The sequence below is a fragment of the Molothrus aeneus genome, chromosome W (genome assembly GCF_037042795.1).
Source record: "Molothrus aeneus isolate 106 chromosome W, BPBGC_Maene_1.0, whole genome shotgun sequence".
In the NCBI taxonomy this organism is placed as follows: Eukaryota; Metazoa; Chordata; class Aves; order Passeriformes; family Icteridae; genus Molothrus; species Molothrus aeneus.
This window is the reverse complement of record NC_089679.1, coordinates 2,982,795-3,054,092: the sequence shown is the minus strand read 5'-3', so window position 1 is coordinate 3,054,092 and position 71,298 is coordinate 2,982,795. Positions and strand designations below refer to the sequence as shown.

General features: G+C 43.8%; 1 protein-coding gene, 2 long non-coding RNA genes and 2 other non-coding genes across 7 annotated transcripts in view; 4 read left to right on the top strand and 1 right to left on the bottom strand.

Moving 5' to 3' along the window:
- The window catches only part of LOC136568555 (uncharacterized), a 9,339-nt gene extending 2,739 nt beyond the window's left edge, over positions 1 to 6,600 (bottom strand). Inside the window, exon 1 of the long non-coding RNA XR_010785248.1 lies at positions 6,387 to 6,600. This is a non-coding gene — a long non-coding RNA (uncharacterized lncRNA). The remainder of the gene's footprint in view (positions 1 to 6,386) is intronic.
- A 186-nt stretch (positions 6,601 to 6,786) lies between these two features.
- LOC136568533 (uncharacterized) lies at positions 6,787 to 9,521 on the top strand. Its single transcript, XR_010785237.1, has 2 exons — positions 6,787 to 7,174; positions 9,317 to 9,521. It is a non-coding gene; the product is annotated as an uncharacterized lncRNA (long non-coding RNA).
- Positions 9,522 to 23,518: 13,997 nt separating this feature from the next.
- Positions 23,519 to 27,413, top strand: LOC136568553 (large ribosomal subunit protein uL22-like). Of its 3 annotated transcripts, none has more exons than XM_066568574.1 (7): positions 23,591 to 23,635; positions 24,041 to 24,093; positions 24,183 to 24,223; positions 25,357 to 25,491; positions 25,902 to 26,000; positions 26,634 to 26,825; positions 27,318 to 27,413. In XM_066568574.1, exons 2-7 carry the CDS (start codon positions 24,054 to 24,056, stop codon positions 27,363 to 27,365), a joined length of 555 nt encoding a protein of 184 aa, XP_066424671.1. In that variant the 5' UTR covers positions 23,591 to 23,635; positions 24,041 to 24,053; the 3' UTR covers positions 27,366 to 27,413. The 3 variants fall into 3 exon arrangements, with proteins under 3 accessions (XP_066424673.1, XP_066424671.1, XP_066424672.1); XM_066568575.1 differs by lacking the exon at positions 23,591 to 23,635 and adding an exon at positions 23,736 to 23,759; XM_066568576.1 differs by lacking the exon at positions 24,041 to 24,093 and having other exon boundaries at positions 23,519 to 23,635.
- On the top strand, positions 23,867 to 23,935 carry LOC136568574 (small nucleolar RNA SNORD58). Its single transcript, XR_010785261.1, has one exon. It is a non-coding gene; the product is annotated as a small nucleolar RNA SNORD58 (small nucleolar RNA).
- Positions 26,911 to 26,982, top strand: LOC136568573 (small nucleolar RNA SNORD58). Its single transcript, XR_010785260.1, has one exon. It is a non-coding gene; the product is annotated as a small nucleolar RNA SNORD58 (small nucleolar RNA).
- Positions 27,414 to 71,298: the final 43,885 nt, after the last annotated feature.

Here is a 71,298-nt window from a genome sequence, read left to right as displayed (position 1 = left end):
GGATGAAAATTTGACAAGAAAGTTTAACAGATATGTATGCTTGGCAGAAATATTTTTGAATGTAGAATCTGAAGAAGGAATAGAAATGAAAGCAAGTTTTGATATAGAAGAAAAGAATTGCTGAGCCAGTCTTACTGGATAACTAAGAAGGCAAAGGGTATATTAGTTAGAAGGGGTTTTTATGACTTAGAGCAAAGGATAAACCCACCTGAAACAAGAAGATGTTTTTACCAAGCAGAAAGATAGCACAGGAAAACAAGTCTGCCAATGTTGCAAGTAGAAAAAAGGTCTCAGAATTTTCCACTGCAAGAAAACTGAAAAATAACTTCTAGCTTAAACTGTAACATACTAACTTTTAGTGATTGGAGAATAGTAACATGAATATGGTAATTATAGTAGTTATGATAGGCTATAGGTAAAAATTAAGGTATAGATTGGTTCTTCTGTATTAAGATGCTCAGCAAAGTATATAATGCATTGTAACCAAAATTAAAGGGTCTCTAGGCCTTCCTGCAGCTGGAGCTGACAGCTGTAGGCACAAGCTCTGTCTCCCACGACCCTGGACTGCTGTAACGTCTTGGATGTAATAAACTGCATTTTGAAGAGCTGCCTGGAGTCCCACATCCCTCATTATGGCTCTTACACCCCCTGATCGGTGGGCAGTGGTGAGAAAACAGGCTGCCACGGAAGGAGATGCAGACTTATTGCATGCCTTCCTGGTTATCTACCAATCCCACTAACTACCTATATGGGAAAGCTTGCCTTATGGTGTCGTAAAAGAGCTGCATTGCTCTGCCATAGACAATGGCATCAGTGCCCCATTCACTACTAACCTTTTGGAAACTGTGGTGAACTTGTATGACTTGGCACCACAAGACTTTAAGCAAATAGCACGGCTTATGCTGATGAGTATACAATTCACTGTCTGGATGTTGGAGTGGAGAGAGCTCTGCACTGTTCAAACTATGGACAATTTGCGGCAACCCCTGGGGCACTTTTTGTGACCTATTGGTGACGAAACTCTTATGGGGGAGGGTCAATATGTGCCAACCGCAATGCAGTCTTGGTTGCCTGCGGAAGCTCTTAGTCAGTCAAAGGAGCTCGCTCTGTTGGCTTTTCATAAAGTGCTGGATGGTGGTCTCACTACAACCTCATTTGTTAACATAAGACAGGGAGCTGATTAACTTTTTTTTAAGTTTCTAGATAAGTTAAAAGCTGCCCTAGATAAGCAAATAGGCAACATCACCATGCAAGAAATATTACTGAAGCAGTTAGCAGTGGAAAACACAAATCCTGTCAAAAGGTTTTACAGCCCCTGCAAGCCCCACTGTTGTAGAAAGGCTTAAGGCTTGTCAGGGAATTGGCGCTGCTAGTCATAATGTGACTTTGCTTTTGGAGGCTCTTGCTACGATGAGCGTTCATTCCGGATTGAGTGTTTGTTTTTTGTGCGGGAAGCTGGGTCACATGAGATGCAAATGCCCCCAGAACAAAAGAGGTTCTGGGGACTAAGGTGTATGCGCACGTTGCCGGAAGGGACAGCATCATGTAAAACAATGCTGGTCTAGATTTAATAAAGAAGGGGTGCTGCTCCCAGCTACATCAATGGGTGCTCTGGTAAACTGCCAGCGGAGAACAGGGGGGAGTTGCGCATGGATAGCAAATCAAGCCCTGCTACACTTATCCCCTCAAAAGCCTTGTGAGCATGGACAGCAGGTGGCACTGGCATGGACCTGGCCTCTGCCATCACAATAGCTCTTCAGGACAGTGATGTGCACTGTTTGCCTTTAGATGTCTGGGGACCGCTGGACTGGGGGTGCAGTGCACTTGTGATTGGTCAAGCGTCAACCACAAAGCAGGGGTTTTTTGTTCTGTCTAGATTTATAGACAGGGATTTTACTGGGGAGGTTCAGATAATGGTTTGGACCCCTGTACCCCCATGTCAAATTGTCACAGTGCAGCTAGTCTGAAGCTGCCCCCCTAAACTCGACCAGCCTAGAAACAAAAACAGGTCCCCGGATAAGGCGGTGATAGATTGGATTCAAACTCAGAGACCTTGGCCAACCCTGTTTAAGCCTAGATGCAGACACATCATTGGTCAGAGATCTGGGCAGTAAGAAATCCCATCCAATCGGCTATCTAAACCCAGGAAATTCAAACCCCCTATAAAAGAGGCAGCCATAATAAACTCGGCGCTGTTTGTTGAGGACCCTCTGTAAGTTCATGTCATTTCTGTCTCCAACCAATGACCTCTAACATAATATCGAATTTCTGAAGGGGCACAAATTGCTCAACTTGTTTATTTCCATGTTAACCCCCCCCGGTAGTTTTTCACAAGTTAGAGGTAACAGTGGCTTCGATTTCACTAGGCAGCCACAAAATCTTCTGGGCACAATCACTTTCCAGTCATAGACCCACTCTCAAATGTACTCTTTGGCATCAAAACGAGAAGCTACAAATTGCTGGTATACTTGATAGTGGTGCTGATTGTACTGTTATAGCTTTCTCAGCGTGGCCCACTCATTGGCCACTGACTCAAGCTGCTAAAGGTCTAGCTGGGGTTGGAGGCCTCTCTATTCCAAAGCAGAGTGTCAATTTTGTCACAATAGAGGGCTCTGAAAGTCACAGTGCCACCATGAAACCTTATGTACTATCACTCCCTGTTACTTTGGGGGCACAAGAATGCTTTAGCCAATGGGGTCTCGTGCTGGGAACAAATTTATCATAGGGGCCACCTCTGAGCAGCATGTCCCAGTCCTCACCTGGACGACAAATCGTCCTGTGTGGGTGGACCAGTGGCCCTTATCTCAGGAAAAGATGCAACATTTACACCAGCTTATACAAGAGCAGCTCCATGCTGGCCATATCGTTCCCACAACTAGCCCGTGGAACTCTCCTGTTTTTGTTATTCAGAAAAAGAGGGAACATGGCAATTGCTGCACGATCCTGAAAAAATCAGTAATGCTATTTTACCTATGGGAGCCCTACAGCCAGGGCTACTGTCTCCTGAAATGTTGCTGCAATTCTGGACCCTCATAGTTATTAATTTAAAATATTGATTTTTTTTTACTGTACTACTTTGTGAACACAATACCCCCGATTTACATTTTCTGTGCCTTCCATTATCTCGAGTGTCCATGCACAATGATTTGCAAAAGCTCTTGAGAACAATTAATTGGGTATTACAACTGAACAGTTCTACCCCCTTTTCCAGTTATTGAAAGGGAACCCTGAACTTACTTCCCCTCACACCCTGACACCCAGAGCAACAGGAGCCTTAGAACAGATCACACAGGTGTTAAGTGCTTGACGGGTTCGCAGAAAATTTGATGGTATGCCTGTCATTTTTTATCTTAATTTTATTGAAAAATCTTACTGTTCCCCAATTCCTATTGCCAATGCCTACACAGTGTTTACAGATAGCTCTGGAAAGACCGGGCAGTCTGTGATAGTGTGGCAAAGTAACAGGCAGTGGCTACAAGATACAAAAGCAGTTCATGGTTCTTCTCAACTGGTAGAATTAGCAGCTGTGGTTAGGGCTTTTGAAAAATTTCAAGATGAACTTAATATTGTTACTGACTCTGCTTATGTTACAGGTAGAGTGACAAGAATAGAAGAAGCTTCTATCAAGGAAGTAACTAACCCATTGCTCTTTTCTTTATTACTGTGTTTGTGTTTTGCAGTGCAGTTACGTACTAAGAGGTATTATATCCTCCACATATGTTCCCATACTGGTCTTCCTGGTCTCATCTCTGAAGGTAATGCCCGTGCAGACAAGTTAGCAGGGGCCGTTGTTGTGCCAGATGCTTTTTCTCAGGCATGTCTGTCACATGGGTTTTTTTTCAGCAGAGTGCAGCAGCTCTTCAAAAACAATTTCAGCTTACACACGAATAAGCACGGCAAATTGTGCAAGCCTTTGCCAACTGTCAATAGGTGGCACCCTTACCTGCCCTCAGAGTTAATCCCTGGGTACTCCAAGCTCTAGAAATCTGGCAGACTGATGTTACACATATCCCTGAGTTTGCTAAGTTGAAACACGTTCATGTTACATTGATACCTTTTCGACATGTATTTTTGCCTCCACACATACAGGTGAACACGCAAAAGATGTCCAGTATTACATTAATAATTCCCGTGATGTTCATATGTCTGAGACATGACACACGACAAAATCCCATTGGTCATCAGCAAACAGCACGATTTATTGTCCAGGGCTTTCTTTTATAGCCCATTCAAAACTCCCAGATTGAGACAGGTCATTGGTCTATCCATGTGCCCCCAGACCCTGATCCAATAAGATGCCTGCATCCTAGGAGAGCTCCCATTGGCTGTGAGCTTCTGTCAGTCAGCCCAGAGGCTGGTTCATGGAGCTGAGCTGGACTGCTTATTATAACTTGATTAATGCTAATACAACATCTCACCGTTTGTCTTTACTAAAAATTGTGATCTGTGCTCTGTCATCTATTTGTAGGAGTCCCTAGCAAACAGGGTGACACAAACAGCATGGTTTTAATTTGCACGACTTATGTATTAGTGAAGGTGCATTATATTGGTTTAGAGTCTGTAGGTAAGAATTTCTTAGTGTTTAGGTTACAAATCATAGCTTATTTTAACAGCAACAAGCTACTTAACTCCTAAAACTGTTGAAGAAAGTCTAACTACTAGAGAAAACAATTTGGAAAGAGAAACCTAGCAAAACAATTTGTAAACAGAAAACAGTCTGTAAACATGAAAACTAGTTTGTAAACAAAGCTGTAAGCTATATCTTAACTCTGAACTGAATTTAGAAAACCTCAAAACATTCAACTTTAGTACTGTAACAAAAACAAGCTTAACAGATAAGGCAATTCGTAAATGAATAGAGTCCTTACATGAACTGTTATTTCAAAAGTCACAGATTTCTATGAGGCAGTTATCAGTTGTTTTGGTTACATGGCTCTGTAATGTCTGTTGGAGGGACATCGGGCTGGTGTCTGTGGTTTTCAGTGTTCATTGTAATGCATTTACCTTGGTTTTTTAGGCAGCTGAATTATCATAGGATCATTGTACTGTTACATGATTCATTGTAAAACATGAGAACACGATATTACTTAAGACTAAAAAGGGAGTATGTATTCACCCCAACCTTTTTTCCCCTTTTTTCTTTGTATACTAAATAAGAATAGGAACAAAATATTGGTTTTGAACACTATTCTAGTGTAAGAAAATTTTGTTAATATGAAAACAATGCAACCAATCTACTTTTTCCCTTTTGTTAGGAGTTAGAAATTTTGTTATTCACTTTAACAGGTGACTTTAGGTTTTAAAATGATGATAGGTGGTAAATTCTTGGTTAGAGACTTTGTAGTTGAAATTTGCCTATGATGTTAGTAAATTAATATTCTGTGTATGTGTCAATGGACCTAGAATGTTAAGATGATTACATTCTTTGAATCTTCAGGTTTGATCTAGAAATAATGCAAGCAGGGCTATTAGGAATTCTAAGAGACTAATTATTAATATATATCCTATGATCTCTTTGATACACAGCAGCCCATGCCTGATATAGAAATGTAATACTTTCTTAATAACTTTAGTAAAATCAGCTACCATAGGCTTAATGATTTTGATTTTAATAAATGTAAACAGTAATGACAGATATCGTACTATGAACTCTAAGGAATATTTAACAAACAGTTGTACAATTTTGTAATTCTTTTGTGGTACCTTTTCAATATTTTTACTTTCACCATATGTTATCACTTTATTATAGTTTTTGGAATATGGAACCTTTCCAATTGTCAAAATACCAGAAGGCAGGGTGTCTGTGAAGTTTTGTTGGGGTTTGATTGGTAGAAGCTTCCTGTCTGGGCTGGAGCTGTTAGGATTTTTTTGTTTGCTTCTTCATTGCTAAATCCTCTGCTTGGGCTAGAATAAAGGGGTTTAAACGTGCTTTGCTTTGTGGGTCTTCCATGGGAGACAGTCCTATAAGCTGAGAGATCCCTGCCACAAAACATGGGTTCTGCTGCAAAGCTCTTGAGCTTTTTAGTCCCTGATCTTGTCTATGCTTGCCAGCTCAATTCAAACATATATTGCACTGGACTACCAAGCAGTTTTGCAAGCTGCTTCATATCATAGGGAGTTAATTCACTAGGTATTATAAATCAAAGCATATTTGCAACAGCAGGTGATCCTAACCCATGTTTAGCAGCTAGCTGGCATAGATCTGAGCGGATTTGCCAATTAAAGGGTATGTATTTGACAGGTGTTGTCCCATTACCTTGCACTACTGGGAATGCTGTAACTGTTCCCTCACCCTGTTGCCAGTTCTTGGATGATGGTGAGCTCATGGGTACAGAAATTAGTTCAGCTTCTTCTATATCTCCACAATCTATAGCCTTTTGTTTTACCTCTGTCCAGAAGATTACCGGGTCTCGGGTGGGAATGTTTCCTGCTCGGAACATCAAAGGGGCTGGAGCTGGCGTCAGCAGCGTTGTAGGGGCTTCCTCGCCTTGTTGAGACCTTGACTGTAGCTGCCATGGTGCTGCGGCAGTGACAGCTGCATGTCCGGGGCTGGTGCTGGGAACGAGGCTCTGTATCATGGTGTTGGAGCTTCCTGGTTCTGGTGTGCTTCCGGGTGTGACGACGTGGTAACATCCGGGCATTTGTAGCGATGTCGTCTCAGGTTCCACCCCTGTGTTGCGGTGGCAGACAGGCGTGGTTTGCGGAAGCGGGGCTGTGGGCGCAGTTTGTGGGCTGAGCCAACCAGCTCCGGGCAGGGGCGGTCCGGGTGAGGGGATGAGGGGCATGATCGGCCCCGGTGGCAGGGGTGCGGTCCCAGGGCCAGCACGGAGCTGGAGCTGCGTCATGCTCACTGGCTGCCCAGCCGAAATGGCGGTACTGTCCGAGCCCCTGCAGCAGCTGCGCAGGGCAGACACTGGGTGGCATTTTCGGGATGCTGGTATCGGACACGCCAGCTCCGCATGGCACTTTGGTATGGGCGCATCCCGCTGCCGGTCAGGACCCCGCCGCTCCCCTCCATCTTGCTGTGCGGCGGTGTCTCTCTGTGCAGGGGGGCTGCGGGGGACGGTTCTCCCAGGAACAATGCCGATGTGGGGGGTTATTCAGTGCAGCTCGGCCATGTGAGGCGGCATAGAAGTGTTTGGGAGCTGATAAACCTTCTGGTCTGGAAATTCAGGTAAGAGAGCTCATTACCAGCCGAAAAGCCCACGGAATGGTTCTCCGTGAGGCTAAACTGGTAGATTTTTTTCAGCAGACGTCAAAAACCGGTACCAGGTAGAGACCCGGGATTCTCTTCGAGAATCCTAGCCGGAAAAAACTCAAGGTAAGAAAGGTCGGGGGAAGTCATTTTCAAAGATGGGACAGAGAAAAAGCAAGGCTCAGAGAAAAGCCCAGGAAAAGCCTTCAAAAGCCCCAGAAAAGGTTCTACCTGAAATCCCAAGAGATAGTCCGTTGGGATGGATGTTAGAACATTGGGAAGACAACCCTAGGAGGGAGGGAAAATCCAAGGAGAGAATGATCCATTCTTCATCGAGAAATGGGGAGGAAAAGAGATCAGGAGGTACGTGGTCTGGCCTGTTTTCGGCACGTTCGAAATGTGGACATGCCAAACTTTATATGATCATGTGGCCGACCAGTACCCACAAGACTTGGAAGAATTAGAATATGCTGGAATGTGGAAAAATGCTTGTTCAGGATTATTCCCGATACGGGCCCACAGGCGCGCGGCAACTCGGGGCAGGGAATGGGAGCCGCTGGATAACCTCCCGCCTCCCTATCTGGTCCCTCTGCCCCAGCCTGTACAAGCTCAAGTCCCCATGCCCGCAGTTGCGGGACCTTTGCAAGTCCAGGTACCTCTGGTGCCCATGTCACCTCCAGAAGCCTCACTCCCACAGGAGCAGGCTTCAGTGCCTCTGCTCCCACAAGAACAGGCTTCGACGCCTTCACTCCCACAGGAGCGGCCCCAGCCCCTGCCACCACCCAAATCGGAAGAGAAGCAAGTCCTCCTCCTGGGAGGAGCCAGCTCTCCCCCAGCCTGTCGAACAAGACGAAGAACTAGGAAGGTAAACGTGACAGTAGTGAAGACGAGGAAGAAAAGCCCAACCTCTTCCCTTTATGGGAAGTGCCGACCGCTCCGGGAATTATCGGCTTCATGAATGTGCCGATCAATCCAGGGGACATCAGGGCTTTCAAATAGGAGATGAGGAAATTGATGGATGATCCGTTGGGGGTTGCAGAAAGACTAGATAAGTTCCTCAGAACCAGCATTTACACCTATGATGACCTTAATGCAATATTAAGGTCATTGTTTAACAACAAGGAAAGAGAAATGATCAGGCAAGCCTCAGTCAGGGACTGGGAACACAGGAACCCACAAGGGGAACGAGGGGACCAGAGATGGCCGGACCAGAAACCGTCTTGGAGCACCCAGACAGAGGAAGGTAGACAGAGGATGATAAACCTCAGAAACATGGTAATACAAGGTATACGGGAGGTGGTGCCAAAAGGGCAAAACATGATCAAAGTACTCAGAGAGCGCCAGGGAAAGGATGAGACACCCACTGAATGGCTGGAAAGGCTGAGAAAGAGCCTCCGAATGTATTCAGGAACGGACCCTGAGTCCCCAATCGGGGCGGTCCTGTTGAAAACTCAATTTGTGGTGAAATCGTGGGAAGATATAAGGAAGAAACTAGAAAAGATAGAGGGATGGCAAGATAGAGAATTACAGGATTTGCTTCGGGAGGCCCAGAAAGTCTACATGAGAAGGAATGAGGAGAAACAGAAAATCCAGGCAAAAGTACTAGTGGCTGCAGTAAGGGAAACACAGAAACAAGAACAAGTCCGGGGTTTGGCAAAGTCAGCGCCCCCGAGGAAGCAGAACTCTTCCCAAGGTAAGGACTCAGCCAGAGAAAGGATATTGAGAGCTTTTACTGCAAACAAAAGGGCCACATTTGAAGGAATTATCCGAAGAAAGTTAAGAACAAGAAAATGTTTCAGGAAGACTAGAGGTGTGTCCTAGGGTGACATTATGATGCTTGTATCCCCATTCATGTGTTCTGTTAATGTTGGATATTATGTTCTGTACCTTTAAGACTGGCTCTGAAGAGGGAAAGTTTTGTTTTGGTTTTCTTATCAGCCTGGTGGGACAGAGACTGCAGCTTTTGCTTTTTCTGCTTTTGTTTTTCGGTTTGCTCTCTCTCGCTCTTGCTTGCTTCGCTTCTGCTTGCTTTTGCTCATTAGCTAGTTTAGCTAAACTGTCCAAATTTCTTCCTGGACTGTTTCTCCTTTCCTTTTTCTGACCATTTCGAACCTGCTCCAGACTGGGACCTGGGAACACCGAGAGTTTGCACCTTGTGGCCTGCAGCAGCTGCCCCAGCGCTGGAGGGACTGAGAACAGAGCGACCACCCCCCAACAGAGACTTTCTGAATTTGTCATCTTTTTTCAGAGTGGTGTCATCCGGTATTGTTCATTTTGTGTGCTGGGGGGTGCTGTGCCTATTAAATAAACAGGTTCTTTCCACTTCTCTCCGAGGAATCCTTCCCGAACCAGTTGGGTGGAGGGACCGTGTGGGTTTGCTTACTGGAGGGGCCCTTCATTGCAAATTCTCCTCCAAATTTGCCCTAAACCAGGACAAGGTGTCAGGGGCTTTTTAATTTGGGGTCCGAGACATCCAAGGAGCCCTTGATAAAGTTGAGACTGGGACCCCACAAGCAGGAGGTAGTGTTTTTAGTTGATTCTGGAGCTGAGCGGACCACTGTACAGCAATTACCACTCAGATGCTCTATAAGCCATGATACTATGATGGTAATCAGGGCAAAAGGGGAACCCTTTAAGGTTCCAATATTAAAAACGTGGAAATAGAATCAGAGAATAAGTGTTACATTGGAAATATGTTACTGGTCAAGGAAGCAGAATACAATCTGCTGGGAAGGGATCTGATTGTGACACTAGAAATCAGCCCAGTGGTGCAGAATTCCCAGCTCAAGGTGAGGTTGTACCAACTCACTGCTGAGGATGAAGGGAGTTTGGTACACTCAAGGGGAGGCTGGGAGGTTGGACATCGAACCAATTCACATTGAAATTGAGAGGCCAGAAGACCCTATTAGGGTAAAGCAGTACCCCATTCCCATGGAAGGGAGGAGGGGGCTGAAACCAGTGATCGAAGAATTAGTGAAGAAAGGAACGTTGGAGCCGTGCATGTCCAGACATAATACCCCAATATTGGCAGTGCAGAAAACAGATGGTAGTTATAGGTTAGTGCAAGATTTAAGGGCTGTGAATCAAAGGACTAAGACACTGTTTCCTATTAAATATTAAGCCCCGAATGTTTCGGGGTGTGTCCTGCCTGGCTTCGTCTGGCCTCGCTGCTGGACCAAAGGCTGCAGCTGTGGTGTTTTCACCGCAGAGATACCTTTGGCTGGCTGGGTGCTGCAGCTGGGCGCTCAGAACAAATCCAGGCAAAATAGGAACTCAGTTTACCTTTGGTGGAAAAGGTTCGGACGACGGTGAAGAGAAAAGAAGCGGGTTCTACCGTAGAGCTTAGATCCAGAGTTTTATTGTAGCATGGTAGACCTCCGAATGTGGTAACAGCTCCCAGACAGACAGCGGCCGCATGCGCTCGTGTCCTTTTTAAGCCCCGGGGACAGGGGGAGGGGAGGGACAGGTGAGGGCCAACCAGGTGTGAGGAGGGGAGGGGGCAAGGGATGTGGACACTAGGACAAACCAATGAGCCCAGGCCTGGGGGGCATCTGCCAATCACACGACGCCTTGCTGGAAGGTGAAGATTAATGGACAGGTCCCAGGCAGGAGGGCAAAGGGGGAGGGGGAAAGGTTGGCGTACCTGAGGGGGATGGGATAGGTGAGACAGGAAATGGCGACACACTGCAACAGTTCCCCACGGTTTCAAATCCTTACACTTTGTTGAATAACGTCTCTTCAGAGGACACGTGGTACAGCGTGATTGATCTGAAAGATGCCTTTTGGACCTGTCCTTTAGCTAAGGACAGCAGAGACTATTTTGCGTTTCAATGGGAAGACCCAGAAACCAACCGAAAACAGCAATTCAGGTGGACATCTTTGCCTCAGGGGTTTGTGGACTCGCCAAATTTGTTTTGGCAAGCACTCGAGCAAGTGCTGAGTCACTTTGTACCAGTGGAAGGAACAAAATTATTACAGTATGTGGACGATTTACTGATTGCTGGTCCAAGGGAAGAGGATGTAAGGATGAGCACTATAGCGCTCTTGAATTTCTTAGGGGACAAAGGATTGAAAGTGTCTAAGTTGAAACTGCAGTTCACAGAGCCCGAAGTCAGGTATTTGGGACATTGGTTAACAAAAGGTAAGAAGAAATTAGACCCCGAGAGGGTGGCAGGGATCATTGCCCTGCCTCTTCCACAGAAAAAGAGAGAAATGAGACAATTATTGGGACTTTTGGGATATTGCCGGCAATGTATTGAAGGGGACAGTGAGAAGGTAAAGTTTTTATATGAAAAGCTAACCACTAACAAATTAAAATGGGCAGAAAATGATGAGGAGAGATTTAAGGAATTAAAAGAAGCACTCGTGGCAGCACCAGTGCTGAGCCTCCCCAACGTGAAACGGCCATTCCAGTTGTTCGTGGATGTCAGCAGTCATACCACCCATGGTGTGTTGACACAGGACTGGGCAGGGGCCAGGAAACCGGTAGGTTAGGTATCTAAGCTTCTGGACCCTGTAAGCAGGGGTTGGCCCACTTGTTTGCAGGCAATTGTAACTGTGGCATTGTTGGTGAAAGAAGCTAAGAAGGTAACCTTTGGGGCTCCGTTGGTGGTATACACGCTGCATAATGTGCGGAGTATACTACAGCAAAAGGCAGACAAATGGCTCACAGACGCTAGGTTGCTAAAGTATGAAGCCATTTCGATTCACTCACCTGACTTGGAGCTACGAACAACGACCGCACAAAATCCAGCCCAATTTTTGTTCGGGGAGGTCTCAGAGAAGTTCATACATAACTGCATGGAAGTGGTGGAGCTGCAGACCAAGATTAGACTGGATTTGGAGGAGGAGGAATTAGAAGAGGGAGAAAAATGGTTTGTGGATGGATCAGTGAGAGTGATAGAAGGAAAAAGGAAATCAGGATATGCAGTCATGGATGGCAGGACAGGAGAAGTGATAGCAGCAGGTCCTCTGAATGCGGGATGGTCGGCTCAAGCATGCGAACTGTACGCAATCTTGAGAGCTTTGAAAAGGCTGAAAGGAAGAAAGGAGACCATTTTTACAGACTCCAAATATGCTTTTGGGGTGGTCCACACATTCAGGAAGATCTGGGAAGAGAGAGGGCTGATCGACACTTGAGGATGGGGACTGGTGCATGGAGAATTAATAAGGCAAATTTTGGTGGCAGTAAGGGATCCAGAGGAAATTTCAATAGTACACGTAAAAGGGCATCAGGCAGGAATGCAGTTTCGAATCCGGGGAAACAACCTGGCAGACAAAGAGGCCAAAAACGCAGCGTTACTGATGGTAAGTACCCCGGAGATCGAAGGAACCGAGGCCCCAGAATATCTTCCACAGCCCTCCCAAAAAGAAATTGAAGGTTACAAGAAAATTGGGGGAAGATTGGAGGAAGGTAAGTGGAAATTACCGGACGGGAGAGAATTAGTGTCAAAGGGTTATACCAGAAGAATCTTAAGGAGGTTGCACCAACAAACTCACTGGGGGACACAGGCCCTTGCAGAACAGTTCTTCAAATTTTTCGGGTGCAGAGGACTTTAGGAATCGGCCAAGCAAGAGGTACAAGGATGCTTGATCTGACAGAAAATTAACCAGGCTAAGGCACGACAGGCAATGCTGGGAAGCAGACCCATAGCGTACCAACCGTTTGAAAGAATTCAAGTTGATTTCACTGAACTGCCCAAGGTGGGAAGGTACAAATTCTTGTTAGTAATAGTAGATAAACTGACCCATTGGGTGGAAGCCTTTCCGAGCTCAAGGGCAACAGCTCAAACAGTATCCAAGATACTTTTGGAGGAAATTGTACCCCGATATGGGGTAGTGAACTACATAGATTTGGACCAGGGAACTCATTTCACTTCAAAGATTATTAAGCAGTTGGCTGAGGCTCTAGGCATCCGGTGGGAACCCCCCAATCTGTGGCATCCCCAGAGTTTGGGACAGGTAGAGAATGAATCAGACATTGAAAGCGCAATTATCAAAATTAATAATAGAAACCCGGATGTCCTGGCTGAAGCGCCTCCCCCTTGCCTTGCTTAATATCAGGACTATGCCTCACTCAGAGATGGGGCTCTCACCGTCTGAAATGTTATATGGAATGCCATATGAACATGGAATGCCAGTGGGACACCCCAGGTTGGAGAATAGTCAAATTCAACCTTACTTGATAGTGATAAATAAGAATTTACAGGAACTAATGAAACATGGGATAGTATCCCAGAGTGCTCCTCTGGGGTTTGCTATCCACAAAATACGACCGGGAGACAAAGTGCTTGTGAAAGTTTGGAAAGAAGTTCCCCTCTCCCCTCACTGGAAAGGTCCCTTTCTTGTCCTTCTGATAACAGACACGGCCATTCAGACGGCGGAAAAAGGCTGGACACACGCGTCGTGGGTGAAAAAGGTCGAGCATCAGGAGGAAGCTCCTGAGTGGAGGATCGCCTCTTCCCCTGGAGACCTAAAGATAAAGCTACGCCGTCCAAGTAAATGACCGATGGAGAGTGGATAAGTTGTATACTGCCAAATTGTGTATGTTATCTCTTCATGTACTTCAAGTGCGAGTACTGTCTGGAAGTCTTTGTTATACATTGTAGAAGGGGACAGTGGCTGAAGGGGTTGTGTACCTGCTGTTTGGAGGAAGAACTTGAACTGACTGACCGCATTTTAACTCTCGCCACAAATTTAGGAATAATAGAATTGGATTCTCAAGAGTGGTATCACATATTCAAGAACGGTATAAGAGGGAAACTAGATTCTAAGGCTGAGATCGTAGAGGTCGAGTGCCAAAAATTGATCAGAGTTCCTTGCAGCGCAGATGCAGTCAAGGTATCAAGGTGGGGCGCCTTTAAGAGGAGGTATGCGGCTCAGTCCGAGAGTGAGATCCTGGAAGAATACTCTTGCTGCCGAGAAGATGGTCTTCCTCACCGCTGGTGGCACCCCAGGGGGCGCAGGCAAAGGCAGAGGAGTATGCCTATGGGGAATCCTAATGGGCCTGAGTCTAGTCGTGTGCAGAACAGCCAGTTTGCACACTGAGATCCCGTCTCAGACAGGAGGGCAGAATCCTGTTGAAGAGTGCAGACAATGCACTTGGATTGTCCAAGAGGGACAAGAAGGAGAGAGAGTCTCAGCATACCAGGCCCTGGAAGATTGCATCATGGAGCAAGGCAGGTACTGCATCATGAATGGCACTCAATCGAAATTATGCAGATTGGGCGAAGAAACATTATGTTTCAATCAAAAGGCAAGAGTTAAGGGTAGGCTGTCAGAAGGGTTCAATCACAAAATACAAAAGAGGGGTGCGGGAAAGACATCAGTCCCTGTTTGTAACCAATGCAATCGGACTGTGTCGGTCGGGCGAAAAACTGAACTGGTTTTTGTAGTGTATTATCAAGTTAACACATTGTATTATGATAATACCTGACTTGAAATGTGTTTAATGAATGGGAAAATGTACTGGGTTGGAAAGAATTTGAAATATGAAAATAAGCTCTCTCTGAACAGCGAGCCTGTCATCTTGGACCTCCTTGAGGCAAATGATGACAGGGTCTGTCTGCAATATGATAGGGCTTTCTGCTTCTGGAAAAACAAGGAAGGGATAGATCCCGAAAGCAAAATGAAGCAGATAGCTCAGGAGTTGAAGAGACAGGAGTCAGAGTTGAGGAAAAGGAGGGTGGAGCAAGAAAGGCTGAAAACTCTGAGTGAGCAATATGAGCAACTTGAGAGACAATATGCTGACTGGGGACTACCTGCCCCAGATCGAAACTTATTCATTGACCTTGTCCAGGAAATTGCCACGGAACTAGGATTGTCAAATTGTTGGATTTGTGGGGGGCTGAAATCTGCTGAGAAGTGGCCTTGGAAAGGTGAGAGTTTAACCCCAGAAGAGCTGTTGAAATGGGATAACACCTGGGTCTCTAGGATGACACAGAGACCTGAGGGTTGGGTGCTGGATCAGAGAGTGATTGGAACGATTTGTATCAGCAGGGAAGGAAAAGAATATACCGAGGTGGTTGGGTATACCCTGTGTATATCCATGTTGGCGGTAAATTCAAGTAGTAGGAGCAAAATCTGGCAACCAGAGCCTCCTATGGGATATTGGAGTCAGAAAAGAGAAGCAAATTGTGAATGGAACAATAAGATTGGACTTTGTTGGGTCAAAGGCTCCGGAGTTAACCCTTACCAATCCTTGGAGGAATTAAGAGAATATTGGAAGGAACCAGGAAGAACAAATATCAGGTGGAAAGTCCCTGACGGAATTTACTGGATCTGTGGGAAGAAAGAGTATAGTGAATTACCCCCAAAGTGCAAAGGGTTGTGCACTTTAGGTATGATACAACCTGTGTTCTTCACTCTCCCCCGATCAAAAAGCGACCTGTTAGGGGCTCCCTTGTATGAGACTGAACAGGGAGAAGAGAAGTTTGAAAAAGAAATTCCCTGCCGTAGGAGGCAGTCAGACATGGGGAGAGGAAGAATGGCTGGCTGAGAGGATAATAGAATATTATGGGCCGGCCACATGGGCACAAGATGAGAGCTGGGGATATAGGACCCCAATTTACCTACTGAACAGACTAATTAGGCTACAGGCAGTGGTAGAAATAGTCTCAAACCACACCTCAGTAGCCCTTGAGTTGTTAAGCCAGCAGCATTCTCAAGTGCGGGCTTTCGTGTACCAAAACAGATTAGCATTAGACTATTTGTTGGCCAAAGAAGGGGGAGTGTGTGGAAAATTTAATGAGTCCGAGTGCTGCATTGAGATTGAGGATTATGGAGAAACCATCAGAGGTTTAGCAGCAGAGATCAAAAAGGTGGCTCATGTCCCAGTCTAAAAATGGAATTCCATCTTGCAGGCAACTTGGTGGGACCGACTATTCGATGGGGCCTGGTGGAAAAAGATAATATTCTTTGTGATGTGTTCAGTAACCGGAGTCAAATTCCTACCGTGCCTAATACCTTGCTTTATTAGGCTGATACACTCCATGGTACAGGGCATGCAAATAGCGGCTATGCCAATGGACCCAGAGCTGGCTTCCGAAAATAGCAAGATATCCAAAATCATCAACATGGGGGAAGGTGAACAGGAAAGTAAGGGCACTGAAGTCTTAGCGAAATTTGAAAAAAAAAATCAAAGGTGATGGAAACATTTACAAATTATACCAAGGGGACCCACAAGGAGAACAGGACACAGAAAGAGTCTGAAAAGTCCCCCCTCTTCTTGTAGGAAGCCCCAAGAGGTGAAGGGTAGATTTAGCTAAAATGTAGATAATAGATATAAGGGTTGTAGTGGGAAGCATTAATTAATGTGTTTATGTAGAAGGGGAGAGCTAAAATGTAGATAATAGATATAAGGGTTGTAGTGGAAAGCATTAATTAATGTGTTTATGTAGAAGGGGAGGGACTCTAATATATGTTATAAAGTAATTCATGCTTAAGGGAAGAATGTATAAAATAAAAATTGTAAAAAGACTCTAATATCCAATAAGCCTCTGACCATGAGCAACCTGGAGACAGATTACTACATTGGAATTACGAAACTCCTGCTGGCAGCAGGAGAACAATGCCTCGTTTACTAATAAAAGACATGGCTGGCACGGAGATGGGCTTCCTCAGGAGCCATCAGGGAATACCCAAGGGTGATCATCGCTTGGTAGATATCATCAATCAAGATAACCGAAGTCACCAAGGAACATACATCTGAATACACTACTTCCCTTGACATGATAAGCACCTGCCACTACTCAGGAAACAGCAATTGTCCAGCCCTGCACAGTGAAAGAAACCTTCATGCATATGCAGGGTTACAAAAGAAATTGGGGCATCTCTGCCTCAGGCATAAAAAACTGTATAAAACAGCCCTGCTGGAAACAGCATTCATGAACAGAGGGAGATCCGGTGCGATAGAGGCCGGATCTAGGTTCACCCAGCGCCAATCCCAGGCTCGACACTGTCTCTTTGACTGTGGTTTTTGAGGACTGTATTTTGGTCGCGAAAATAAAATCTTTCACATTTATTAATTTGGATTTCTGGCTGATCATTTATAACAGGTTGATGGACAGAACTTTGGGAGGGGTTAAAGTGTTAAAAAGGGAAAACCTCCATTATGAGGGGGCTGAGCACATGGCGGGAAAAATCCTTTGCTCCCGGTGCCGTAACCTTTTTCTCTATTCAGTCTTCTGTTGCATTTTTGATAAGGTTTAATAAACCTTCCTAAACTATGAAAAGTGAGTAGCTATTTCTCACAGTATGCATTCCCCCTGAAAACACATCCGGTGTGTTTTCCTCCCCATATAATTCAGTATTTAATAGTCTTATTAAATCCCAAAAGAGCCTCCACGGTTTTATAACTCTTATTGCATTTTCATCACCTTTGGATGCTGCTGGCAGGATAATTTTACACGTATGTTTCCAGATATTAAAGTCAAAAGCAGTGTCTTTAGTTAATTTAAATCCGTAGCATTCCGACCAGTTAATTAATGCCGATAATGCTTTTTCATCATAATCTATATCCCATGCCATAAAAGAAGCCTTCCATACCTTCAAAATGGGGGTTTCCTGCTTAAAGATGAGATTTTCCATGTCTCCCGTGGGGTTTTTCTTCTATTTTCAACTTCTCCAGTTTCCTTTCCACGTAGCCCTTTGGCTGTGATTTTCTGCAACCTGTTGCAAAGCTTAATTCCTGCAGTCTTTGCTGCAGCTTCTGGGCTCTTTCAAGCCTCTTCCTTTTCCAGATTTTCTGGTTTCTCTTCCACACAGCTCTTAAGCTGTGATTTTCTGCAATCTTTGTCACAAGAGTTAGCTCCTGCAGCCTTTGCTGCCTATTTCCGGGGTCTTTCTGGCCTCTTTATTTTTCAGCTTTTCACTCCGTCTCTCTCCGCAATTTCCTTGGGTCCTTGGACTGCTACTGCTTGTCCTCACATCAGGGGGTCACCACGTATTACATTAATAATTCCTGCGATGTTCATATGTCTGAGACATGACACACGACAAAATCCTGTTGGTCATTAGCAAACAGCACGATTTATTGTCCAGGGCTTTCTTTTATAGCCCATTCAAAACTCCCAGGTCGAGACAGGTCATTGGTCTATCCACGTGCCCCCAGACCCTGATTCAATAAGATGCCTGCATCCTAGGAGAGCTCCCATTGGCTGTGAGCTTCTGTCAGTCAGCCCAGAGGCTGGTTCATGGAGCTGAGCTGGGCTGCTTATTATAACTTGATTAATGCTAATGCAACAGTCAGCATAATTTTGTGTCTGCTATTACAGCCCTTGGAATACCTGTCTCCATAAAGACCGACAATGGGCCAGCCTATACATACAAATGGATGGCTGACTTTTTCATTTGTGGAGGATGTGTCATGTCACGGGTATTCCACATTCCCCTACAGGTCAAGCCATTGTGGAATGGGCTCATAGCACTCTCAAGTCCGTGATGGTAAAACAAAAAAGAGGGAGTGTGGGAATGGGATATACCTCCCACAAAAGACTGCAGAAAGCCCTATATGTTGTCAATTTTTTGAATTGCATTCAGAACAACCAAAATCCCATCCAACGATGTTTTGGTGAATCACAGGCTCACTTAGAAAAAGCTAAGGTACTTGTTAGGAATCTTGAAAGTGAAAAATGGGAAGGCCCCTTCCCACTGATAACCTTGGGGTGAGGATATGCTTGTGTTTTCACACATTCCAGACCAAGATGGTTACCTGCAAGAGTGGTCCGACCAGCCTTGGATACCCCAGCTTCATAATCATCTTGTGGGGAAGATAAAATCTTCTGAAGTCATGTTTCTAACTGATATTAATAAAGTTTTTAGGCAATTTTGTAGGTATTTTAGGGAAACCGTCTCAGTCAAGGCTTGAGGCTCTGGCCAAGCCCTAGCCCTGGCTGACTGGGGATTATACCATCAGACCCAGGTGTTTCTGCCCTAAAAGTGTAATCAAGTCACTTTGACTTGCTAATCTGATCTTATAAAAGCTGGACCCCTGTCCGGTCGGCTGTCTGTCTCTGCCCAGACATGCGTAGGATGGTTCTGGGGCAGCCCGCGCTTCAAAGGACGAGTCTGGACTCTTCAGTTTTTGGGTCTTCAGATTGTTTATTATTTCTTATCTACAGAATTTTCTTTCTGCCCAGCAGAGGTCTGACCTGCAAGGCAACCAAGGGCACTCTGACCACCCACGGGGCGGTCGTGTCTTTTTATACTAAAAACTACGTACATCATATTTACCTTTATTTCCCAATATCTTTCACCCATATTAGCAAGTGCACCTTCACCATGGACCAATCCCCAAGTGCCAACATCACCACAGAAAATGGATGACAAGAAGAAGAAAGAAGAAGGACAAGACACGCCCTGATCCCTCCATCTTGTCTCCATAACCCCCCTGTACCAAAACCCTAAAATCTATATTTCACCCTGTAAATACATCATTCCTGCACCATTGACTCCCAAGTGACTCTCATGTCCTCAAACAGGTGGCACATCCCTAGAGGGATCAAAGTCAAGCCACCAGACACTCCTGGCAACATTCCAGGATTTCCGAGCCCCCCCAACGGTTCTCTCGGTAACTCTGGACATCCGAAGTGATGTGCTGAGTTCCCACAGACCCCCTTTCAAGGTAAACTTGGAAGTTCTCCCTGGGAAAGGCTCTCTGAGTCTTCGCTGTGAAATGGGACTCTCCAGCAATTGCAGAGTCTGGGTGATGGTAAAGTTTTTAGACAATTTTAAGTTGTTTCTCAAGGTTCTATCTGTTTAATCGCTGTCTCCATTCATGGGAAGGAGATCTGTGTGGTTACCAGTTATTGGGTGTTTTCATTTATCCCCTTATTCATAGGAAAGATACTGCTTTTGTGAGGAATGGAGCTTGTTTGGTTTAGACAGTGGGCCAAACATATTCTAATGTTAGAAGTGTTTTGTTTTATGATTCCTGTTTGTATAAAACATAAAAGAGGGAGTTGTAGGAAGAGGTGGGATGGAATTGAGCTGAAGGCTGTGGGATGCATCTGCAGAAGCACATGGCGACACAGAGAGGCTTGTCTCCGTCTGACATTGAGGGGGAAGGAGGTGTCACGCGGCAGACCCCTACAGAGAGAAGCCTGCTGGAAGGTGACTGACAGGTGAACAGCACATGATCACCCCATAGAAGGACAATTAGAACATGTGTTGCTGACGTGGTAAAATGGGATAGGTCACATAGTGAGAATTACCATGTAAGGAAATACTGTGCACTGAAAAAGTGTATAAAACCAGCTTGTTTCTTTGAATAAATGATTCAGATTCCCTGCCAGTCTGAATCTGTGCCTCAGTCTCTCATACCTGCCCTGCCTGGCTGTGAGCCAACAGCATCCCTGCCAGCTGTGGCCATAACTACACCAAAGGGGAAAGTGCTTGACAGCCAACAGAAGGCTGTTATTTGGTTTCTGTTTTTTTCTGTTTGTTGTTGCTGTTGTTTGTTTGCCTTGTTATACATACACATTCTACTCAAGAACTGTTATTCCTTTTCCCATATATTTGACTGAAAGCCCGTAATTTAAAAGTTATAATAATTTGGAGGCAAGGGGGTTATATTTTCTATTCCAAGGGAGGTTCCAGCCTACCTTAGCAGACAGCTGTCTTTCAAACCAAAACAGGCTGGAACTGAGTTTTCTTTTTGGTTCCAGACCTGCCATGAAAACATAACCCTGGCCAGTCTAGGAGCTCACTTCTCACTCTGGACAGGAGGGATGGTGGTTGATTGTCACTTAGGATGACATTGGGCTTGGCAATTCCAATAGGACTGATAAGGCCACTTGTTTATTTACAACTAAAGCCACAAAAAGACTTAATATGAGACAACAATCCTGTATCTGTATATTCCCTGCTGCCTGCTGGGCTCTTCCAGGGCAGGTTAAGGGATGCAGCCCCCTTCTAGCCCCAGGAGCACATCCAGAGAAGAGATTTGAAGCAGACACATTGCGGGCTGCTTTGTAGAAAACCTGCAGCAGGCAGGGTGGGAACATCTTTGCCATAGAATAGTCTCCAGCCTTGTGGTTAAGGAGAAGCTTTGAAACCTCTCAAGGGAAGAAAATTGAAAATGGGTCTCCTGTGTCTTGGTAGTGTGCTGTGGCCACCATGCTGTTGGGTTAAGATCAGCACTGTCCCTTTTTACCATGAGGAGATGGTAGAAACCTTTACTGCCCTTGATGCCTTTTTCTTTGGTTCTAGAAATATGAGCCAGACACAGGGTGATAAAAAGGGGTTAGCTTTATATAAGGATCCTTAGGTGCACAATTCGTCAGGTGGAAAATGCTGAAGATGCATACCCCGCATGATACATGTACAATTTTTATAGATTTTGCAAATTAGCATCTGAAAAGAATCCCCAATTAGAAGCACACTCGGTGAAGTCATGCCCCCCAGCTCTAGCACCTTCTAAATCCTCCCCCCTCAGATGAGGACTAAACTCTGTTTATTAAAAAATATGTCTGAAGAGCTGCTCTCAACCTTGTTTTCTAATGAGAAATGAAATAGCATAGGGATCCTGGAATTAGTTTTGTCTTTCTGCCTAGGAAAATACTGAAACTAAGTTACAATAATAGGCTACAGAGAGAGAAATATATGTGTAAAGAATACAGAGAATATAGAAAGAAAAAAAAAGGCAAAACTCAAGACGGCACCACCCTTGTGATGAGCCCTTCACAGAAGGGTGCTACAGGCAGAAGCTTCAAGAACACAAAGTAGAGGAACAGTTCAGGTCTAAACAGCGTTGGATCTTTGCATTCAATGCCTGCTAAAAGACTGAGGTCTTCCTGGGCATGCACAGCACAGCCTGTGGAATTGAAATTCCAGTGGAATTAGGAGGTGGCTGCCTCCTACACAGTTTTCAGGAACATGATTTTGGACTTACATGCCTATATTTTCTGCTTAGGATACAAAAGTTCTTTTCTAGTCGGCTCATACAAGCTAAATATCCAAGGCAACTGGTGCACTAGGGGAATAATCTGGGTAAATCTCAAGAAGGGCGAATGCTCAGCTGCCTCAATCCTCATCTCAGCACCAGATATGTGCTAGGCTGCCTCTGAGAGCAGTTGTTAACCTCCCAACAAAGCTGAAAACATGCATCTTATTTCCTGATACCATCAGCAGAAGCTCCCACCTTTATGCTTCCACCACTGCAAGCCCTCAGCAGCTGAGTGTAAACAGTTCCATGTGTTGGGGAAGCAGAATTAAGTAACAAAAAATGTGCCATTTGCTTTGGACTTATTTTATGAACACAATGACCAGGTAATAATTCCCACCATCTGTCAACTACTTATGTTTCACACCTCTATTCCAGCTTTCTCTGAATGTTTTGTTGTTTCTGTGATCTGCTGCTAACAAGAAGCTGCATGTGAAGGTGCTTCCCATGAAAAGGCCTGTTTCCTCCACTGGCAGTACATATAATTTGTAGAAAGCTTTCCCTTGAAAGCAAAGGCACATTTTAAGGCAGATAAATAAGAGAGCTGCAGCCACAATTAGAGCTCTACAGTTTCCAGCCATGTAAATATTTGCCATAGTTCATATATTTTCTTTTTTCCATTTGGGTGAAATTCTAGCTTCAGAGCTATGGGAGATTTTGGCCCTAAACAAGAGATTCAAAAATGGCCTCCTGCTCAAAGCATTTATACAGACAGTAAGGCATATTTCTAAACACAGAGTTAAACCCAGACTCTCGTGCCAGGGATGTGCCTGGACTACTGGCTGCTTGGGAAGTAATTTCCCTTTTTCTTCCCACTCTGTCAATTTTTTCTTTATGAGCCTTTTGCTGGAGCTGGGTTCCACTTTCAGGAAACGTTGTGGTTTTATTGAACCACTGCTTTGTCAGATTTCCCAGGCAGTTCTAATTGCAAACGCTGCCTAAAATGGGGAAAAAAAAAAAAAAAAAAAAAAAAAAAAAAAAAAAAAACTTTTTACTTTAACAAGTAATTTAAATTTTTTTATAATGGTGCAATAAATATCAGTTTTGATTTATAAACATGAATCTCTTCGGTTTTGTCTCCTGCAAATCTGTTAAACGATGTTCTTCTCTATTTTCATCCTAAGCTGCCATCTAGCTGCAGCCCTTGGGCTTGCTCCTGAGTCTGATTTCTAGTCTGCAAACAACAGTGACCTTGAGCTGAGAGTGAACAGACCGTGTGAACCGCGCACAGACACGAGGACGCTGGCTGATGCGCACGCATGTTTTACTTCCACACCTCGGGCTCGCACATGGGCGTATGCCGTCCTGACCGGTCACTCACCCCTCCCGTCGCCGCGCCTTTACCGACGGTCTCTCCGACTCTCTTCGCTCTGCGCGGCGCAGCGCGGCACCTCCGCGGCGCTCCCTGGCCGAAATTTCGCCAGGATTCTCGCGAGAGCAGGCGGCTCTAGATGCTCCCGACGCCTCCTACATTTCCTCTTCCCTGGCGCTGTCTGGAGGTGAGGACTTACGGCCGTCAGTGAGCCGTCTCAATCCGCCTCCATCCTGCTCAGGGTGCCCTGGAGAGGCGATGAGGGGGCGAGGGCTTGAAGTCTCGGTCTGCCTCAATATATTTGCCCCTTGGTATTTGCAGGGCTGGCGCGGGGGAGGACGGGTAGGGGTTGGAGATAGCGAGCTTGGGGGTAGCTGTCTGGTGTGAGGTGGAAGCAGGCCCTAGGGAGAGGCTATGGCAGTGGTGATGACTTTTTTAGGACACCTTTGGATTAAATTGTGACACGACAGTGTAATTCCTGAGCAGCTCCTGTAGTTAGTTATCGGCAGTAAGGTAAACAATCCAGGTTCTGCTTATCAGTGTTAGAAGCTTTATTATGGGGGGGGGGGGGGTTAATTGCTTTTTTTTGCAGCTGAGATCCAAAAATGGTGCGCTACTCTCTGGATCCAGACAATCCCACGAAATGTGAGTTGTTTTCGTGAATATTCGAGTAGAACTTGACCAAAGTAATTGAGATTTTAAATCTAGAAGTTCATCTTTTTTTTCTCCTGCAGCATGCAAATCACGGGGATCCAACCTGCGAGTGCATTTCAAGGTAGGCAGTGTGTGCATAGTAAGAAATGCAATTTCATTTGGTTTTGGTTTGGTTTTGTTATATTTTGTTGGGCATTTTTTGGAGGAAGTGTCTCTTATTCTGTGTCATTACATGGTTACTTAAGGGTGGTAGTGTAGGTTATGGCCTATGTTTGCTTTAGCTGCTTGTAATGGTTTTCATCCACAGGATCAAAAATAAGATAACATGTCCTAAAGCGTTTTCCCTCTAATACAAATAATAAAATACACTAGGAAAACAGTTACAGTGAATTTACCAGGAGGAATGGGGCTAGAGTGAGATGTGACATTTGTTTCATTTGTCTTACTCTGCCTTTCTGGTTGTTTGGAAGGAACATTGGGTTCACCTGCTTATGCTGCTGCTCAAGAAGTATGGCAGGGGAGGCATGCGATGTTTGGCATGAGGGCATAGGTCCCTCTGGAAAAAGTTTAGGTGTGGCAGTAAATCCAGGACACGTTTGAGTTAACCATGAAACCAAGCCTGAGCAGATGCTTTTCTGCTCCATAGTGGTACATAATTCATGTGAAAAGATATTTCAGTTGTCTTGATTTGCTTTTTTACTATGATCAGGTAGGATTATAGTTACTCTCTGACCTGCATTTAATGTCTTAAGCACTAATACTTTACCTTTAATTTTTCTTTCTTTTCTCCCCTTTATAATTCACTTACAGAGATATTTAGATTGTTTCTATCTTGTGTTCTCATCACTTCCTCTGAGGTGCCATATCTGACATTTTAGTAGGAATTTATCCTTCAGGCTCCTGCTTCTTTGGATTAGTGACCAAGGAGGAGCTATGAAAAGTATAACTACTCAAATTTTTTTGTTGGTTGGAAAGATCTAGGCATTAGGTAAAAAACAATCAAGGTGTGTTAGAGCTGCAAATTCAGTAATGGCAGTCACACCAAGGGTTAGAAAAGTAGGTAGCAAAAAAAAAAAAGTGTTCTTAATTATTCTTCATTCTTAATTTAGGCGTGGAGCTTTTTTATATGTGTGAGTGCTTCCTTTAAATTGAGTTTGTAGCAAAAATAATAGGATCCAGGACAGAGGAGTGGTTTTGCTCACATTGTAACTTGTACAGATGTGTTAACAACTTCACTGTACTCTATATTGCTAGAACACTCGAGAAACTGCCCAGGCCATCAAGGGCATGCACATCCGCAAGGCCACCAAGTACTTAAAGGACATCACATTGAAGAAGCAATGTGTTCCCTTCCAGCGCTACAACGGGGGAGTCGGTAGATGCGCCCAGGTGAGGCTCAAGATAAAAATGTGAGAAGGATGCTGTGTCTGGTTAAGAGGAAAAGATGAATTTGAGATGGTATGGAGAATAGTGTGTCACTGTTGATTATAACTTTGTATTAAAATATAGAATCATAGGATGTTTTGGGTTGGAAGGGACCTTAAAGATCATCTAATTCCAGCCCCCCTGCCATGGGCAGGAGCACCTTCCACTAGACCAGGTTGCTCAAGAGGGAGAAAAGAGTTGCTTTTAATTCCAGTACAGCATTGCATCTACTTGCAGTGTCAAGTAATTGATCAAATTTAATTGTTTTGGTATGCAATCTTTATAGAAGGGGATGTAATGGCAAGTTAATGGTGCCTGAAGGGTAAATTGTATTGTACTGGGACAAAAATGGATTAATTGTTGTCTTCTTCCAGGCCAAGCAGTGGGGCTGGACGCAGGGACGCTGGCCCAAGAAGAGTGCAGAGTTCTTGCTGCACATGCTCAAAAATGCAGAGAGCAATGCTGAGCTCAAGGTAGGCTGTGTCAGTATTAGTGAATGCAAAGTGTTCATGTTGTGCTGTGTGTCAGCACTCCTGAACTGGGTGTCTCTGACATGGAAAGCCAGGTAATGCCTGCTTTGTCAATGAAACTGAATTGTATCAAGGTGTTGATATACTCTTTGTTTGAATTAGGCTGTGTGTGTTTTTCAAGTTAAAATGGGAGTAATAATTTTTCACTGGGAGATAGTTTGCATGTGGTTATCAACTGTTTAAGTGGTGTTTAGGTCTCCTAAAAACTACAAAACAAAGCAAAACGTGAATTCTTGGTCAGTTTGTATCTTTGTAATATACTTAGTCCTTAATTTAGTAATTTTGATGGCAGTGGTGACTGTTCACAGTTACTCCAAAGGTGTCCTTTGGAGTAACTGTGAAATAATTGTCTCTTTCTGAGCCATTGGCATAATTTTAAATAAATTGTGATGGGAGGTCTCTGTTTTTCTGACTTTGGAGCTTGCTCAGTTCTGTGACACTGCAAAATTCAGGTGTTTTATTTGCCAGCAGTGGTATGTGTCTGGGGAGGGGGCGTGATTATTCAGAATTTTGCTGTGGAAACTATTTATTTGAAGACAAAAAACAAGTCACAAGTTTTATTCCTCTCCCTGCTAGGGTCTTGATGTGGATTCTCTGGTCATTGAGCACATCCAGGTCAACAAGGCTCCCAAAATGCGCCGACGCACCTACAGAGCACATGGTAGGATCAACCCCTACATGAGCTCCCCCTGCCACATCGAGATGATCCTCACTGAGAAGGAGCAGATCGTTCCCAAGCCAGAGGAGGAAGTTGCTCAAAAGAAAAAGGTAGAGCATCATACCCTTAAGTCCTCTTTAATGTCAGCAGCAGGAGAGCTGAGTGTTCATACTTGGCATTTTTCAGGCAGAAGGGTTGCTGTGATGACTATCTTAGAACACTTTTGGAATACCTATGAAAAAACCTAATAAGTTCTTTCTGAGCAACCTCAATATTTATTGTGAACACCACATAGATAACTGCAGAAAATGATTTTCAGGGGTTTATATAGTACAGGGAGTTTGTTCTTCCCTTCCTCAGTCCATGTGTGTGAAACTGGGATGTGCTGCAATAAAATTTAAATTGCAAGCCTGTAAGCAATGTAGTACTTGTAGGGACACTTATGTGTGTACAAATATGATCAGTGAATAATTTTGTAAACATGTAAACAAATTTCTAACAGTTCTCAGTACCTTCAAAAGATAACTAAATTTATTTGTAACATGTTTTGAGAAAGTGTTTTCTCATTTTGCCATTTTCTCATTTCTGTGTTTGTTTTTCAGATATCCCAGAAGAAGCTGAAGAAGCAAAAGCTAATGGCCCGGGATTAAATCTGCTCTGCCAGATGTACATAAATAAAATGAGAAAGTTGAGATTTATCCTGTGTGTTTCTCTGCTTTGGCTTCAGCAGGGTGCTGCTGTGGGACAGCCACAGGCAAGTGAGCACAGTAGCCGGGATGCTTGTTGTTGCAACGCTGGGGATGTTGTTGACTTACCGCTATTATTCATATATAAAGCGAGATAATTTGGAACACACGCAGGCATTCACTTTCCTTGCCCCACTGTCCTGGCCCGTTCGGGGCGCCTGATGGTGGCTGCGGCCGGAACGCGGTGGCTGGCGGCCACCGCCGGGCGCTAATGCGGCTCCTGGGGGCGGGGCGTCGGCCACATGACGCGACGCCGCCTTCTCCTATTGGCCGCGAGCGAGTCGGAAGCGTGGGATTGCTTCCGGTGTGGTAGAGGAAGCTGCGACTGTTGGTAGAAGCGCTGGATAGGTGCCGACGGAGGTGAGTGTGGGGCGACCTCCCCCAGGGTACTTTCATGATCTGCCGCTTCTCTGTCTCGGCTGGGGGCTGCCCTTCTATGGGCCCAGAGCGGCTCCGTTAACCGGGAGCTGACGAACCCCGAAATGTGACAGCCTATGTTAAGGTGTGGAGCCCTTAGGTTTCAACTCGTGTTTGACTGAAACTTCACCGATTCGGAAAAATATTTGTGCTCCCGGCTTTAATTCAGCGGGAGAGGGAAACGCCACCGCAGGGGGTTTGTTTGTTTGTTTGGTTTGTTTGGTTGGTTTTTTGGTTTTTTTTTTGTTGGTGCGTTTTTGGTTTTTTTCCTTGCTGACCAAGGAACAGAGCATCACCGAATCACAGAAGAAACTTGTAAACGGTATTTCACTCCAATAGGACAGGTGTTATACTTCCAATGGCTTGCTTTTACATCTGGCAGAGGTACGACTTATTTTTTGGTCTGAAATCTTCACAGAAACTGGCTGCAGAAACACGTACAGTTGGCTCAGAAGGCCAGCCTGGGGTGTTCCCTCCAGCCACGTTCTTTAGCTGGTGGATGAATTCACAAGATATTGCTGTAAATTTTGTATCTAGGAAGTTCTGGCAGAGAAAGTATCTGAATTATCTTTTTGAATGGTTTTAAAGGATTAACTCATTTGTGTTCTTTTGACTGAAGATTTCTCTCTGACTTCATAAAGTAGATCCTGTAAAACTATATTTGAAGCAGCCAAAGCTACACTCTGAAGTAATCATCTGAAAATTGATATTTTGTTCTTCTACAGGGCTAAAAATCTTTAGGAAAGCTCAAAAAAAGTTAAACTGATCCCAGATGAAGTGTGCACATCTGTCTTCATTCTCCATCTTGGAAAGCTTTTGTTTTGCTTCTTAATGTAAGAATTCAGATAGCAGCCTAGAAAGGTGGAATGTAAAGGGCAAAGTTGCTGCTGTGCAGCAGAGTGTATATATTGCTCAGCAGTGATATATATAATATAATACAATATATATTGCTCATCAGCACTGAGAGGGACAGCTCTAATCCTACTTAACTGCTTTCTCTCCCAGTTGAACTTTTCTGCTCCTGTGCTTTGGTTTTCCCCTTTTTTTCATCACAGACTTCAGGCTCCTGTTTTTGAAGAGTTCCTCCTGGTTTGGGGAGAGAGGGAAGGATTAATTTTCTAATCATTTGGCCAGTTGTATGGGATTGGTGTGGGATCAAGTGATTCCTCTTGCACAGGAGGAAGTAACCCATATTTTGCTTCTCTCAAATCTTGACTGGGATTCTCTTCCCCTCCCACTGACTTGCCCTTCAGTGATAGCCAGCCATTGGGTAGATTGGAGTCCTGTTGTCTAATTTCACCTTAAATAAAAAGGGAATATGAAAAGCAAACCTTTTGGACCCACTGTTATAATATAGTAAGAACTGGGCTAATATCTGCAGCTTGCTGCTTAAACTGTTTTTGTGTGGTTTAAGCAAAAACCTTTATTTTCTGAATTTGTTTTTCAGAGTTGCAGCTGTAGAACTGATGAATTAATAGCAAGCTTTTTTTGTTAAAATATCAAGAATGTTTTCCTTGTTGAGAACTTTATAAAATTGAAACACACAGCATTTTTGAAACATTAACAGCTAGTCTATAATTTAAGAATCTTTTATGTTTGAATATCAACTAAAATCTTTCTTCATTATTTAAAGACACTTTTTTTAGCTCATGGCATACAAACAGTCATCCTAAGTTATTTTGGTTTTTTCCTCACCAGCTTTGTCACAGAACAAGAGGAAGCTATGGTGTGCATTCCTTGCATTGTCATTCCGGTCCTCCTCTGGCTCTACAAGAAATTCCTGGAACCCTATATCTATCCCATTATCGCACCTTTAATTAAGCATGTGTGGCCCAAGAAAGCTGTGCAAGAAACAATAGCCACAAAACAAGGTCAAGGAGGCAGCAGTGGAAATCCACAGGCACCTTCAGCCATGAAAAGAGATCAGGAAGATGAATCTGGAATTTATAAAGTAAGATTAATGCATTTAGCTAACCAGGGAAACTACAGATAAAGTACCCAGCCATAGTTAAGTGGGAGCACAGCAAAAGAGTAAATCATTGCATGTTTTTAGACATTTTTGTGGCTATTTTCTTATGAAAGGGAATTGCTGGTACTGAGCCAACTAGAAATATTTACTTCAAGACAGCTTCTGGTAGGTCTTGGAAAGATAGGAATTGCACCTGTTTTCTGAAACAGCTTAGTTAATTTTTTTTAATGACTGGCCATTCTTTCAGAGAATAAAAAAGAGAAGAAAAAAGTTTAATAATTGGTACATTACACCAGATACATGAAGCAGAATTAAAAAAAACCCAAAATACACTCTTTAGCCACCTCTGCCTCTTGTAATGGAGGAAAATGTTTAGTGCATCTAAATCGTGCATTTATTATTTATCTCTTCTATCAAAATGCAGAGATTTATATATCTTGACTCTGCCCTTGTTCCCCTCCTGAAGTAATAACTATTTGTAAAGCTAAAGGGACACCAACACTTTGGTTTTTTGCTGCAGATTTCATAGATCACTGGCCCTGCTTCTAAAAGTCATTTTCATCACCAGCTGTTACTGTCCTGGGTGTGAAGTCCTTTTTTAACATCCCATTTATCATGCTGTCTTTTATTTGCAGTTTGAAAGCAATGGTGTTGCAATTGGAATTGCCACAAAGAGGTACACAAAAGTTTGTGACAAGAAAATGGATTAAAAGAATTCAGTCCTAAGGATTTTATTCCCTTGTGTCCAATATGAACTGGTGGTATTTCTCCTCTCATGCTGAGACTTTTCTTCTTTGTGTGTTTTAGCTGAATAAAACCCCTTATCACTTACAGGAGAGAGTTTCTTTTGCCACAAAAACGGCGGCTAGCACATTAATTTAAAATGTTTGAAAAATCAAGTTCTTCTATTTTCCTCACTGGAACTGCTTTTCATCTGTGATCTATTTGGTGTGATTGGAGTTTATGTTTAATAACTTATGAATAAATCTAGCTTTGAAAAGGTAAATGTATCTTAGCATCTTAATTTAATTAACTGCTAGTGTAATCTTTCAGGCTTTCACCTTAAAAGCTATGGCAGTTCTTGACCTTGCTTAAGAATTATGGATTGCATTGTGGTGACAGAAGTGTCACATTTAAATTATGAAGAGTTTAGATTTTTCATGTCAAATCTGGAGATGAGCTAAAGGAGTTACGCTATATGTAAAATTAACTTACTAAAAGCAGAAAGTCTTGATATCATACTTCCATTAATAATTTTCTTGGAAATATTGTACCTTTCTTTCCTGAAGCAAAGCAGCAGAGGCATGATGGAAGAGAATTGTTGCTTTATATTGTGTTGCAGTGGTTTAGAATGTTGCAGACCTGTCTTTCATAAAAACCCCACCCTCCAACTAAAATCTCTTTAACATGCTTGAGGAATTTGAATTATAATAAACCAGGATTTTATTTTTAAATAAGTTGCTTCATAAAATTGTCCTTAGGCTTCTGAGCTATAAATATATAAAGTGGTAACAAAGTTTTTGAAAACCTGGAGACAGGCCCCAGGCAGAAGGAGACCATAAAACTACTGACTTCCTAATAATAAAGATCAGCTTTGCCTCCTCCTGAGAAGATGCATTCTGCTACTGACCTACATTCCAATTGTGAAACGTTTTAGATGTCCCTGTGTTTAGTAAGGAATAAAAATTAATTCCTGCTTTGTCCTCTCTGCCAAAACAGAGTACTCTTTAAAAGATTCAAAACCAAAACAATTTCAGCAGTTTTGGATTGTTATTTAAGATTTATTTTCCCTAAAATCCTACCTAAGATATGTCTTAAAAGGCTATGCTATTTTCCCATTGTTTTTGATCTCTGTATCGTTGGATATTTTGCCCACGTTGTTGCAACAAATTTTACCTTTACCAATGAGAACTTCACCTGGTAAAAGGTAGGTGTAATCTTTGCTAGGGTGGATTGGGTTTTCTAAACCAATCAACCCCCATCTCACCCTAAACAATAAGTTCCTCTGCTACCACTACTCTCACAGTTCATGCTCTAAATCTGAAAACTGGGAACTTTCTAAGGGTCTGGAATCACCTTGCAATGAGAAAGGAGTAAACTGCCTGAGAAAGTCACTCCCATGTATTTCAAATGGCTGTAGAAATGGAGATTGATGGCAAGTGTGCAGCTGGACAGAAATACGTGTTCTGACATTGTGAGGATATCTGAAAAGATTGTCCCTTCTGCTGTGCTTCCTGTCCCTGGGCAGGTAACCTCAGCCACTGTTTTAAAATGTTGGGCATCTCATAAACAGGCCAAAATTTTAGAGTATGTTCACCCCTAACAGATGTGAGCACAACAAAAAGTAGAGCAAGAGCTGTACCAGGGCTCCTTCAATTTGTAAATGTATGCAGTCAATTTAGAAAGTGTACATAATTCATTGAGTTATTTAGGATATTATTATACAAGGAAGTACAACAGACTAACATGGGAAAATGAAGTGTATAGTAAATTAGACTGTAGGGTGAACTAGGCTTCTAGCAGTGTGCCAGCCAGCACTGTAAACACCAGGCCTACTAAAAAGACTGCAAAACAAACCAGGCAGATAATGTGAGTAAAATTATACCATTTTGTGCTTTCTGGAATGAGGTTTCAGTACTTTTATCAGCTGCAGTTAAATTCTATCTTGAGTATTCTGCATCACGCAACTTTCTTGAATAAGATAATTCATTGGAAGTTCTGGCAGATTGGTGTTGCAACTCTTCTGTTCCTATTATTTTCCAAAAATAGCTCAATAATCCTATTGTGTTGTGAATAGTAAAACAATCAGGTGAAAGCAAAGGAACTGCCTGAGCCTGATCATCTGCTGGGATGCAAAGAAGTGGTCAAAGCCTTGTTTAAGAAAAATAAGTAGACAGAAATTAAAGAAATAATTACATGAGAGAATAATTGTCCTAGGGTGACAATTTTCCACTTCTCCCCAAGGAAATTTTTTCCCGAACCAGTTGGGGGGAGGGGCCGTGTGGGTTTGCTTTCTGGGGGGGGGCCTTTTGGAGGTTTTCTCCCAAATTTGCCCTAAACCAGGACAAATAATATATATCAAATAAATTGAATTTAACTGAGAAAATTCCCATATTTTTGTTACTCACTAAAACCAAGATTTACAAAAGGGCTTAGGCACATAATGATGTAGCAGCTTCATTTATACCAAAGACTTTTAGAAAATTGCAGATTAGGCATCTTTAGGGCTCAAAGTACTTCTGCAAATCTAGTCCTAAGATCTTCAGCACTAAAGCTGTCTGGTTTTGTTTAAATACTATTGAGGAAGGATCAAAAAAATCAGTACTTGAAAATAGTTGAAAAATAATTCAAATCAACTAATTTTGAACATATTTTTTATGGGCAGGTCTAAATGTCATGGTACCTTCCATGTGTTGGTTTGCAAAGGTAGCTGGATGCCAAGGACCTAATTTAAATACATGTTTTAGAAACTGCAAGTATATGCAAAAAAATCTTAAAAGTTGAGAAAGTTTTATGTTGCTGATTATTGTCATAGGCCTGATTCTGAAAGCAAGGAATTGAACATGATCAGCCCCTAAGGATGTCTAAACTAATAATGAATTCTGCACAAAATTATCTTTATTCAGATGTGTTCATACAACACATTTAAATTCTCCCCACAAAGCTGATCTAATGACAATATCTTAGTTCAGAAAGACAGGTGTCTGCTAAGGAAGGCAAGAGCCTCCCCTGAAATGGAAAATATAAACCCCCTCCCTCAGAATTGCTATAAATTTTAAATTAAGAGGCTCTCAGGCAAAAAATATGGGAGCAGCAATAACAGTTCTTTATTAGGGGAGAAAATAAAAAAGATAAAATAAACAATGCAGTAAGCCAAAACAACACTGAGAGAGTCAGAACACAACCTGACACCCTGTTGGTCAGGGTGTTGGTAGCAGTCCAATTGAAATGGTGGCTGCAGTCCTCCTGGAGTGTCAGATGTGGTTCTGTTGGAGCAGGGATCCTGTAGAAAGGGTGTAGACTTCCTCTGAAGATCCAGTGGAAGAGGCAGCTGTTCCACTGAGAAATCCAGTGGAGAAGCTGTTCTGGTGTTCCAGAATCTCAAGATTATATCTGGGTAGGAATGCTTGGCTCCTCCCTCTGGTGGAGCATCTCACAATGGGATGCTATAGTTCTTATCAGTCATGCAGTGACATTCAATAGCCTATTAGCAGATGTCTCTCCCGAGGGAGGATTAGTTGTGGAAGAAATAAGGAAATCTGCCCACTTAAAAGAAGACAACTGCCATACAGATGGCAAATAGAATACAATTTGCTTGGCAATCCAGGACAGACAGTAGTACAATTTGTTTTTATTACTGAAATATAGCAATCACACCCCAGCCTTCTGGGAGCTTTTGGGCATGCCGCTAAGGTTCAGTCCTTGGAGTCATTCCTTCTTGATCTCTGTACAATGCAGAATTTTATTGCTGAAAGAACAGTTGTTTCAGAGGCTGCAGGTAAAGGAAATGAAGAAAAAATTAATTTACACTTAGATTAACTAAATCTGCATTCAGTGAGAAGTAATTCTGTTGCATTAATCTACCTAAGACATGAAAGTAGGGATCATCTTCCTTGTGCAGTTTTCTCATTCTTCCAGCCACTCCCAACTGAAAATCAGCTAGTTTCGTTGGGGGCCCAACTTAAATGCCTCTATGCTTCCAGGTGAGGTTGTTTGAAATTATATAACCATCCTAATTAATTTTTCTAATTAATTGTTTAATTAACTTTTAAATTAATTGTTTTAATCACTATCAGTGTATTAGTCTTAAGCAGTGTAATTTTCCACTTTAGCCAGCACGTAGCTAAGCTTTTCCCACAGAGTGCTAGAGTGTGGTTATTAGACTACTGAAACTTTAGGTTTTGCTAAACTAACCCTGACAAGCTTCAGTGAACAAAGCCTGGGAGAGCTAAAGTCTGAACACCTGGAATCCAGAATATATAGCCCTCCAAGGATATGTTGAAGTAACCAGAAGATAAAGAAGAGACTAACAAAGACAATTCATTATCTGCTGGAGACTCCCTGTCTGGGAAAAAGATAATAAAAAGAGCGAAAAATGTGGACTAATTAGCACGAGAAGTGAGAAATCAATAACCAATAGAAGACAGAATACTAATTAATGAAGAGAATTATGTAATTTAGAACCACTGAACATTAATTTCTTTGTTTGCTAAAAATGTATAAACAAATGAAAAGTTTTGAAAGTCGTGTGCATGTAGGTGGAGCCATCCCTATGCACCCTGGCCAGAATAAAGTAATGCCTACTCCCTAATACTAAAAAAGAATGTTAGAGACTTTAATTTATCCCAATGTTTTTGGTGAGAATTTTTGGTGAACCAGACGGGACAACTGCTTCTGACGTGCCACGGATTCATGGGATTGAGAGAGGCTTTAGCATGCACCAAAGGTTTTTCAGGGAGGTCCTCTAATCTCCTGATCTAGTGAGTTCAGGGCAAGGCCCCATGGCTTTTATTATAGCATTACTGAAGGCATAAAAGCTATACCTAACCATAAGCTGCAGTTGAAAATCGCTGCAGAAATTGAGCTCTATAATACAATTGGGTTATAAAAGTGGTGATACAACCGTAAAAAAGGAGTGTGATATTTGGGTTATAAAAAGGAATCACTAGTGACGATATAATTGGCTATTTTCTATTAAATATAATTGTAAAACTGTGAGTGTCAAAGGGTGTGGGTTTGAGTCCTACTGTCTAGTTGGAAAACTATATGAGCAAGAATCAGAAGGTGCACGCATGGGTTCAAGTCCTACTTGCCTTTGCATTAGTCGGACACAGTGCTGCATGCACATGAGCCACCTTGTAGAGAGGTTTGCCAGGTGTTCTGCACCTATTAAAACCCTATGATAAGCGTTAATGCCTGAAATGTAAATTATTTTGTAAATGTGTGTTACAGTATTCTTGAGCCTGCCTGACTTGGGGATGCCCGTATGTCGTGAACAGCGGAGGAATTGCAGCACACAATATGCGTGAATGACAAATCCCCAAGGTTTATTGAAAACTCACACATATTTATATTGGTGTTAATGAAGCTTATACATATTGCAAAAGATGAGCTCATTATTGGTTAAAGCACACTTAGATCAACCACACCTACTTCTATCTTCTAATAATTATTTTGCTTCTATGTTTGCATTCTTCTAGCTTCTCTACCTAAGATATCTACATTTTCTGGCAAGCGATTTTCTCCCCCGTCTTCCCGTTTCAGCGAAGGTCACTATGACCTTTGTCAGTGATTGGACACCGGTTACATAGTTCCCAGCTTGTTTCCCCTATCCTTATCCATCGGTATCACATCGAAATGTCCTTTCTCAGCTAACCAATTATCCAAAAAGCTCTCTACATTTCCCCCGTTTTTCTGTTGAACAAGCATGGTTTGATTAAATGTGGTAGTTATCATCTTTCGCACCATATTCTGCAAGCATATACAAAAACAAGGCAAAACTAATATTAACAACAAAGCTACAATAGCTACTACAATGCTAACCTTAACAATAGAACGTAACCATGATCCTAAGTTTAAAGACTTGAGCCATCCATCAATACCAAGGCCTGATTCTATCTGTAAGTTCCCAGTTAATCTCCGTAACTCAGAGAGCTGAGAGTGTACAGACTGTGCATGATCAGAAAGATTCATGCAACGCATGCCCTCAAATTCATCACAACCATGGCCTTGTGCAAGTAAGAGAAAATCAATTGCAGCTCTATTTTGAAGTGTCGCATGGCGAATAGAATCTACATCAAGCAAAAGACTAGAAATCGCTAAAGAAGTTGCATTTGTTTGTTTAGCAAGCCAACACCCTAACCTATTTAAAATAGCATGAGCACCTGCTGCTAATACCCCTGGAGTTAAGAAAGATGCTGCGATTATGGCCGCTGGGGACCAAAACTTTACATTGTCCCGGCAGTCAGCTGCAAAAGCATGAGCCATTCGTTTGCCTCTACGATGGCGGCGGCTCATGTTTATTATCGTGGACATGTTAGGTGTAAGTAGAGACAGCCGTCCAAGTGTACATGGTCCCCCGTGCAGCATTGATGAGATACCGGCCCAAGCACGGTCTCCACATATCAGGAAATATCCCGCTGGCAATTGAATAGGGTCATTTGATGAGACTGATACTCTCTTTGTTGTATAATTGCACTAGGCCGATGCATTCTGGTAGATAGCCATGCTAGAAGTTACAACATTAGAATGGTTTCTGACTGACAGCAGGCTTCTATGGTTAAAATGAATGCATGCATCTGCCATCACTGACCCTAGCAACTCTAACTCTTGGGGTTCCTGTGGTGCTATAGGAAAGTGGGAAATCCACTGATCCCAATTATCCACACTTGTCCTAGCATTGCTGACCTTACAAGTTGGTACATGTGAAGGGCACGGCCAGGGATCTGCTGGTAATCCAACCAAACAAGTTGTGAACGGATTGCCAGGAGACGATAATGACAGGCAAATAGTCTCCTGTTTAGTTAGGTTTGCCAGGGTGACCCATATGTTAGTCTTGGGCTGAGGTGGGGCCCATGCCTGATGGTCTACACTGTCCCCAAAAGAAGCAAAAATTAATAAAGCAACAACATAAAGTTTCCATCCCATCTTGATTTTTCCAGGCACCCTTTTGGGCCACTCGGCCATCATGTCTGTCACAAACCCTTAAGAATATCTCTTCTTTCTCAGCTTCAGCTTCTTTAGGCTCTTCAGACAATCCTCCCACACTTGGTTGGGATCCTGACCTCCCAAAATAGGACCTATCACGTTCGACTGTGACAGAGGAATATTTCTACCACACTTAGTCTGCAAAATACAGGACCGAGATATCCCCAAAACACGTTTGACTAAATGTTGTATTTCCCACCTAAACCATGCAAGGATTTTCTGTTCTGGGGACTCATACAATTGTAACCCTTGGCGGCCAGGTAGTCCTGTGAACAATGTAAGATCTCTCTGCCAAGAGTTAAGCCGCCAATAGAAGTTACAGCTTTCACACCACAATTCAGCTAATCGGGTTTGGTGTACCCACTTAGTTTCCTGACAACCTCCACAGAAAAACAGTACCCATGCAGTACAACGTCTATCTTGACACTTAATACAAGCTAAACCCCTAGGCCCTTCAGATTCAAAATCAGAAAGCATCGAATACAAGCTTAATATGTTATCAAGAGATTTGCACCGATCAACTGCTCGATCGATGGCAGCATCACACTGTCCTTTCAGTTTGAGAAGTATCGGTCGAAGGATGATCAGCAGCTTCGTCTCCGCCCGCTGACGATCCTCTTCGCTCAGCTGATTGAGGTGTTCCATCAAACACAGCTGCTCGGGTCCATTTAGCAGGTACCCACAAAGATCCTGTAGGAGTAGAAACACAAAGATATCCGCGGCCCCAATATAACACCTTAGCAGGACCTTGCCATTGTCCTGTCTTGGGATCCCTGTATCTCACCCATACATCTTTCTTTACACCATCTGTTTCATGTACATAGTGACGAATCACAGCAGGAACCTTATTTTCCCCAAAAACACACAGGTGGTTCAAAACAAACAAACACTTTAACAATCTCTCTTGTGGCTCTCTGGTATCCATATATTTACTCAGATATCTTTTCAAGGTACCATTTGCTCTCTCCACAATCGCTTGCCCTGTAGGAGAATTGGGGAGGCCTGTTATGTGTTCTATCCCCCACATCTGCAGAAACTGCTTTATTCTTTTGCTACAGTAAGCAGGCCCATTACCTGTCTTGATGCGCTGTGGCACTCCCATTACTGCAAAACAACTGCTGAGATGTCTCTCTACCTGCCCTGCTTTCTCACCAGTCTGTGCTGTGGCCCATATAAAATGACTGTAAGTGTCTATGGTAACATGTACATACTTCAACCTCCCAAACTCTGCCACGTGTGTGACATCCATCTGCCAGGTCTCATTTGTGCTCAGCCCTCTTGGGTTAACTCCCAGACCTAAACCACAGCCTCCATTATGATGACTACATATAGGACAGGCTTTGACTATTGCCCGAGCCTCCTCCATAGATATCTGAAATTCTCTATGGAGGCCCTTTGCATTCTGGTGGAACATGGAGTGTGCCTCTCTGGCTATGGTTTGTTTGGGAATCGGAGTTGCTTGTGTGATTGAGACTAATTTATCTGCTCGCATGTTACCTTCTCCCAGACCAATATCCCATTTGTGACTTCTGATATGGATAACACAGAAGGAATGCTTTCTTAGCTTAATTGCTCTCTGCAGTTGCATAAACAGCTCATGTAACCTCCTGTTCTGAACCTCTTTTATAGAGGCATCCTCTATTCGCTCACACACGCCTGCAACATACAAAGAATCTGTTACAATGTTAAGAGGTCCAGAGAAATGCATCATGGCCCATACAACAGCCAATATCTCCATCGTTTGCAAAGTGTCCAACTCAGTAGCTCGGAGTATATGATGATGCCATTGTCCCTTTTCTCGCCAGGTCACTGCAGCAGTTTTGGATTTTCTTCCTGCATCTGTGTAAACAGTTATAGCATCCGATAAGGGCTTTAGTGATCTTTTTGGGCATTGAATCCAACCCCATTGTCCTATCACGACCCTTTTTGAGCAAATCAGCTAAAATCTCAATTTTCTGAAGAAGGGTTTTATGTTGTTGAAGTGGAGGAGATATCCATTCCAAGGCCCATATCTCCCCCGTTTTTTCTGTTATGCTGAGTAAGTGCACCCAGTAAAAATTTTTGTCCACACCAAACTGTCAGCTGTACAGGGAGATCAAGATCACGTCTCCGAACACTGCCTTGTATAACACAGTCCAATATCTGCTGCAGTGTCTCGAGGATGAAGAGCAATAGTAAAGAAGCAGTCCTTCAGATCAATAATCAAAAGTGGCCAGTCCCTTGGCAGCATAGCCGGATTAGGTAAAACAAATAATCTCATCATTGTAGCCGAGGAACATCCTAAAAGCAAAGCTCCCATAGGTAATCCATTAATAATGAGTGGTCCCTTTACCCCAGTTGGAACCTTTTCTGGGTGAGTAGTCATCAAGGTCACTGTTGCTGCGGCTGCGAGGTCCAATCCAAGGCTCCCGGTGGTGGCGGGCTGGAGGCAGGTTGAGCCGAAGTGGTGACAGCTGCTATTTGTGTCCGGGCGCAGGGAGCTGGTGGCCGGGAAGCAGAACCGCGCCGGGCAGCCGCGGGGCGGGCGGACTCACCGGAGCCCGCTTCCCCACGGGGGGTGGGAGGCCCGTCCTGCTGCCCCCCCCGGCTCGGGGGTCGGGGCGGCTGCGGAGCGGATCTGGAGCGGGAGGCGGCCGCGCTGCAGCTGTTAAGTCGCCCAGGGCCGGGGCCGGCACGAGCCCCCCCGGCGGGGTGGCCACGGGCTGCGCTGCGGCGGGGAGGCTGAAGGTGCGGACGGCACTGCTGGAGTACGCGCGGGGGGGGGCTGCCGCCTGAAGCAGGAGCTGATAGCTGCAGGGAGCTGCTGTTTAGAGCAGGAGCTTGTGTCGGCGGGGAGCCAAACCAATCTCCGTAACTCCTGTTTCTTTCACGGGCTGCACTAGCCAGCTGGGCAGCTCTTTCCTCTGCCTGGTATTTCAACAATTCAGCATGCACGACCCGCCATAAATTTCCCAACTTTCTCGCGGCTTTATCATCATCTATGACTGCCTGCCACAACTTATTCCTGAATATACGGCAGTCTGATAACCTATGCACTGTGCGAGGAGTCCGAAAAAGTCCTTGAGCATACCCATGAGCTAACAACCCATGAAGCTCTTTCTGCAAATCTATACCCTTAACCTTACGCTTTTATAAAAAGCTAGGAAATAAATCATATGCTGCTTGCCTTTCTTTATCCGTGTTGAAGATAACAGCGCGCTTCTTGCAGCCCTTTCGGACTCCGGCAGCATGTCTCGGCCGGGCTCTCCTTTGAGGTCACCCGGGGCACTGCACTTTCCCTTTTTCAGCGGTGCTTTTGCCATCCTCAGCTGCGATAGGACCCGAACCCTGTACGCCGCTCGACCGTGGCTACCGACGAAGAAGAACGTCCGGGGTCACCATTTGTCGAGATACGGCGGGCGGAATTGCAGCACACAATATGCGTGAATGACAAATCCCCAAGGTTTATTGAAAACTCACACATATTTATATTGGTGTTAATGAAGCTTATACATATTGCAAAAGATGAGCTCATTATTGGTTAAAGCACACTTAGATCAACCACACCTACTTCTATCTTCTAATAATTATTTTGCTTCTATGTTTGCATTCTTCTAGCTTCTCTACCTAAGATATCTACATTTTCTGGCAAGCGATTTTCTCCCCCGTCTTCCCGTTTCAGCGAAGGTCACTATGACCTTTGTCAGTGATTGGACACCGGTTACATAGTTCCCAGCTTGTTTCCCCTATCCTTATCCATCGGTATCACATCGAAATGTCCTTTCTCAGCTAACCAATTATCCAAAAAGCTCTCTACACCCGTAGTGTATATATATTTAAAAAAGAAAAATTCATTCGCTGTAAGAGTGTTAAATGCAAGTGTTTGTTTATTGTGTAAGTTTTAAGGTATTTGATGTGTATTAAATGTTTGTTTATTGTGAATGTTAGAACATAAATTGTCAAAGCATCTCCTAAGCTAGGCTTGTGTGTTCAGAGTGCTCTCAAATGTTGGCACAGCGAGACTTACTGCTTTAGTGTTAATTATTGAGAGTGTGTTTAATCTTCAGTTATTTTTTAGTAAATGCAGGGTCTGGATTTGCATTAATTGTGGCTCTGACACTAAAGTGGTTGTCAGGGAACTAGAGATTTGGTATCATAATGGGATTAGGCTTGTCTTCACAAACTCGGGAAGGGGGAATACCAAGATGTTCACCTTAAAGTTGTATTTTACAACATTGAAAAAAGTTTAAAGGCAGCCCTTTAACTTGGAAACAGTTAATAGAATGCTGTAATTGTTGGTGGCCAGAGTATCCATTAGATGATCAAGAGAAGTGGCCTGTTAATGGTAGTGTGGATTATTATATGGTTTTACAGTTAATGTAATATTGCCAGAGAAAAGAGAGGTGGAACAAAGTGCCTTATGTAGATCTGTTCTTTGAATTGAGAAACAGTCAAGATTTGAGAAGGATGTGTGGTTTGATACCAAGGGAACTGACTGATTCTATGGTGTTAGTTTTGGAGAAGGACAATGGGCAGAAATCTCCTGAACATGGTTGTCATGTAATACTGGGAAGTGATGTATGAAGCATGGTTGTGCAGGGAAAGAAATGGAACTGTTGGTAGGCCCTGGAAGGAGGTAGAGAGGAGCTGAGGCTGCAGCTGAGGAGGTTCCTCCAGCTGCAGGTGAAGGAAGCACAAGTGGTCAAGCTGACAGAGGAGTGGAAGAAAGGATTTAGGGTTTGGAAAACAATGAAGGTTTTAGTCAGGTGGCAGGGAGAACACATGAAGGAGGAAAGAGAAGGAATGAGGAAAAGGCAGTGATCCAAGCCCCTCTCCAGCAGGCAATGGGGACAGAAGGACTGATTACAGTTAAGGTACCTTTCTCAATGACAGATTTAAGATCTTGAAAAGAATTGGCAGGAATATTTGGGGAAGATCCTGAGAAGGTGGCTAAAATCTTTGAAACCATCATCAAGACTCAGGATCTGGATGGGAACGACATACAGGTAGTTTTAGGTACACTGCTAACTCCGGGTGAAAGAATTATAGTAATAGCAAAAGCAAGGGAAGAGGTTGAGAGAATGCATGCTCAGAATGTTCAGCAGGGAATGGTGGATTGGCATTTCCCTCTTGCAGATCCCTGGTGGGATCCTAAAAACCTGAGTCAAAGGGAATTATTGATTCAATATCAAAGACTAGTTATATTTGGGATGAAACACGCTATTCCAAAAGCTATAAATATGTCAGTCATATCAAGTGGTCCAAGGAAAAGATTAATCCTCTTCTGATTTTCACCAGTGATTAATGGATGTGGCCAGAAAGTACACTAACTTGGACCCAGAAAGGGAGGGAAATGCATTACAGTTAGCAGCTTTATTCATGGGACAATCGGCTCCAGATATTAAAAAGAAACTTCAGAGACTGGAGGGGGAAGATTCTAGAAACATAAACAGATTATTGGAAACCGCCTGCAAAGTATATAATAACTGAGAGAATGTCAAGGAAAGCAGGGATAGGAAATTCATAGCAGCTTTAATGAGCCTGAAAGCCCAGGGGGGAGGATATGAAATAAGGGATCAAGGGAACCCAGAGAGGGGTGGCTCTCATAGTCAGCCTCTAGGTAGAAATCAGTGTGCAAGATGTAAAAAAGAAGGTAATTTGAAGTGTGACTACCTATGAAGAAAACGGCACAACCTTGATCAGGCTGCAAGGCTTTTAACAGTAGATGAAGCATGAAGGGAACTGGGGGAGTAATCTCCAGCTGAATCCCTGGTTACCCTGATGCTGGGGAATGAACTGGTGGATTTTCTGGTGGATACAGGAGCAATTTACTCTGTTCTAAATAGATGTAAAGGAGCTTTTAGCCAAGATACTGTAAATGCCATTGGTGCCACCAGGGAGAATAAAAATCTGCTGGTTTTCCAGCCTTTAAAATTCGAGGTAGGTAGACAGTGGTTAACACATCAATTTCTATATATGCCTGAATGCCCAATGCCTTTGTTAGGGAGACATATTTTAAGTAGATTAAATGCACAAATATTTGAAAATGGACAAATACAAGTATGTATTCCAGTAAGTAAAGCCCTGGAGGCCCAGGTTTTTTATGTTCCTACAGCAACCAAAAGCAACAAGGAATCTCAGAGGAGGTAGAAAATACTGTCACTCCATTGGTGTGGGCTGCTGGAGTTCTAGGGAAATCAAAAGCAGCAGAACCAGTAAGAATACAGTTTAAACCTAACACCAGACTAGTAAGGCAGAAAATATATCCTTTGAAATTAGAAGCTAGAAAAGGGTTAGAGGAATTAATTGCTACATTTGTGCAACATGGATTACTAGGGGAATGTGAGTCAGAATATAATACTCCTATCCTACCGGTAAAGAAGCCACATACTAATGAATACAGGCCAGTGCAAGATCTCAGTGCTATTAATAAAATAGTGCAAGACATACACCCTGTGGTAGCAAATCTTTATACACTTTTAACTACAATTAAGGAATCTGATAAATGGTTCACTTTTGGATCTTAAGGATGCTTTCTTTTGCATATCCCTTGACACTGAGAGTCAACCCTTGTTTACCTTTGAATGGGACATAAAACCCAATTAACATGGACTGTTCTCCCTTGAGGATTCAAAAATAGCCCCACTTTCCTTGGAAACCAATTGGCAAAAGAATTGGAGATAGGGAAAGAGGAGAACAAAGAAATCACTTGCTGCAGTATGTAGATGATATTTTAATTGCTACAGGAACTCACGCTGAATGCATTGAAATTACTGTAAGTTTACTAAACTTTTTGTGACAAGCTGCTTACAGGGTATCCAAGAAGGGCTAAATTGCAAAAGAGCATGTTACATATCCAGGATTTACCATTTCCTGAGACTATCTGAGTAAAGAACAATTTTAGGAATGGCTGGTTGGTGTCAGCTATGGATTCTTAATTATGGACTGTTAGTAAGACCTTTATATGAGTCCCTGAGAAACCCTAAGGAGGTATTACAGTGGACTCAGAATGCCATATAGCTTTCAGAGACTTAAAGAGACCTCTAATATGAGCCCCTGTGTTGCTATTACCTGACTCGACAAAATCTTTTGTGTTGTTGTAGAGACGGACATGACATACACTGAGCAACATATTAAAGGCCTCTTTTATTGCTGCATGTTCTCTTTTTATACATTTATTAACAAAGCATGTTTCTTAACAAAGTGTGTAATTAAATCATTGGTCACAATAAAACTGCTCATTGTGTTCATTGGTACAAAGCAATTTGTGTGAACATATTTGGCAAGCATTTACAAAAATCTTTAAGGCACATATTCGTTCTGTTTCTCTAACTGCAAATATCCCTTTTTTATCTCTGTTCTCTTGGTTCCCATGAAAACGACCTTGTCTTCTTCCTTTCTGGGGTAAACACAAATTTTATCCACTTCTTCTGCTAACTCAGTCTTTTGGCTCACAGACCAGCTGTCAGCCCTCTCCACACTTTTGACCTGTTTGTGCATTAATGCTTATACCTTGCATTAGGTGTGCTACATCAGAGGTTGGGGACGTGGAAAAGAGCTGTGAGATATTTTTCCAAACAACTGGACAATGTAAGTAAGGGATGGCCCACCTGCCTTACAGCTGTAGCAGCAACTATCCTTTTAATAGAAGAAGCCCAGACATTGACCATGGGTCAGAAAATAATTGTTTATGTTCCACACATAGTTATATCTGTTTTAGAACAAAAGGGGGTCACTGGTTATCCTCAAGTCGAATGCTTAAATATCAAGTTTTCCTGTTAGAACAGGATGATGTGGAACTGAAAATTACTACTGTCTTGAATCCAGCTATGTTCCTTGAATCTGTACCAGAATGCCAAGAAGCCTTACAACATTACTGTCTTCTAACTATTGAGCAGGTTTACTCCAGCAGAGAAGGTTTAAGGGATACTCCAGTAGAAGATTCAGACTGGGAACTGTTCACAGATGGGAGAAGTTTTGTGTGTGAAGGAAAGTGGAAATGTGGGTATGCAGTAATGATCCAAACCGAGGTAACTGAAATCAATCTGTTACCACCTCTGCACAAAAAGCTGAGTTAATCACTCTGTGGTGATCCCTAGAATTGTCTGAAGGTAAGAAGGTCAACATATGGACTGATTCTAACTATGCATTTGGAGTAGTACATGCCCATGGAAAAGAAAGAGAGCTCCTTTCCAGCACAAGGATCTCCTGTCAAATATGGAGACATTATTAGACAATTACCAGAAAGTGTTCAATTACCAACTAAAGTGGCTCTCACGCATTGTGTAGCTCATCAGTTTGGAAATATGCCAACTAATGTAGGAAATTGATTAGCAGATAAAATTGCTAAAGAGGTAGCAGAGAAAAGCATCCTAATAGTTGTTCCTTCAAAATGTGTGAACCTTTCAAATGTAATCCCAGAATAGCAAGCCCAAGATAAAAAGCTAGCTCAAGTTTTCGGTGACAGGGTCTTACCAGAGCAGAGTAGAGCTGGAGAATCACCTCCCTTGACCTCCTGGCCACCTTGCTTTTGATGCAACCCAGGACGCAATTTGCTTTCTGAGCTGTGAGTGGGCGTTGCCAGTTCATGTTGAGCTTCTCCTCAACCAACACCCCGAGTCCTCCTCAGGGCTGCTCTCAATGACTTTTTCTCCCAGTCTGTACTCATGTCTGGAATTGCCCTGACCCAGGTGCAGCACCAATGGCTATGACCGCAAGCCCATGTCCCCGAGCTTCCCAGGGTTATCGAGGAAAGCCTCCTGCCCTCAGAAGGGTTCATCTGGAGGACGACGATCTCCCCGGGGAAAGGTAATGCCCGGAGAGATGCGGAACGGCGGCAGCTGGGCCTGCCCACCCCAGACCACACTTCCCGGCATGCCTCGTGGTGGTGCTGCCTCACCCTCCGTGCCTCATCTGCGCATGTGAAGCGGGCCGCACTGGAGACGTAGTAGTTGGAAGTGGGTGGTAGCAGTGGATGGACGCGCCTGCGCTGTGCGGGGGCTGTGGGCGGCGGCCGTTGCAGGGAATGGACTCTGTAGCAGGGGCGTGGCTAACCGCACCTGTGGAAGCCGTCTTGGCGGCTAGCCAGGCCCGCTGAGGTACTAGGGCCGTGGTACTGGCCGCCTCAGCGTTGAGATGCGACAGGACGAGCGGACAGTTGCCGCAGACGGGGTAAGCGGGGCATTGGCAATACCTCTGGGTCCGCCCCAGCGCAGGGGTTGGCTGGGCGGCCGAGGTGCGTGGGCGGGTGGACCGCCGGGATTCTTCTCCGTTCCTGACCTTCAGTGCCGGCTCCGAAAGGGGCGGGAGTGCAGGGAGTTGCTACACTCCCTGCAATATCCTGATTGTCCTGGTGGCCACCGTTACCTCGTGGCTCGGCACCATATCACGACAGAGGCTTGCACTTGTGCTGTAGCACCGTCGCTGCAGAGAGTTTCCGCTGCCGCCAGCTCTACAGGGTGTCCACTCCCGGGATGATACTGATATCGGCCAGACAATAAACTTTCTAACACAATTTGAAGCATTAGAAAGCAGGTATTCTTTATCAGCGCTGGGTATCTCCTTTAATCTGATGTGTGTGGGGAAACTTGACAACGGGGTATTTATTCCGTCATAATCATACGTATTAATTACAATGTACCTTCTAGCTAATACATAAACATCACTTTTCCTAGAACTAATTTGCATGTATCCGCCTCCTACTGGAAGTCCTTTTATGGTCCTAGAGGGTCATCTGAAGGGGTCTCTGATCGTCGTAATCACTGAATCCTTCGATATTATAGACGACCTTTCCTTGAACTTTTTCTTTGGCCATGCGCTGTTGCTTCTTGTTACATAACTTGCCAAAAAAAACCACTATAGTCCTCATCTGTTTCTCCACTAATTTCAGCAACGTTTATCATTCTGTGTGCACACCTTTACATTCTTTTATCATTTTTGCTAACTAGTCTTTAAGCTCTATCCAGCAACTCCAGGGGAAGAGAAAGTTTCTATTTTAAGGGGCACTGGCACATACTGTGCCCCCACCTGGGTGCTCCCTGCCAGGGACTCCAGGAATCTTTCAGGGTTCGAAGGTTGTGCTTGCTGTCCCTTTGTATGTGCTCAAATACAGAATGAGAGGGGTTCATACCTGTATTTCTCATTTTGTTTTCTTAGTAGCATTTATTATTAATGAAAAGACTATAAAATGACATAATTTCCGTTCTGCTTTTGTGAAACAAGATTTTCTAGTTCTCAGTGGTTACTGCTGCAGTACAACAGATCTGTTCAGGCTCATTTTGGTTCCTGTTCACTCTTGCTAGTTTGTTTTCATACTTCTGAAAGCTAATATTTAACAAAAGTGGTAAATAGTTTAAATGAGAATTTGTATCTTAATTATTAGGCTTTGTATTATCTTGTATACTTTCATGCCAAGCACTGTTGTTTGTTTGTTCTTTTGTACTGTCAATTCTCAAGTAAAAAAATGTTGAAGTTGCTCCATTTGGGGTGACTGAAAAATTGTTATTGCTCCTTAAATTGCCAGGATCTTGGAAAGGCCCCCTTCTGTTCTCTCCCTGGACTGTTTTCTCTCTTTACATTGCTGCTGCATCAGGAAAAGCCTATGGACAGCCTGAGGAATAATGGGCCCTGCTCAGCACTCTCACCTGGCTGAAGGAACCATCAGCTCCTTCTCCTCCAGTCCTGTGCTGATGCTTTACTAGCACAGCTTCTAATGCTTAATATTTTCTGCTAAATTTAGTAGAAAAGTATAGCAAATTATTACTAAACTTGAGTGGCTCTGGTATTTCCAGTGATTTTACCAGATTAATGGAGGATATCAGGATGTTTTTAACATGCTGATGACTGACTGAAGGTATTCAAAGGAAGAAATTCTGTTTCCTGGCCAATGAACTGTTGTCCAAGTGAATGGTTAAAGATAATAATGATATTTCTTCAAAGTGTATTCTCTAGAGTGGAAAGCCTATTGCACACTTTGGCAAGTATAATTTCATTTGCAATAGATCTTGAAGATAGGCAATATAAATCATGATATATAGTATAATATAAAATTAGGTGTACATGGAAAACAGATTTTGCCTTCTGTGCAATATGTATTTTTAATGCTGTACATAGATTTCTAGCTGTGGGAAACATTTAAAGCAGAGGTAGGTAGCTCTGTTGTAAAAATATGCATAATGACCAATTGTGGAAGAGTAAAGATGCCAAAATAATTGTATAATCTTTGAAATAGAGCAAAATATACCAGCATACAAAGAAATTCAGACCTTCTAATTAACATGTAAGCATTTGTTTGAGGCTTAAAAGGCAGTTGAATTTTTCTTTTTGAAACATCACATTGGCAATTGGACAGCTTTTATTTATGTTTGAGAGTGAAATAGGAAGAAAATCTTTATGTGTAATAGTAATCTTAATACCCCTTCCATAAAGCATTATTTTTACCAAGGTAGTAGCTACTTAGATTATAAAATTGTGCTAGGTTTAGCATGACTTGTGTCACATCTAGCTCAGCCGCCCAATTGTGGTAGAAACTGAATCAGTTACTATGAATTGTTTTTAGGTGAGGGACAAATTAATAATCATAAAACATTTTCATATCAAACAGAATCTCCAGCACTATATCATCCATCATATATTATCAGGTAGCTGGTGTAAAATGATGGTTTTGAAAACCATTTCTGTATTTGTTGTGATAAAAGTCTCTTTGACCACTGGAAGAAGATATGGTTAAACCAGTAGTAGTTGTACTGATATGCAGTATATTCTTAAGCTGTAAAGTCAGGTCTCAGTATGGGTTGTGCATAATTTTGATTAGTCTTTTTTTTAAGGTCCACATTCCCCTGAGATTCTTGTTTAAAATTCAATTTGTTCTTCTAATTTTACAGTTCCAGTACAGCTGTCCTGCAAGCAGCAGGAATCTCACTGGTGAGGGCAAACAAAACTATTTAAAAATATCTGCCCACTGCAAAGAGCAGAATTAGTATTTGACTGTTCATTCTTGAAGGTTTTGGAAAATATCTTATATACTTTAATAGTTATTTAACAGGTGGAGAGAAATTAAGTCTTCTAATGGTTGTTTTGCTAATTGGATTAAAGAAATTATTTCTGTATGTATTCCAGGAAACACTTGCTTTGTTTGAATTCTGACTTAAACTTGGGATGTAAGAGTAAAGATAGAGGTAATTTTTTTTAATTTCTCACACACCACCTCTCCTTCCCTACTATGATAGGATGTATTTCTAAAACTGATGCTACCATTCTACTCTCAGATTAGTAGTGTTATAGATGATTAATGTGATGGTTGGCTCTCACAATTAAGAGATTGTGGTAGGCATAGGGACAAGCGTTCGGAAGATTTCGGGCTGTGACGGAAAATTACAGGAATCCTCCTACCCCTCTCCCCATAGATAAGGATCACCCTTGGAATGTAGCCAAACGTGTAGCCCCCCTAACCTATGGATGCCAGTAACTTTCCACTCCATACTAACCCTAGAAAGAATAGCCAAACCCCTGTCTGACGTAGAGAAACCCCTTAGTCCATAAATACCCTCGAGACCCCTCAATAAACGCCTTTAACCGTCCACCACATTGGTGTTAGCGTCTGTTATTGGCCACGAGGGATCCCAAGGAGGAGATCGCAGTGCTGGACTCCGATACCAGGTCATCACGGCCTTCACAAGAAGGCAACATAGTGGTGCCGAAACCCGGGATGAAGAGTCCGGGCGACGGGAGTACTCCTGGCCAGGGGACAGCACTCACAGAGCCGGAACGACTATAGCGAAGCAGGGGGATGCACCGGGACCCGCGATTCGCATGGAAGCGATAGCGAAGGTCGTAAGTTTGATACATATGCAATGGGGAATCAAATGTGAGCTCAGGAATTTTAATCTCGCTTTAACGAGACTCCTAGAACTCGGGGTCATTGGTCGACCCATAGATATATTGCACTCTGAGGTGTGGCAGAAATGTACTGTCGCGCTAGCAGAGGACACAAAAGCCACAGGCAGCAGCAAAAGCCTGAAAGCGTGGGGGAAGGCAGAAGCAGCCCTATGCAAAGCATTAGAAGAACAGGAGACGTGGAATGCTGCGCGTTCCCGTCTGTTAATCACGCCACAGCTGGGGGAAGGGGCGATAACACGAACCCCCCCCGGTGGCGACCCGATTGAAAACGGGGAAACGCGGGGGCCGGGCGCATCCCATCCCTCCCCGAGCCCAGAGCCCCCGGAGCCCCCGGAGCCCCCGGGGGACCCCCTGACCCCTTCGGGGGACCCGCCGGGACCCAGACCACCTCCGGAGCCCCCCGGGGTGCCCGCGGGCCCCCCGCCCATCCCTTCCCCGCCGATAGTCGACTTAGCGCAAGAAGCAGAGAGACGCGCGCAGTCCTTTTGGGAGGGATTGGCGGCAGAAGCCCGAAATATTGAGAGAGCGAGCGCGTGGGCAGGCGGCGGAGGGGATCCGCCGCCCTACCCGTTTGAATATGGCGCGGGTGGCCCGGAGGAGGGGTGGAGCCCGTCGGCCTGCGGCGGGAAGAACCCGGAAACGCGGCCAGCCGCGGACGCGCATGCGCGGGAAACCAGCGCTGAGCCCATGCCCAGCCGAGAGCTGTGGATCCCAGCAGACGCGCATGCGTGGGGGCGCGACAGAGGGCGGGCACTCGCTCGGGAACCGCGCCCACGGATGCCACCGTATATGGGAGAGATCCCTCCCTGCGGGAGGCAGGGCGAGCCCAGGGGGCGGGAGCAGCACCGCCCCCGAGGGGAGGAGCGGGGCCGAAGCCGAACAAAACGGCAGCAGAGACCGGAAGTATATTGGCAGTCGACTTCCGACTCTGAAGGGAGCCACAGCTCCCCAGATCGCTCTGCGGAGCCCACCGAGTCCAGCAGCGACTCGGAAGCAGAGAAAGCAGAATCAATGCGGTTTCGGACGAAACCAAATAAAACTTTCAACACAGTCGAGAACCAGCCCCAATACGAACTCACCGATTGGGGTAAAATCAAAATCAAATGCGCGGGATGGGCACCCGCAGCATCGGTGCATGCCTTCCCAGTGAGAATTACAGGACCCCAGGGGAACCAGAAAAGAACATATACTCCCGTTAATTCCAAAGACGTTCAGACAATAGTAAAAGCTATTTCAGAAAAAGGAATTAACTCAGGGGTGGTCTCCACTCTCGTGGACGGTCTTTTTAGCAATGATGACTTACTCCCTTTTGATATAGTGCAAATAAGCCGTATGCTTTTTGAGAGGGAGGGGACGTGCGGGATTCAGCCCCCTCCCGCTATGGATGCGAGACGGCCCATCTATGCCAACCCATAGTGCGGCAGGGGATTTTCATACCCTATGCTCCCACAGGCAAAAGCACACAGAAAGGGAGGAACATGACCTACCCCAAACCCTTGCCCACAAGGGTCACCGACGTCCCGACTGGCGATGAGGAAGCCTTCCAGATAGGCCGCTCAGCCAGGTCAGGCTCGGACCCAATCCTTCACATGTTAGAAGCTACCTTTCTATCCCTGAATGAATCTAACCCTAACCTAACCAACTCCTGCTGGCTTTGCTACGATGTTAAACCCCCCTTTTACGAAGGAGTCGCTTTAGATACCCCCTTCAGCTATTCCACAGCCGACGCCCCTCGCCAGTGCAGATGGGACACACCCTGCAAAGGAATTACCCTGAGTCAAGTCACAGGTCAGGGCAGATGCTTTGGTAATGCAACCCTAGCTAAGCGGAAAGGCGACGTCTGCACCGAAGTAGTTGAGCCCGACAGGAAGAATAATAAGTGGGTAGTCCCATCCGCATCTGGGATGTGGGTTTGCCAGAGATCTGGAGTGAGTCCCTGCGTGTTTCTTGCCAAATTCGATAACTCTAACGACTTTTGTGTTCAAGTTCTGATCGTCCCTAGGGTCCTGTACCACTCAGACGAAGAGGTGTACCACCTTTTCGAAGAAAACAGCCGGCTCCACAAGAGAGAAATATTAACAGGTATAACTATCGCAATGCTGCTCGGCCTAGGGGCGGCTGGAACGGCAACAGGTGTCTCAGCCCTAGCAACTCAACACCAAGGACTGTCCCAGCTGCAGATGACCATCGATGAGGACCTGCAGAGGATCGAGAAATCCATTTCCTTTCTAGAAAAGTCAGTCTCCTCGCTCTCAGAAGTGGTCCTGCAGAACAGGCGAGGACTGGATCTCCTGTTCATGCAACAAGGAGGCCTGTGTGCCGCCTTGAAAGAGGAATGTTGTTTCTACGCTGACCACACAGGAGTCGTTAGAGACTCCATGGCAGAACTCCGAAACAGACTGGCTCAGAGACAGAAAGACAGAGAAGCCCAACAGGGCTGGTTCGAATCCTGGTTCAATCGATCACCATGGCTAACCACCCTAATTTCTACCCTAATAGGTCCATTGGCAATGCTGCTTTTAGCTATTACCTTCGGGCCATGCCTGCTGAACAAGCTAGTCTCATTCGCTCAGGCCCGCCTAGAACGGGCTAGCATCCTGTTCGTGGGACAGCAACACTTACTGTGAATTCAACAGGCAACACTGCCAGTCACGAGAGACTTGCCTGGCAGAAACTTACTCAGGTTTCCCAAGACCCTTTTCCCTAGTCAGATCTCAACCTCCTACCTCATTTCAGTGCCTACGTATAGGACTACCTCGTTCATTTGTGAAAGAGGGGGGGAAAGTGTGGTAGGCATAGGGACAAGCGTTCGGAAGATTTCGGGCTGTGACGGAAAATTACAGGAATCCTTCTACCCCTCTCCCCATAGATAAGGATCACCCTTGGAATGTAGCCAAACATGTAGCCCCCCTAACCTATGGATGCCAGTAACTTTCCACTCCATACTAACCCTAGAAAGAATAGCCAAACCCCTGTCTGACGTAGAGAAACCCCTTAGTCCATAAATACCCTCGAGACCCCTCAATAAACGCCTTTAACCGTCCACCACATTGGTGTTAGCGTCTGTTATTGGCCACGAGGGATCCCAAGGAGGAGATCGCAGTGCTGGACTCCGATACCAGGTCATCACGGCCTTCACAAGAAGGCAACAAGAGATGGATATTATGTGTAAATTAAGAGAAGTTTTGTAGATGTATAGTGATGTTATTGTAATATGTCCTCCCACGGTCCTCTTTCCCCTCTCCCTTGTAATAGCCTTGGTAGTTAGGGCATTTGGGGAGGGCCGGCTTGTTACTAGGAGGCGCGGCATGATGACACCTGACGTCCAATCAAGATGTAAGAAAGTGATCTCCACCAATGGATAGCAGAGAAGGAGTTGACTGACAAAACTTTGGGAGGGACTAAGGGTATAAAAGGCAGAGCATCCATTTTGTAAATGAGCATGTAGCTGCTGGTCATGGAGACTTCCAGAGCTGTAATTTTTACTTATTCTGTCCTTTGTTGTATTTTTGTTAAGGCTTATTGTGAAAAACACCAATCACTTGTTTTTAAAATTTTAAAAGTTTAATCGTAATAAAATGGTTATAAAAATAGTAATATAATTAGAGTAATAAAAATTTGAACAATTGGGATTGGGACAATGTGAGACAATAAAAACAAAGAGTTACGGACAGTCCGGGTACCTCTTTCTGGGCAGCATAAGCCCGAAAAAGGACCCCTGTTAACAAAAGATTAACCCTTAAAAGCAATAGCCTGTTGCATATTCATACATCTCATACATGATGCATAAATTCCATTCAAACAAAGGATTCTGTCTGGTCAGTGTCAGCTTCTTCCTCTTAATCCTAACGGCATCTGCATGCCTGAGCAAGGCAGGAAGAAGTTAGTTTCTTCTGATAAGGGAGCAATAAATTCTCTTTCTCTGAAAGATTTAGGTGTCCTGTGGCTGCTATCTGGTGCGAGTACCTCATTCCTTTCTTTAAAAAATATCCCACATACATAGTTTCTATTTTAACTACAAAAGTTACGTTTTAACTACAAAACTGCATTTACAATACTATTAAAATGTTAATACAGCACTACTAATCAATACAACATAATACATATAGTAAATATCTGCGTAGAGCCATATAATATGCACTTTTCACATTTAATAAACCTTTGAAATGTTAAAAGTGAACATCGTTTCTCACAGTAGTCTTGGTGCAGTAATTATTTCATAAAATGTTATTTAGGACTTATGTAGGTAGTCAGAAAAAATTATGTAGTTTTTGCAGCTTTAAATTTTGTTAATTCATTATAAATTTTAGAGACTTCTGAACATTAGGGAGATTTGGCCACAAATGCCGTGTTTCAGTGTGAAAGCATAACTAGCAACATTAGACATGAACAAAATTAAGGGGTCCCTAATAGATCTTGTGGAATTTTATATTAATGAACTAGAGATGTGTTTTGTTGCATGTGTGTAAATTAGACAAAGAAGTACTTAAATGCTATAAATGCATATTTACCTTTAAAAGTTGTGATAAACGCCAATCACTTGTTTTTAAAATTTTAAAAGTTTAATAGTAATAAAATGGTTATAAAAATAGAAATACAATTGGAGTAATAATAATTTGGACAATTTGAATTTGGACAATATGAGACAATAAAGACAAAGAGTTACAGACGCCAGGGTACCTTTTTCTGGGCAGCACAAAAAAGAGGACCCCCGTTAACAAAGGATTAACCCTTACAAATAATAGCCTGTTGCATATTCATACACCTCATACATGATGCATAAATTCCATTCAAATACAGGATTCTGTCTGGTCATCCTCAACTTCTTCCTCCAAATCCTAACAGCGCCTTCGAGGCGGGAAGAAGTTCGTTTCTTCTGATAAGAGGGCCATAAATTCTTCTTCTCTGAAAGATTTAGGTGTCCTGTGGCTGCTATCTCGCTGCAAGTCCTTTCTTTAAAAAAAGTATCCTACATAGCATCGTTTCCATTTTAACAATTTTTATAACTTAAAACTATATTTAACACAGCACTTAAGAGAATTAATACAGCATTACTTTCTAACACAACCCATATAATATTCATTTTAATATTTGTGAAAAGCCAGTCATAAAATACATGCATTTTTCACAAAGTTAAATGGAAGCTCTGTCAATTTTTTAACATAAAGATGTTTGTGGGATTTGCATCCTATCAGCAAAAGCTTCTTCAGGAGGTTTAATATATAACTGCTGTGAAAAATGACCAGATAATATTGGCTTTCACATTTATGTATTAGCTTATGCACGTTACTAGTGATTATAAGTATTTAGAAAGAGCATCAACTATAACTCTTTTTAGCTGCTTGTTAATATAATCTTTTAGCTTAAGTATGCACTGTGTTACTCATAGAAATAGTAGTGTAATAAATATAATATCTATGTATCACTTATGGAAATAATAGTGTGATGAATGTATTGTAATAGGGACCTTAGCAAAACATTAAAAAAAAGGCTTTTGTGTAACTAAAAAACAGTGTAAGGCCATCCACTGACCAACCTGTCCAAGTGATAACTGTGACACAAACCAGAGCACCTGAGGACAATTAGAGAATACCATATTAAATTTAAGGAGGACATACTGAATCCTTATCAGAGGATTTGAAACAGCAGGATGGAGACACAAGAAGAAATAAAATATATTGCCTTGAAGTGATACGCGGAATAAATAAACTCCACAACCAGATATAGTTATGAAGTGGGTATGTATGTCAGGCCCGGCACAAGCGAGATAGCTCTTGTGAAAACTTGTGCCCCGAGCCTCAGTCTGACCTACATCTTCATTCACAAAGGTATTCCATATGCAATACATTGCACAACTTTTCCATGCATATTCAACCCCTGGCCCTGCCTGTTCTCGCCTCGCATGGTAATCAGATCCACGCCCTTCTGGGCGTGTCTTGTTTGCTGTGGTGGTCGCACGGGGATCTCTCGGTGGTCTCTGAGGCTGAAGATTGTAGTCTTCCTCATGACTGAACTTTTGAACTTTTCTGCTTTGCGCATGCGCTTTTGGTCCCTTGGTGCTTATCTCAGTACGTCTGTCGGCCTTGGAGACGGAGTCCCTTTATCTGGTTTCTTTGCATCCCTTGGTCTCCTCTGGTATTGTTCTTTTATGCAAAAAGCTTCAGAAATTTGCATTTTCCTATGCCCTTTGTACCATGGCAGAGGTTTCTAAAGTAAAAAGGTTAAAATTCAACACATAGTTCTACAGGCTAAACTTTAAATGCTTAATACATATTGCTAACTCGAGTGAACTCCAAAAATCTCTATTTCAGCCTGACACCCAGGATGTCATGCAGATAAGCCAGAGTGTGATGAACTCAAACAAAGCATCAAAAAGTTCACAGGAATGTTTGAATAATGTATGTATCTCAGCTATGTAACAGAAGAATGATAACATTGTCTGTATACCCCCAGTGTGTTTTTTGGCTGTTGGCCAGGAGCACCCCAGCACTGGAAATATTGTCCTTTTTTATCCTATTACTACTGCTATTACTATTATTATTATTAAACTTTTAAAAACTCTAAGCAGTGAATTCTGTTTTTCACAGAAAGAAAGCCTATGTGCCTTTCTTTGGTGTGAAAAATGCGTATTTTATGATTGGCTTTTCACAAATATTAAAATTAATTTTATATGTGTTATGTTAGAAAGTTATGCTGTATTAATTTTCATAAGTAGTGTGTTAAATGTAGTTTTAGATTATAACATAATGTTAAAATAGAAATTATGCTATGTAGGATACTTTTTTTAAAGAAAGGACTCGCAGCGAGATAGCAGCCACAGGACACCTAAATCTTTCAGAGAAAAAGAATTTATTGCTCTCTTATCAGAAGAAACGAACTCTTCCCACCTTGCTCAGCCCTGAAGATGCCGTCAGGATCAAGAGGAAGAAGTTGAGGATGACCAGACAGAATCCTGTGTTTGAATGGAATTTATGCATCATGTATGAGGTGTATGAATATGCAACAGGTTATTGTTTGTAAGGGTTAATCCTCTGTTAACGTGTGTCCTTTTTCAGGCTTATGCTGCCCAGAAAAAGGTACCCTGGCGTCTGTAACTCTTTGTTTCTGTTGTCTCATATTGTCCTAATCCAAATTGTCCAAATTAATATTACTCTAATAATATTAGTATTTTTATAACCATTTTATTACTATTAAACTTTTAAAATTTTAAAAACAAGTGATTGGTGTTTTTCACATTTAGCACAGCAATTAATCGAACTGAATGCTAAGTTAAAATATGTTACTTCTGCCGAAATGCATTCATAGAAGAGACAAATTGAAGAACAAGCGGTGTTGTTTGTCCCCCCACTCCCCCGCGAGTCGTCTGTCCCTCCACTCTCTCCCGAACAGAAGGATGGATTAATTAACTCTGTATTCTTCGTTGCCCGAAAAGCCGGTGATAAGATCTCCTGGAGGAGCCTCTGCCCTTCCCCCTCCCCACCCTGCGCCGAGAGGCTGCCGGCACCCAGGATGGAGTGCTGCGACTGTGGGGGAGGGACGTGACTGTTCGAGGCCCCCTTCGACCCCCCCGGCTCCCCCCCCCCCCCCCCCCGCCCTTGCTGCCCTTTCGGAGGCTGTGCAAGGCGGGGCGAGGAGAGCTGCGCCCAGACGGTGGGGGCCGTGTCTGCTGCAGTTGGAGGAACTCTGTAGGGGCAGGGCTGGAGCCGTCCTGTGCCGTTTCCCTACCTCCCTTCGGCTGATGGCGGCCTTAGGCTCCTCTCAGGACTTTCGAAAGTCTTGCGAGCTGCTCAGAGCTCTGTGTTGCCGCTCCACCTAGAGGAACCTGGACCTCTCCCTCACTGTTAGAAATGAGAAACGACTCAGCCAATATATCAAGCAGTAATTAAATTTATTATTTAATATGCTAACATATGAGCAAAACCAGCGCTGGGTACAGTGGTGGGGTTTTTTCCCTCTAACTGCACACTGATTGCTGGGCTTGCTGGTATTTATTGATCATATTCATGCATATTCATAAGCTTTCTGTGAAAAATGCATGTATTTTATGATTGGCTTTTCGCAAATATTAAAATGAATATTTTATGTGTTGTGTTAGAAAGTAATGCTGTATTAGTTTTCTTAAGTACTGTGTTAAATATAGTTTTAGGTTATAAAAATTGTTAAAATAGAAACGATGCTATGTAGGATACTTTTTTTAAAGAAAGGACTCGCAGCGAGATAGCAGCCACATGACACCTAAATCTTTCAGAGAAAAAGAATTTATTGCTCTCTTATCAGAAGAAACGAACTCTTCCCACCTTGCTCAGCCCTGAAGATGCCGTCAGGATCAAGAGGAAGAAGTTGAGGATGACCAGACAGAATCCTGTATTTGAATGGAATTTATGCATCATGTATGAGGTGTATGAATATGCAACAGGTTATTGTTTGTAAGGGTTAATCCTCTGTTAACGTGTGTCCTTTTTCGGGCTCGTGCTGCCCAGAAAAAGGTACCTGGACATCCATAACTCTTTGTCTTTATTGTCTCATATTGTCCTAATTCAAATTGTCCAAATTATTATTACTCTAATTGTATTTCTATTTTTATAACCGTTTTAGTACTATTAAACTTTTAAAATTTTGAAAACAAGTGATTGGCGTTTTTTACAATTTGGTAGCAGAGGATAGTTAACACCTCGCTGCCAGTGCTTTAGGAGAGTCAGAGTGGGGAAGGCATGCCCTGCCCTCTTTGGCAGCCTCGCTCTGTCTCCCCTGAAGTGACCGACAGACGCAGGTTACGATCTGTGGACAAAAGGAGGCAATAAAACAAACAGAAGGGAAAAAGGCTCCCTACAACCGCGGTAATTGGCCCCCTAAGACTAGTAGTGCGCACGAAGAACCCGGGAAGGAAAAAGGATTGGTAAGTATTTCTCGGGGGGGCAGGTACGGGGGGGATGAATGTGTGTGAATGAGAGGCGGGCTTGTTGTCCCAGACCTGCCAAGTGAGTGAGGTGTCTCCCATGCTGCGTTTCTGTCTTTCCGTGAGGGAAGCGGCCAGTAAAGAGACGAAGCGAGTGATAAGAGAGTGAAAGAATCCCCCGGGGTTACTGGGACTGGGTCTCAGGGAGGGTTTGGACCCCTCGGAGGTAGGGAGCGAGGTTTCCTAGCCCAATCCACTAGGAAACAGGACAGGAGGGGCCCCTAAAAACCTGCTGGGTTGAGGGATTTATATTCCAAGAGCATCCAAGAGCAGGGTTGAGCAGAATTCTGTCGGAGTGAGGATATGCCCGAGAACACTCAGGGTGGGACAACACAGCTAGATTGAGGGATGAAAATTTTGCCCAACAGTATCCGGGGTTGGACAACACAGCTAGATTGAGGGAAAAATTTTTGCCCAACAGGATCCAGGGTTGAACAACACAGCCAGATTGAGGGATAAAAAAATGCCCAAGAATATCCAGGGTTGGACAACACAGCAAAACAAATTAAATGCCCAAGAGCATCTGTAGTTGTATCACACCGCTGGGTTGAGGGACAGAAAAGGCCCAAGAGCATCTGGGGTTGGACAACACAGCTGGGTTGAGGGATATCCAACAGCACCGGTGTCTCGGTCTCTCTGCGAGCCTCTCAGGAACCCTGGGCCAGTCCCGAGTCGGCAGACACTGGGGGGAGCAGCCCCAACACGGCCGACAGCGGGGGACACTGTCTGTGCCCCGAGGGTACTGAGGGCACCTGGGCTGGGCGCCTGTGCAACACAAGAGATACCAGAGACATCGGTAGAAGAGAAAGGGCCGACTCTTAGCAGGGGTTAATCCAAGCTTTTATTAGGATCCCAAAGGAGCTCCTGCACCTCAGGGGCCTCCTGCCGAGAGCCCCGGGAGATGTCCGAAGGTCACATTTAAAGGGAGGAGGAAACCAAAAGTAGATAACATTTTACCAACCAATAGGTATCTCTGAGGGATGGGAACTGGGGGATAGACATATAGGGCAGCGTATGGGACTAGGCCTGGGGGGCTGACCCCTGGCCTCTGGCAAATCACTCGACAACTTGGACCGAAACTTCTGGATGGGGGGATGGGATGCTGAGTGATTGACAGAGAGCCAGGGTGGGGGTTTTGGGGATGATCTCATCCCAGGAGAGGGATAACACAGGTAAAGGGAGGGGAGTACAGTCTGGGATAAACCATTTGGGAAAAATATTGGAATACAAAACAAAACTACTTCAAAATATTACAAAATATAAAAACGCACTACAACATCTCCCTCTTTTCGTTTAAATAAAAAAGGAGAGGCACCTAGACATTAAATTTCAGCTCGGAGTGATATCAAGCATCAGCAAACCAAGGCTGTTTTGTAAATTCTGCAGAGGTTTCTGTCTCTTCCTCAGAAGAGGTAGGAACAGTCACCTGATTGATCTCTAAAGGGGAAATAGCTTTCGATATCAGTTTGGTCACAATGCTCTTGATGATCCCAAAACTGATCAAAATAACAAGAAGAACAAACAAAACTAAAAATACAGATTTCAATATGGATCTGACCCAGCCCGAGAGTCCCTATTTTTGGGAAAGTCCATCCATCCAGTCTGCTGTTTCTTGCTTGATGTCTTGGACCATTTGTTGCATCTTTCTGATGATTTTGTGGACATCTTCAGCTTTGGATGACAGATTCAGGCAACGATTCAGGCAACAGAGACCTTCAAACTCTTCCACATCTGACTTGGATGGATGGCTGTCAACATGAGCAGCAGAGGGATGGGGCTCATTCTGATGGTACAGGGGCCGAGTTCAGATTAAGGGGAAACACTAAAAAGACATGGTTTTTCAGGAAACTGAGTCAGGAAAAGGTTTTTTCAGCAGGGGCTGTTTCTTTGTCTCCTGTGGTAAAGTGGTTGGCTGTGATAGACTCTGCACAAGGCAGTGTAGGTGGTGGTGTGCCTGTTGGAAACTCCAAATAAAAATCATTAGTTTAAGAAAAGGATGGTTACTTTAGGGAAACTTCATGCTCCCTCTGGTATTCTAAAGGAACTCTGGGGATAGGGATTAGTGGAGGGAGACCATGGGAGAGGGGAAAGGGTGGTAGGAATTTGTGGGAACATAAAAAAGGGGTAATAGCACAATGGAAGGGAAAAGGGGAAAGTGGGAGAGGGGTAGGAAGGCCACAGGAATTGGGGAAGGGTATTAGAAGTGGGACTTATCGGACTGGAAGGTTCTTTTATTATTGACATGGGCTTTTGAATGCAGGGCAGCTTGCCAGTGTTCTGTGCTCTTCTTGCTTTTAGGCTGTTGCTGGGGCTTGATGGTTGTTGGTTTTGGGTTCTATTTCCTTGGTAGACATGTGGAGGACTTCTATGATGCAGATAATATTTTACAGGTTTGTAGTCTGGAGCGTGTTTACTGCCTTGTACTGGAACTCCACCAGGTCCTGTCACATCGGCTGCTTGGGGGCCTTTTCTTCCTTGTACTATATTAAATTCCACAATTTCTCCATCTCCTAAACTGGGGAGATATTTCCTGGGGTTATTCTTTTTTATAGCAGTCTGATGAACAAACACATCTTCTTTGTTATCATTCCGGGTTATGAAACCATATTTGTTTTTTACATTGAACCATTTTACTGTCCCCAAAATGTTCATGGCAAGGACTTTTTTACCTTTGCCAGTGGGTTTGTGTTGGTGTTGCTGGTGCGCTGCTGTATGAAATGCATTCCGCTCCTGGTGCTGACGGCTGTGCTCAGGCTCGGCCCTGTCCTGTGCTGGAATTGAACACACCCTATTTTTGTCATAGCGCTGGGAAAAAGAGCGCTCTTTATTCAGTTTTTTGAAAGGTTGTCTTTTGGGGAATTCTGATCTTCAAGGTTATTGTATTTAAAATCTAAAAACTGCTTTTTCAGAGGGCAGTCAGGCATCCAATGCCCTAACTTCCCACAAAGATGGCAAGGTCGATTAGAGTTGGAGATTCTCTCTTGTGGCATTGTGACGTGCTGAAGCTGGTTGGTGGATGGTGGATCAGGGGCGTCCACAGCTGCAATCTTTCTCTGTGGTTTTGGTCTCTCTTCCTGGTCAGCAAGAGTGATGGTAACTTTCCTCTCACACACTTCTAACATTGCTTGTAGTGTTGGTGTTGGCTCGAGAGGCAGGCTCAGGATGGCAGCTTTACACTTGTCATTGGCATTTTCTTTAGCAATCTCGGTGAGGATTTCCATCCTGGCTCTTTCGTTCTGAACTTGAAATTCGACAGCTTTTCTCAGCCTTTCCACAAAACTCAAAAAGGACTCAGATGAAGATTGTGTTATTTTCAAATAATTTTCAAGCGGAACACCAGGACGGAGCCCAAAGAAAGCTTTCTCAGCTGCTCTAGCACATTCTTTGAAAACCTTTCTGGGAATGCCCTCTGCCTGACTTGCTCTTTCCTCCCACTCCCCTTGTCCACAGAGATGGTCGAGAGATATCAATTTACCATAAACATCATGGGCAGTAGCTTCATCAGCCCACACAGCTGGTAAAATTTCTCTCAATCCTTTTTTCCATGCTGCATCCCACAAGAGATATTCAGATGAGGATAACAGGCAGGTAAAAAGGTGTTTGATATCAGCGGGTGTTAAGGTATTAGCAGAAAGTGTAGCTTTAAGGAGTCCTCTAAAATATTCACTTGATCTACCAAAATCTTTTTGGGCTTTGGCAAGTTCTTTGACAGAATCAACAGAAAGGGGGGTATAATGTGGCTGAATCCCCCCGTTTAAATCTGAAATATATGACACAGGGGCTGCAGAAAGAACCAGTGATGTTTCCGGCTTCTGGCTGCCGAGCTCAGCATCTCTGGTTTCTGTGACCTGGGAGCTGGAGGGCGGGCTGCGGGAGGGGCTGCGGGAGGCCGCGGCTGGTGGGCAAAGCCCTGAGGGGGCGGAGGGGGGCGGCGGGAGGGTGCTGGGAGGGAGGGTTTCGGGGGCGCGGTTTTCCGACCAGAATGGGTTGTTGGGAGAGCGTAAAGGATTGTGGAAAGAAGAAGAACCAGGCATTGCCATGTGGTATCCACCATCATGGTCTGGGGAAGTTACTTGAAGCGAATCGGGGGTACAAAGGCGGGCACTAAGATTGTGGGACGGGGTTTCACAACCTGGGGAAGCAGGGGAAAGGGTAGGATCCCGGGGAGTCTGGCCAGAACTGTCCGGGTTGGAGACAGGGAGCTTCTGAGGGAAGCTAGGGAGTGTAACTTTCTTCAGAATGCCCTGTGCCGGGGCTGAGGGTGAGGAAAGAGGGTTAGGAGAGGGACGACATAACTTGGAGGGGGGTAAATTGGGTTTCTGGGAAACAGAGGTGTTGAAACTGTTCCCGGATGGCTGTTCCTGCCTTTTTAATTTGGGTTTCACACCATTTCTTATCTGCATAGCTAGAAAAGCAAACTTTGACAAAGATTTGTCACCTGACTTCCCTGCTCTCAACAACGCATTGCCAATTTTGTCCCAGAAAGCCAAATCATGAATATTTTCAGTTGATACATCGGGGAAATGAAGGAACAGCCATCTAACAAATTGTTTAACATCTGTTTTTGAAAATCGGATTTCTTCACTCTTAAGAAAGTTCAAAAAATGGTAATAGACATCTTTGTGAGATACAGAAAGCTTTGCACCCATTGTAGCTGTGATTTTAAATTTTGTATCTCAAATTTCACCAACCCAGGTGGGGGGGAGAAGAAAAACCTGAAGCTGGTAGCCTGCCAAAAATAGAGAAAAAAAAACTTCGGCTCTCTGCAGCGAGCCTGAAAACAAAGGCAGGGAAACACCCCCCCTCCCGAAGAGGGGAGAAACGGGAAGAAGGTAAACTTACCAATCCAGCTGTGGGACAGGAAAACAGGAGGTCCTGGGAGGGTGACTTCTACCTGAAACTGACTCTTGAGGGAAGAGTTTCTTGCACAGAGGAGCAATTCATTAAAACGGAGTGTGTTCTTCTAAGGTAGCTTGCCGGCCAAAGGCTTTGCGAACAGTCTGAAATAATGTCCGAGCCCCGTCCATGAGGTCCGGGGATGGTCTCAGAGCCCGACGTTGGTCGCCAAAATGTCTCGGTCTCTCTGCGAGCCTCTCAGGAACCCTGGGCCAGTCCCGAGTCGGCAGACACTGGGGGGAGCAGCCCCAACACGGCCGACAGCGGGGGACACTGTCTGTGCCCCGAGGGTACTGAGGGCACCTGGGCTGGGCGCCTGTGCAACACAAGAGATACCAGAGACATCGGTAGAAGAGAAAGGGCCGACTCTTAGCAGGGGTTAATCCAAGCTTTTATTAGGATCCCAAAGGAGCTCCTGCACCTCAGGGGCCTCCTGCCGAGAGCCCCGGGAGATGTCCGAAGGTCACATTTAAAGGGAGGAGGAAACCAAAAGTAGATAACATTTTACCAACCAATAGGTATCTCTGAGGGATGGGAACTGGGGGATAGACATATAGGGCAGCGTATGGGACTAGGCCTGGGGGGCTGACCCCTGGCCTCTGGCAAATCACTCGACAACTTGGACCGAAACTTCTGGATGGGGGGGATGGGATGCTGAGTGATTGACAGAGAGCCAGGGTGGGGGTTTTGGGGATGATCTCATCCCAGGAGAGGGATAACACAGGTAAAGGGAGGGGAGTACAGTCTGGGATAAACCATTTGGGAAAAATATTGGAATACAAAACAAAACTACTTCAAAATATTACAAAATATAAAAACGCACTACAACACACCGGGACTGGCCAGTAACACCTAAACTTGTAATAGGTGATGTGAAAGTAAAAGGTACCTTATTGTTGTTTTGTGGTGTGTGAGAGTGAGACACACACAAAGTCAGCCTCAACTTCCCGGGCGGGTGGGAAGGGGGAGGCAGTGGAAAGAGGAGTGAGTGACCCGCACACCAGGCAATTGTTCCCGGGTAGGTGGGAACTTTTGGGCCAAAGAGAGTGAGTGACCTGCAAACCAAGCTAGTGTTCCCCAGGTGTGTGAGGGGGCCGTAGCTGAAGAGCGTGAGTGACACATAGGCAGCCTCACAGGTGAACAGGCACTGGAGGCAGCCAGAGTCAGGGCCCTTCCAGGAGGCCCGGAGATACTGAGACCTAGAGGCCAACCCCAAGGCGAGGGGGGCCACAGGGACCCGTGATTTTCTGGTGACAGCGATCCACTTTGTGTCTTGAGGGTGTGAAGGAATGTGTGAAAGTGAATGAGAAATAAAAGTGAGTGAATGTAGACGAATGAAAGTATAGGTAATGTGGATTGTGCATTTTAAGCCTTACCATATCTCCTTGGAGGGAGGTGTATTGTATTGAAAAGCAGTGTGAGAAAAAGGTGGGGGTTTTTTTTGAGTGTAAGTAGTTGAAAGAAAAGTGGTATTTAAGTTGTTAGTAAAAAGTGGGAAACAGAAGCAGGGGACGAATAGATAGAATATTGAGAAATGGGGCAGAAATCCAGTAAGGTAGATACAAGAAAGAAAAGCAGGAAAAAATTACCAACAGAAATACCCCAAGATAGCCCTTTGGGAGTTATGTTAGCAAACAGAAATACAACTCCTTGCAAAATACAGGGTATGTAGATGTTGATGAGAAAAAACATACAAACTTGTGAATTACATACTCTAAAAAGAGCATTAGAATATTTAACACAAAAGAAAGGAGTTATATATTGATTCAAGGTATGCCTTTAGAGTAGCACATACCTTAAGAAAAATTTTAAAAGGGAGATTACTTAATTCAAGAGGAAAAGGATTAGTACATGAGAAACTTATTTTAGAGGTTTTAGAGGCATTAAAATTACCTAAGAGAGATAGCTATAGTACATATTAAGGGACACCAAAAGGTAAAGACCCCAGAAATAAGGGGAAATAATTTGGCAGTTCAAGAAGCTAAAGACGCAGCAGAAAATGGAGCTGAAAGAGTTAATAATAACTCCAAATGAGGAAAAATTGGAAATTCCAAAGTTTAGGGAAGCAAAAAAGGGGAACTAAAACAAGACAGGTGGTGAACAAGATAAATCGGGGAAATAGAAACCTCTTGATGAAAGACAATTAGATAATAAAATGCTTACTAGGGAATAGCAGAGGACATGTATCAAAAAGCCCAGTGGGATACTCGGGCTTTGTGTGATCGTTTTTTTTAAGGAACTATAGGTGCATTGAGATTTTTGGAGTAGAAAAGCAAGTAACTGAAAGATGTATAATTTGCCAAAAGATAAATAAAAAAGTGATGAGAAAAACAATATGAGAAGGTCGTAAGTTAGTTCGTCGACCATTTCAAAGTAACCAAGCAGAAGTTTGGATTTGTAAAGCTCTGGATTTATTTGTAAAAACCGTTTAATCCAGAAGAAAAAGAGTATACCACATGCTGAGGAGGGGAGAGGTTGTAAGAAAATAACATTTTTGAAAAGCAAAAAAAGAAAAACAGGGAAAGTATAAAGCTGGGAACAAAGTATTACCTCATCCATTCCCGTCTGTTCCCTCACTCGTTCGCAGCTGCACCAGCCCCCAGCCCCTGTGCCGGCTCCGGCACAGTCCGTCTGTCCCAGTCCGTCTGTCCCAGTCCGTCTGTCCCAGTCCGTCTGTCCCAGTCCGGCCGCCTGGCCGGCGGCCGCTCCGCTGGCCGTGCCGGGGGGTGGGGGTCTGTCCTGTCGTGTGGACCGTGATTACCGCGCTGACCGCACCGAGGGGGGGTCCCGTCTGTCCCATCCCCGGCTGCCCTGACTCTGGTCGGCTACCGCCGCTGCAGCCGGGGTCAGTCGCCTGCTTTGTCTCGGCCAGATCAGCCATGTGGGGGCTATCCACGCTCCAGCTCGGTCTGCACCGGAACACCCCCTCGGGCGATCCCGCCTGCACACCCCGCCTTTGGAGGACCCAGACCCGGAGCTGTGCCGAGTCCTCCTTCCTGCCCTGAGCTCCGTTCCCTTGGTAACCACAGCTCCGGCTGCTCAGGGGAACTCTCTAAAGGAATCACCTTATCGAAACACTAAAAGTTCAGTTAAAAGAAAGCCCTCTCCTGATTCTTCCTAAAAATACGGGAGAAAGGCTATAGAAGGTAAAAATCCAAAAAGAATGGGATAAAGGGATTGGTCTATTTCCATTAAGAGAGGTTCTCATAGGAGGGGACGGACCAGGGTTTATAAATGCTCCTTTGACTTCGTCTGAGGTCTGAAATTTTAAGAAATAAATAAAAGAGATATTTAGAGGATTCCATAGGCATAGCTGAACAATTAGACCAATTTTTAGGTCCAAACATTTATACTTGAGAAGACATGCAGTCTGTAATGAAAATAATATTTTTCTCAAGAAGAAAGGTAATTAATCAGAGCAACTGAAATAAAAGCTTAGGAAAAAGATAATCCACGGGGACCCCCAGAGAAGACAAAATGCCAACTGTACCTCCTGAGTGGGGTTAAAATAATGAGGCGGGGAGTAAACACATGAATAATTATCGTAATTACATAACCAAGGGAATAAATGAGACAGCATATCAAAGGCGAAATGCAAAAACAAAAGGTTTTTGAGGGACACCTTTTAGAGGAGAAAGAAGAAACTCCAACTAAATCGATAAACAAACTTAAGAGAAATAAGAAAATGGTCCTAAGTAAGTGGAAGATCTGAAAATCTTTAAAGAGAGGGGCACATAGGAGGAATAGGGAGGTCATAAGCTCTAATTTTTTTTGGGGGGACAAATACCATCTGGAGCCAGTGATAACTTTAAAAGTGTGTCCCCAAGAAGAAGAATTAGAATTTGTAATAGACACAGGGGCAGAGAGAACCTGCCTGTTATATGTTCCAAAAAGTTATAGTGTGAGCAAACATAGTGAAAGTAACAGAGGCAAAAAGAGAAATTTTTACATTTCTGGTCATTAAAGATGTGGTAATTGAGAGAAGAAACTAGAATTTGGATGGGAGATGTCTTATTGGTCCCAGGGGCAGGTAGCAATTTATTGGGAAGAGTCTTACAAGTGCAATTAAGAATAGGAGTTATATCAGAAAATGGGAAAATGACAGCTAGAGTTTTAAAATTAGGCCAAGAAGATGAAGGAAAAAAAATCAACAAAGAAGTTTGGGCTGGAGAAGGAAATAGGAGAGGATTAAATATCAACCCCATAAGGGTTACAATTGAGAGAGAAGATTATCCAATACGTGTATGTCAGTATCCTGTATCTTTCGAAGGACAGGAAGGTTTGAAGCCAGTAATAGAAGGACTAATAAAGGATGGGGCATTAGAACCTTGTATGTCTCCTCATAACATCCCTATTCCCCCAGTAAAGTCTGAGGGGAGTTATAGACTAGTACAAGATTTAAGGGAGGTTAATAAAAGAACTCAGACTCACTACCCAGTGGTAAAATATCTTAGACACTTAATAAATAAAAGTAGCTGGAAACCCAACCATGAGAAAATTGCAAGAATTTTATTCCTTCTCCCTCCCTCTTCAAAGAGGGAGATCAGGAAATTACCTAGATTATTGAAATATTATAGATTATAGATTGAGGGGTACACACAGGTAGCAAAATTTGTGTATGAAAAAAATTGACAGAAGGAGATGATATAAAACAGACCAAAGAAGATATTGTTAAATTAAAAGAGTTAAGTTAAAACTAGCCTAAGTACCAGCTTTAAGCTTACCCTTGTTTGAAAAATCCTTTATCATTTATACATAAATACAGAAAATGGAGTAGCTCATAAAATTTTAATTCAGGAGTGAAGAAGAGTAAAAAAATATCTAGTAGCTTATATATCAAAAGATGTTAGACCCAGTAAGCCACAGCTAGCCAGTATGTATTTAAGTTATAATAGCTACCGCAATCCTAGTAAAAGAAAGTTCTAAGCTTACTTTTAGAAGTAAATTAGTTAAGTTCACCTCGTACCGTCTGAGGTGTGTTGAATCAAAAAAAAAAACAAACAAAAACAGATAAGAAGGAAAGAAAGAGAGAAGTTGAAGTAGGGAGGTGGTTAGCAAACTCTGAGATGTTAGAATGTGGAGTGATGACATCTTGGTGCTAGAAGAGAGCAGAAGTGTGAATGCAGGTTTTTTGCATGAAAGGCAGGGAAGTGTCTTAACACATGGTTGTTAGGAGGTTATTCAATACCGAACTGGGGTCCAGAAAGGGTTTAGCAGAACGGGCCCTCCTTGAAGAGAAAAGAGGATAAGTTGACTAGAGAAAGAAAAAGAATGTCAGGACCACCTGAGGACGCCAAGTTTGAGGTTGTCAAGGTTGGGAGGTGTCTGACCGCTCCCTACGAGCGGCGGGGTCTTGGGGACTGCGGCAGGGACTGATCCATGGAGGTGACCCGGCGGCGGTGCCGGCAGCAGAGGACACAGGTTTGCCGGGCAGGAGCGGGCTAGCTCCGTGGCAGAACTGCCGGGGTGGCTCCCAGACTGTTGGGGTCCCGAGTCGAGGATGGCAGCGTCGGCCCCGGTAAGTGGGCCGAGAGAAGGAAAGAGAAAGAGAGAGAAGAAAAGAGAGAGAGAGGGCAAAAGAGACCCAAGGCATGCCCCCAGGGTCCCCATGCCCATAGCTGTTCTCCCCTGCTCCGGCCCTGCAGTGAAGTGGCAGCACTGGGGGAAGGGTGAAGAACAGCATTGACAGCAAGGCTGTGAAGAGAGGGGGAGGGTGTCGCAGACATCTTTCATGAAAAATCCTTTCTTAGGATTTTTCCTTGTGACAAGCTGCAGTTTCAGCAACCAAAAGTAAACAATGGTTATCTGCTGCTGTGGAATGCAACAGGTAGACCCGTGATTGGTCTCCTGTGGGTGTTTGGATTTCCTGACCACTCATGGCAGAGTTGGCTCTTGCTCTGTCTGAGACACAGATCTTTGTTATTCATTCTTGTCTATTTTTAGCTTAGCTAGCTTCTGAAGAAACCTTTTCCTTTCTATTTCTTTTTAGTATAGTCTTAATGTAACATATATCATAAAATAATAAATCAAGCCTTCTGATCATGGAGTCAACATTCTCGTCTCTTCTTCATCCTGAAAACCCTTGTGACCACGGTCACAGGAGGGGACTAGCACTAAAAGATAAAATCAAAGCAGAGATTGATGACTCTCCAAACCTCACAAAGTAGGTTGTTTTTCTTAAGTAAGAAGGTTTTTTTTTAGTTTTTTTCTTTTGTGTGTTTTGTTTGCTGTTAAAAAGAAGTTTTTGTTTTTGTTTTTTTTTTCTGAAGAATGGGTTTGTAAGGCTAAAACAATTAAATGCTGCCCAAAAAGTAAAAAGCAATAGATGTGATACATCTCGTGTTGAAATTGGTCAGGGTTTTCTTATTTAACTAACTGTAACTCACAGAAAGAAGAATTTGCCTCTGCAGCTATTAGCACAGCTGGATAGAAGAAGAAGAGGCTGCTGTGGAGAAAGCTTTTAGCTAAATCCAGAAAGTTTGGAAGAAAAGCAAATGGTAGAAGTTAATGCAGTATTGTCTTTCTTTTATTACTATGCTATTAAGGAGTCCTTTCCAGGTACTACTGAAGCAACAATCAGAATCACAGAAAGAGGGTGAATTAATGCCAACAGAATCAAAAGACTTGTGAAGAAACCTGAAGAACAGACTGTGATAGGAAAGGGACAGGCGTTCGGAAGATTTCGGGCTGTGACAGAAAATTACAGGAATCCTTCTGCCCCCCTCCCCATAGATAAGGATCACCCTTGGAATGTAGCCAAACATGTAGCCTGTGACTGTGGTCACAAGGGTTTTCAGGATGAAGAAGAGACGAGAATGTTGACTCCATGATCAGAAGGCTTGATTTATTATTTTATGATATATGTTACATTAAGACTATACTAAAAAGCAATAGAAAGGAAAAGTTTCTTCAGATGCTAGCTAAGCTAAGAATAGAAAAGAATGAATAACAAAGATCTGTGTCTCAGACAGAGCAAGAGCCAGCTCTGCCATGAGTGGTCAAGAAATCCAAACACC

What these genes read in the sequence shown, in the direction of transcription:
- LOC136568553 (XM_066568574.1), top strand. Translation starts at nt 24,054, where the DNA reads ATGGTGCGCTACTCTCTGGATCCAGACAATCCCACGAAAT. An exon ending in TCCAGACAATCCCACGAAAT is followed by an intron (nt 24,094 to 24,182) that starts GTGAGTTGTTTT and finishes TTTCTCCTGCAG; the next exon opens with CATGCAAATCACGGGGATCC. An exon ending in ACCTGCGAGTGCATTTCAAG is followed by an intron (nt 24,224 to 25,356) that starts GTAGGCAGTGTG and finishes CTATATTGCTAG; the next exon opens with AACACTCGAGAAACTGCCCA.